Below are 72,089 nucleotides of genomic sequence, written 5' to 3' on the forward strand. Positions count from 1 at the left end.
TTTAAAGATTTTATTTATTTATTTGAGAAGGAGAGAATGAGAGAGAGAGAGCACGAGACGGAAGAGGGTCAGAGGGAGAAGCAGACTCCCCGCCGAGCAGGGAGCCTGACGCGGGACTCGATGCGGGACTCGATCCCAGGACTCCAGGATCATGACCTGAGCCGAAGGCAAATCGCTTAACCGACTGAGCCACCCAGGCACCCATCTAGTCACTTTTTTTAAAAAGACACATTTTCTTCATAGCACCATAGCCTTTTGATATTATTTTATCCATGTCTTTATTTTGCATTTATTATTTATCTTCTTAATTAGCATGTAAGTACCAAGAACTCCGGGATCTTGTTTGCCTTCTTCTCTGCTGTATCCCCAGCACCGAGAACAGTGTCTGAAACAAAGCGGACTTTGATTGATGTTTGTTAAATGAATACATGAATGAGGTGACAGAATCCTTTAAAGTAATAGCAAACTTCTTGGAAGCTAGTTGGCAGGGTCTTTTCTATTCATACCTTTCCAGCTGAAACTTCAAACATGGATATGTTTTTCTTACTTGTGGTGATTGTTTCCAGGCCCCTGCTTGTAAAGCAAAGGGAGGGTGGGGTTGTCCCGCTCAAAAATAAAAACTAATTTGACAGTATAGGCCAGGGACAGGTGGTGACAAACCACAAATAGTTGTCAACTTTGAGTGCACTCTCCTTTCAAAAGTGGCTTGTGAGCCACACTGACCGATGTTAAAGAACGCTAGCCCTGGAATGGATCATTGGGACCTCAGCAGGTGTGCCTGCCATTCTTTAATCACTTGGAAAATACTAATGGAAGATGGTGCCATTTGAGAGATTTTTTCCCCAAAAAGCTAACAGTTAAATTGGAAGGAATTCTACATTTTTATCACATATATGTATAGATTCATAAAATCTTATATTTGGATGTGAGCTCAGATCTCTAATCCAAAGCACTTATTATGCAAATAAGGAAGACGATGCTCTAAGCTATTAAGTGATTTACCCACAGTCACTTAGAAAACTAGTGTCACAACTGGGACAAGTACCTAGGTTTCTTCCAGTTCTTTCCTTTGGTACTAATGTCTTTCACTGTAGTCATCACCAATTGACTCAATGAAGTAGCTGGTACTTCACTAGCAATACCTTCTTCTCTAAGCCCCTGCCTTTCTGACCAGTGATGTTGGATTCAAGGGTGAACATCTGACCCACTCTGATCCAAGGAAATTCTGTTTCAAGGGTTTTGAAATTTGGACCCGAAAGATAGAGCCTAGATTCAGCCTTCTCTGATGGTGGAAATCTTAAAGCTGTAATGTTTGGGAACTATTGGCATCCAAGTCTCCTACTTGTGGGACACAAGACTGCAGTGAAACAGTGTGAATCCCATTTGCCCTAGGAGAGAACCGGATCCTAGAGAGAGATTCCCAGCAGCAACTGAGTTCTTGGTTCCAGGAGCCCAGCTGCCTTTCTCATAGTTGGGCTACTAGGAAATCCCCAAGATCCTTCCATTCCTTCTGCCTAAATCAGTTTTACTTGTTTCTGTCATTGACACCAAGAAGTACACCTATTGAACGGCTACAAATTTTATAGCAATATTCTAAGTTCTCAAGAAGAGGCAAATCAAGGAGAGGCCTCTGTTATGTGTCACATACTGGACATACATTATCTTTTTATTCTAACAATCCTGTGAAGTTGGTCTTATTTTCTCCATATTTCAAACTAAGGAACTGAGGTTCAGAAAGAATCTATGTTAGGTTAGAAGGCTGTTAAGTAACTGCACTAGAATTTGAGTTCAGATGATCAAATTCCAAAGCCTATGCTCCTTCCAATGAGTCAGATTGTCTTAAATTCCATGCAATCTGTTTTGCTACTCAAAGTGTGGTATAGAGACTACCAGTGTTGACATCACCTGGGAGCTTGTTGGAAATGTAGAATCTCAGTCCTTATCTCAGACCTACAGAAACATTATCTGCATTTTAACAAGATCTCAGGTGACTTGTGTGCATATTTAGAGTTTGAGAAGCTCTGATTGAGTGGAAATCAAGACTTTGGGGTCCAAGAGCTCTAAATTGAACAATCTTGAACTAGAATCCAGGGTTTCAGAATCATTTCCCTCATCAATAAAATGGATAAATGAACACCTACCTCATGGAGTTGTTGTAAGGATCATAAAGCCATCCGTACAGGGGTTGACATAGTAGGCTCTTATTTCCCATTAGTGTCCTTCCTTTTCAACGTTAAATAAATGTACCATTCTTGTCATTATTAGATATCACTGATAAGCACATACACAAAATGGTACAGATAAGAATATGTGGATGCACAATGATTTCTCCCAAACAGAATAGTGACTGCAAGGGTGAAGGGTCAGGAAAAAGTATGGTTTGACTTTTTCATAATGGGTGTGCAAAATTGAGATCACATTAGTGATGTCAGTGACAAGAAACAGATGGAAACTAACTGGGCAGAATAAGAAAGGCATTTTTATTTATTTATTTATTTATTAAAGATTTTATTTATCTATTTGAGAGAGAGAATGAGATAGAGAGAGAGAGCATGAGAGAGGGGAGGGTCAGAGGGAGAAGCAGACTCCCTGCTGAGCAGGGAGCCTGATGTGGGACTTGATCCCGGAACTCCAGGATCATAATCTGAGCCGCCCAGGCGCCCCAAGGAGGCATTTTTTAAAGGAAAAGTTAACTCTAGTATTTTTTAGAATTGACAGAGTAAGTTATATAGATTGTGAAAGGAGAAGGATATTAGGCGAGGGCAAAAATATGGAGTTCTTAGGAAAGTAGCCAATTATTTCTGCTGCTTGTAGATTTTAAGGCCTAAATTGGATAATCTTAAAACTCACATGATACAGAAAAGAAATATGATTGCCATGATATTTAAAGTATTCATTTTCTCTCTTGTGTATATATATATATATATTTTTTAAAGATTTTATTTATTTGACAGAGGGAGACAGAGAGAGAGAGAGAACACAAGCAGGGGGAGCGCAGAGGGAGAAGCAGGCTTCCCGCGGAGCAGGGAGCCCGATGCCGGGCTCGATCCGAGGACCCTGAGATCATGACCAGAGCGGAAGGCAGATGCTTAACGAGTGAGCCACCCAGGCGCCCCTCTCTCTTGTATATTGATAAATCTGCCCACAGGGGGCAGAATGTACAACTCTAGTGATAGCACAAGCAGATAATAAAGTTACTTAAATGCTCGAGTATAATACAAGGCTTTGGTAATTTTTCTATATGTCAGCAATAATTACTAAAAGAAAATAGATTTCATTCAGTAAAACAAAATGTGTATTTCACTTATTTCAGTAATTGTAATAATACATAAAATAATGTACCTATTGATAAAAAATATCACAAGATCTTAGTGAAGGACATACAAATCTTGAATCATGGTAGAATGGCTAGGAAGATAATGCTGTAAAATTTTAACTTCTCACCAAATTAATAATTAATTAATTAATTAATTGGTTGATGCAGTTTGGATTAAAAGCCCAATGGGGTTTGGTTTTTTGGGGAATTTGACAATGTGATTCTAACATTAATCAGGAAGTATAAACAGTAAAGAATAATAAGCAAGAAAACAACACCAAAAAAGAGTAGTGAGATATATATTTATGTATATATAAACTATATATAGTTTACAAAATTTTTAAAAGGGGACAGGCTTATATTGGTTATCTTTGCTTAACAAATCAACCAATTTTAGCTGCTTAAAACAGCATTCATTATATCACATGGTGTGATTTTTAATTTTATGTGTCAGCTTGGCTGGATCACGAGATGTCTACATATCTGTTTAAAACATTATTTGAGGGTGTCTCAAGGGTGTTTCTGTAAGAGATTAGCATTCGAGTCAGTAGACTGAGCAAAGTGAATTCCTCCCAATCCCTGAAATGTGGGTGGGCATTATCCAATCTATTGAGGACTGACTATAACAAAAAGATGGAGGAAGAAGAATTTGCTTTCTCTCTTCCTGACTGCTTGAGCTGAATATTAGTCTTGCCCTTGGTGCTCCTAGCTTTATAGAGATTTCTTCCTCCTGGAGGGAAATGTTAATCTGCAGGTTAAAGACTTTAAAAAATATTCCACCCCCCCTTCTTTCCCTGCCCCCATTTTGCTGTGTAATTTAATCTTAAAGAAATCAGGTTATTTGTCCTATGTCTGGATTTTGTTGAGTGCATCACCATAATGCAATTTAACATGTTTCTCTGCCCTCTGTTATGTCTTGCTAGTTTGGCATTGAATCTACAGGTTTGATCAGGAGCTGAAGGATAGGTGGTTTAAGATACATTTTTTTTAATTTTTATTTTTTTTCAAGATTTCTTATTTATTTATTCATGAGAGACAGAGAGAGAGAGAGAGGCAGAGGGAGAAGCAGGCTCCCAAGGAGCAGGGAGCCCAATGCGGGACTCGATCCCATGGACCCTGGGATCATGACCTGAGCTGAAGGGAGACGTTCAACCATCTGAACCACCCAGGCGCCCTTAAGATACGTTTTTAACTTCAGGCTTTAGAGCTCATTCTTCTCTTTTCCTCATGTTATGTTCACCAGGCTCCTGGCTTACTTTCTGAGATCTCCTGGCTCCTTCCTCTCTTCAATTCTGGATCATCTCTTTCCTATTTCTCTAATCTGCACTATTTGCATTCTATTCCCAGCACTTTCTCCTCAGTTTGGGAATGGAGTTAGGTTAGTTAACTCTGAGAGTTAATGGGCCTCAAAGTGCTCCATTCCCTTCAGAACTCAAAATGTACCCATTGCATGCATCTGCTCCTGGACTGGGCGGAGCTCCTTTCAGTTTCAGCTGCTGTCCTCAGCTCGGCCCACTGAGCTTTCCAGTGAGTCCCAGTCAGCTAGTTTCTCAGTCTGTCCGGTGTCCCTGCTGTTTCTCTCTGCTTTCTCTTGCTGAAACCACACAGTTCTGTAGCTCTTGGTGGTTTGCCGTATCATCACTTGTATTTAGGGTTGTGGGGTTACTTTGTGGTAGTCGTTGTCTACAGAGTTTTGGGTTTGCTACTTTGTCTAGTTTTTTAATCAGGGGAATTTAGGGAGGTTAAAAACTCATGTCAGGGCTATCACCATTTCCCCACTATTTCTTCACACTTTATTTTTAAGTAAAAAATGTTAAAATGCTATTAAAATGCCTGAGAGATTATTTTGTTTGATTTTTGTTGTGCTGCTTTGATTAGAAAGGAAGGATTGTGTTGAAAAGCAGGGGTTAGTGTGAGAGACAAATAATTTTAAAGGTTTTCCCTATGATTTAAAGAACGAAGGAGATCTGGAAGATATAATGTGTCACAGCCTGGGCATGAGAGTAAAGGATGTAGTCTCAAAGAATGAAGGAAATTTACATTCCAAAGGGGATCTGACCTGACAAATTGCATCAGTCCATGGAGAGGAATGAGTATTTCCCTTTTTTTCTGATTTTGGGAATAGCATGAAGCCTCCTGGTTTAGATTCCCCATAGGCTCAAGCCATGACACCAAAAGTATGTTGGAACGAACTCCTTGGTAAATAAACTCATGCAAAATGTAGATTTTCTCAGTAAGGGATCTAACATAATGAAAAATAACTATCCTTATTTCAATATGGGAGTTTCCTTCTGATAAGTTCAGAGAGTTTCCCACACGATAGTTTCACCAAGAAGACAACATTCCTATGAAGTATAATTGTGAGGCACTATAATCCTTATTATAAAGGGGAGGAATCAGAAATATCTCATTCATTCATTTATTCATTCATCCATTTATCTAATCAAGCATGGTGATACAAAATATACTAGTTATGTTAAGTCAGGTCATAAAACTCAAGAGTGCAAAATATTTAAAAAAAATAATTGAAATTAGTCTCAGTGTCAAGATCTAATTCTTCCTAAAGCCAGAATACTTAACTTGGCCAATTCCACATGTACTTCTGTTACCCACAAATCTCTCCTGTCCCCAAATCATTTCTGGTTAAAATGTAATCTCTTTATAATGATCTGACTCCCCCTTGTTCTTCTCAGGGTAGCCACTAAATTCTTTGGGGTGGGGTGCGGAGGCAGGTGGCAAGGGGAGATACCTGGTTCACAGATGCAAATGCCCTTGGCTTTACCTCAGAAACTGATGTCTACTTTTCCATTGCTTTATGCACTTAGCTCTGTCCTTCTTTGTTTTGACCTCTAAGCCATTCCACCCTTTATAGTCCTCTCTCAGCCCTTTTGAATGGTCTTTAATGCTATAGATACCAAAGAACAGGTGTTGGGGCATTCCTCTGGCTCTTCATACTCAAATACTTCATGCTAATGCTGCTTGCTCTCTGTTGGCTTATTAAAGAGAAGCCCCAGGACCTTGGTTGTTTTTCTGATCTCTACTCTAGCAATAGAACTCACATCTCCTCTGTCTTCAGATCTTAGAAAGTTGTCTGGGGGTTCTGTTTTTTCTAACTCCATAGTTTCTTTCAAGCTAATCTTGACTATGAGGGGGAGGTATAAATCCCTTCTTTAAGATATACACCAAAAGCTCTAGGATGAAAAAAAATGCTTCCCTGAGTTTGAGGCAGATTGCATTATTGTTTATAATTAACCACCACCCACCACTGCTCTGTAAGATTATAATCCATGTCCATTGACATGTGATTTGCCTATGGAAGCTGTAGACTTCTCCACTGACTTGGGGTTTGACTATATGAAAGGTTTTGGCCAATAGGATTTAAGTGGACATGTCATGACACACTGAAGAAGCAGCTGTAAGAGGTCTCATGTGTTTCTGCCAGCTCTCTGGTTCTTCCCATATATCATGAGAATTGCCAAGTCCCATACAGGGGCTGTTTCTTCAGCATGGGGCCTGGAACAAGAAGACCTGTGGAGCTGATCTACAGCACGTTACTAATATAAGCAAGAAATAAACCTTTGTGGCAATTATCCATTGGGATTTGGGAGTTGTTGCTTTTACAACAAAGCTGACTTATACATTGCGGTCTAATTTCTTTCTTTCTTTCAGCTCCTAAAGAGCTATTCCAAATCCAAACCTTTGACTTACAAGACTATTGTCACATCATGAGCTTCAAATATCTATTAAACAAACATCTGAGACTTACCTTCTTCTTTCTCCCTGAGGCAGGAGGAAATGCCCTAGCTGTCTGGGAAGAGTATAACACCAGAGACAAGAGGACATGGAAATGTATGTGTATGTACAGAGCTGGATGGTGAGGTACCTCAGTTAATATTTCAGATTTTTATTCTGAAATATAGCACAGAATGAAAGAATGAAATACACAATTTGAAAACTTCCAAGATATGTATCCTTTCTGTGCTTAAGGAATTTGTAGGGCAGATTAGCGATTTCTTTAAGTAACTATAATACAGAGCAATAAATATTAAGTGTATCATCAAGGTGTGCAGAGAAGTGCTATGGAGCTCATTGAAGAAGAGGCCTTGGAGGATAGGTAGGATTTAGAAATACAGGGATGGGGACAAAAAGCACTTTGCATTCAAGTTGCAGATAGAGCTAAGTTACAGAGGCAGGAAAGTGAGTGCCATGGATGGGGCCTATCCATGAGTAAATGAGTAAATATGAGTAACTCTGTTTTGTTCATTATTAGGAGACCAGTGGGAGGGGCAGTTCAGAAAGGCTAGTAGAGGTCCAGTTGCAGTCCTAGCTAAAGAGTGTAGACTGTGACATGGCTAAAGACCATGCAGAAAAAGGGTTGGAAAGTGGATTTCAGCAGCATTTATTATTACAAAAACAATGTGTCCTTTTAAGGTTTTGACACATAAAGTATGTATACATAAACAGAGAATCAATTCAGAAAAATTCTGTTTTCTACCTACACATGATAGATTACTCTCCCCAAATGGCTCGTGTACACTAGCTGTGTGTGCATGATTCCTAAACAGTCATTGCGTTTATGAAGTCATTTCTGGAAAACAGTCCAATCTGGTTTGTTGGTGGTGGTACTGGATGGTGTGTTTCCATCAAAGAAACAGCCTTAATTTCCTGCAGTAGTTGCCTACTACTAGGGCACATCTTGCTATACTTAGATCTCCTTGACATTTTAATTAATGGTTAAAAAATAAGCACATGGCCATGTGAATATACTTAATGGCACTGAACTGTACACTTAAAATGGTGAAAACAGTAAATTTATGTATATTTTGCCCTCCCCCCCCCAGCAAATCTTCCTATGGAATAGTTTACAAACTAATAGAAGTTTAGAGCTGGAAATTCCGCAGTTCATCTCTCAATGCCAACCCTACAGGTGTCGAGGTTGACTAGGAGATGTGACATTCTAGCATCAGCCAATCTCTTCCTGGTCTTTTCTGTCCTGCAGGTAAGGATCCAGGGGTCAGGAGAAAGTCTTCTCTATCTCTTGCCCACTGTAGTATAGAAGTCTGTGTGTGTGTGTGTGTGTGTACACGCGCGCGCATACACGCGCTCTTGTGTGATTGGAGACCACTTAACCGCAGTCACGCTCTTCTTTCTCCATCCTGGGGAGAGGTGCCGTTTAAAGGTTCTGTCGTAGCACTTTAAAGGATCCTGGACAATTTGGCAGGACCTTACGCGGCAACCAGCGGATTGAGGGCGCGGCTGGAGTGAAAAAGGTTTGGATCTCAATGACAGGAGATGAAAGTTGCAGAAGCTCTACCCAAGCGTCTGTTCTGGATCAACTTTCCAGGGTGTACGTGATGAACAGCTAGCTCTTAGGACCTGTCCACTGGATGGTGCACCCTCCTTCTGCCTTGTGCTTGTTTTCCATCCTGCCCCAGCGCCCCTGCGCTCGCGGTGCCCGCACCTGTCCCGCGCGCACTTGTCCTGTCAGGGATGCTGGAGGCACCGGCGCGGCCGCCGCCGCAACTGTTGCTGTCGCCGCCGCCGCCGTCGCCACCGCCCGGCCTGCCCTGCCTGGCACATGCGCAGTGGCGACGCCGGGCCGGCGCCTTCAGTCTCCTCCTCCGCCGCCTCCCGGTTCCGCAGTCACTTCCTGCAGCTGTTTCCCTGTGGGTCCGGCTGGGCTGACTTTTGACAGTCAGCCTTCAGCTGCGGCGGGGGCTTGGCGGGGACCAGACGGGAAAGTTGCGCCGAAGGAGGCGGAGTTGAGCCGGGCCGAGCCGGGCGCGCGGGGCAGACGGCGGCGGGCTCCCCAGGTGGACGCGGCGCCTGGACTCCCGGCGCGTCCGGAGGGTTCCGGTAAGTGCGGGAGATCGCGAGCCTGGGGCATTTAGGACGAGCCCGGGAGCGAAGGCGACTAGCGGTTCCTTTCGGGTGCGGGCTTTCCACCTGCCCTCCACGTGACAGGCTTGCGCTGCTTTTATCTATCTGTTTGTTTTTGAGCTTTTCACGTGTACCATTTGGATCATCTAGGCGTGCTGCTGCCTTGGCCCTCGCGCTCCCCCCGCCCGGTGGGAGACGGGGGATTCCATCTTTCGTGATGGCATCCTTACGGGATTGAGGTGCGTGTGTGTGCGCGCTCGTGTGTATGCAGGCACATATTAGGAATGTAAGGTATATGTGGGCGATGCTGAAGTGTCTGTAGCTTAGATTCAAATGTGTAAACGATTCCCTTGGATTAGGAACAGTCATAGCTGAGACTGGAAAACATTCGCCAATTCACCGAGGCCTCTTCTCCCCCACCTCCCTGCGTTCTTTTGGGTCTTCCTTACATGATATACCTTGCCTCAGCTGATTATTTTTCATATTTCTCTCTCTGATTCCTTCCCGATGCGTTCTCATGACCTCTGAATAATGCTCACTGTTTTCCCCTCGTTTCCAGAATTCCCAGTTACTGTACAGACTTCCCTAGTTTGCTGAGGTGCCAATAACCTGTTCCTTTACACTGTTCTCTTTCTTCTGTAGATTTCTCCAAATGAGAAAGTGATTGTCTTTAATACACTATGTGAAGAGTAGGCCCCAGTCCAATCATGAAAACTATGCTATGATCATCCGTTTTCTTTAACAGGGTACACCATGAAGCTTTGACTTTCTTTATTGTCTCCTCAAAAACCCCTTCCAAACGAGGACATTCACCAGCATAAATCCTTCATTTATGTCACTTCAAGCCTCAAACTGAATGGTTTTTAAGATCTGAGGAATATTTTATTTACATCAGCCATCGAGTTAGTTTCTTTTAATCTAATGCAGTAGTTGAACAAATCCTTGTAGTCGCCTATGCTTTGGGTCTCTATTCCACCATTCAGGCTTTCACTAAAGGCTTGGTTTTATTTCTTTTAGATTTAGCCAGTTTTTGTTTGCTAGCATAGTAAGACCTGATGTAGTTGTCATGTACAGAGCCTTTTGGGAGTTACATTATCATTTTGATTGTTGAATATTACAAGAAATAATTTTGGAATATCTAGCTATTCTTTAAAAATTATAAAGATAAAATGTGAGAATGGGTACGTCTGTACTGGGCAAGAATTTTTTCTGTAATGCAGGGGATTTTATCACTTCTGGAAGGGGGCCTCTCATACCTCTGGGCTTTGAGACTGGCCTTTATTTTGATGGAAACCTGTAGGCCACACTGGGGGAGATGCGTGCTGGAATTTCCTCAAGTGGGAGTGAGCTTTCATAAAACAAGTCCAGACATGTCTAGGCAATCGGTAGTATTTGATTTTGTTTATATTGTTGATTTCCTTTATACAGATGTTTCAACACCCTCCTCCATGTTGTCTTCTGAACTGGAAGCTTGTTTCTGGCAGTTTGGTATCAGTATGTCTCTGTACAGGTGGTATGTGTAGTCTTTTAATATAATGAATATTATAATTAGGTAGTTAACTTTTTGACTAAGTGGTTTTTGTCTCCTTAGTTTTCCTTTTTAAAACGTCCATGCCTGTCTTTGCTTGATTTAATTGAGAGGAATAATATGATTACAGAGAATCTGACTTTTTAAAGGTCCTCAGTCTGTGTTGCTTTTCTTTATGTTACTAGAGATATGGACAGCATACTTCTGCTTAAGAATAAAAAATCCTGTTCTTATGATGAATGAGAAGTATCGTTGAATATTATGACTAATTTTTGTACTTTGCCTTTAACTACTTTATTTTCCCATCACACTGATATCCTCTGCTGCCCCCAGACCCTGAATTTAGTATAAAAGTTGTTACCTGATTGCAGTTTCCATGTGTATACTTATTAAATGTGGTAAAAGAGAGTTTTTAACTTTTTAAAATTTTGGTTAATTTTAGTAAATGTATTACTGTCAGAAAATATATACATTTCTCTTGCAGATGGAAAATTTCAGCTGTTTAAGATAGCCATATTTTATTGACCAAGGAAACAGGTTTTAATAGTATTGAGAGAGTGGAAGGAATTGTGTATTTTGGAATAGGGATTTTAATTTGGGTTAATTAGAATCATGGGAACTCAGAATGTGTTCTGTGGTTCATTTTGAGATACTCAGGGCTAGAAAGCACCATCTGGGTGGGAGGCAGAAGAAGTGATGTATAAAATCAAAGAGGTATTGGAACATATTGGATCTTTTCTGAGTGAAATGGAATAATAGTTACTTAATAAAAAGGGAAAAGGAAATTGCTGAAAGACTGAGGAACTAGAATTAAATGGGGGCTTCTGACAGTGTGATCCATTACCTCAGAGGACATTTACTTGATACATTGTTTTATGCAGGTAATTTATGGCTAGATGGAGAGAAGATATTCTGATTTTATAGCAGACTCATGAATATAGTTTAAGGCCATATGAGGTGGGGTCCTGAACTCAAAGGCCTACAGGAAGCAGGTAAGTAACACAAATACAGACAGCAGGCTAAGTGGGAAGCAGGTGGCCTGGAGAAGACAGACCTGGCTACTGGGGACAGTGCCTCTCCGCCCTATCTAGGTAATTGTCCATGTAGGACCATGTGTCAAATGTTGCCAGATCATCCTTTTATCAGGAGGAGCCATGAATCTCTTGATTTTAAAATGTTGATGACTAATTCAATTTAAAAAGTGAAAGCAAAACACAACACTCTTATGTTTGAAACAGAGCACATCTGAGGCTGCATGTGGCCTACACATTGCCTGTGGTGTCTGCTGTGAGGAGTCACTGGCTTACCTATTTAAATATTACTGGTTGATGGGGCACCTGAGTGGCTCAGTCGTTAAGCATCTGCCTTCGGCTCAGATCATGATCCCAGAGTCCTGGGATCGAGTCCCGCATCGGGCTCCCTGCTCAGTCGGAAGCCTGCTTCTCTCTCTCCCATTCCCCCTACTTGCGTTCGCTCTCTCGCTGTGTCTCTCTCTTTCAAATAAGTAAATAAAATCTTAACAAAAAATAAATATTACTGGTTGATGGGAAGGAACTCTTTTATTTACTTTTGTTACATGGTAACTGAGTTATTCCTAGGTTTCCTTGCTATTTTAGCTAGCTCTAGAAGTGTTTTAAGGGTTCTGAGGCATGGAAGTCTTTATTTCACTCTTTTTGATTCACCTGGAGGGAAAGATGAGTTTGGATGGAAAGGAGACATTTGCTGAGGTTCGTACCAGTGGTGTTTTTGTCTATGCATAATTATCATCAATTGTAGTTAAGTGTAAGTGTGCCTGAGGGAAGAGGTCTGGACTAGGTGACCTTTGATGTCCATTTCAGCCGTGTGACTTGTAGATTTAATCAGCCATGGATGCAATGCTATTAATGTTCATAGGTCAGAGGGGCCACAGTTGGAACCGTGCCAGGCAAAATAAAGCAAAATCTATAAAGCTGTTCTCCGTGGAAGAGCATAGTGTCAGCGTGGATCAACAGATAGGGGAAGTCTGCTAGATGAGGCAAAGAGAAATCCAAAGGTGGTTTGGAGAAGTAGAAGAAGGGGTCAGGTGGTGTGTGATCATTTACATGAGGTCGCATTTTTAAGGGAGCATTTTTTTTTTTTTTTTTGCTGTTGATTCAGATTTGAAGACCTGAGTTCTCCTCACCCATTGGATTATGCCCAAGACTTTCCTACCCAATGATCCTCTTGCAACACGCCGGGCTTCCTCTGCCTAAGCGGCCCTCATCCTCTCCTCCTATGTCAGTGGCCGCCCGGTCTACAGGAACCTTGCAGCTTCCGCCACAAAAGCCTTTCGGGCAGGAGGCTTCCTTGCCTCTGGCAGGGGAAGAAGAGTTACCGAAGGGAGGGGAGCAAGACTCTGCCCTGGAGGAGCTATGTAAGCCCCTGTACTGTAAACTCTGCAATGTCACCTTGAACTCCGCACAGCAGGCCCAGGCTCATTATCAGGTAAGGGGAAAAAAGAAGGCCAGGCATTTAGTGAGAGAAATTTTAGGGCTTTGCCCATTTCAGTCTTCTCTCCAGATATGACCAGTTGTGCCTGGAATAATCAAGATGGCTTAGTGAACAACTGAGACATTAGTTTGTTTGATTAAAAGCATAATGTTCCTACATTAAAAGAATGCATCACTTTTCACAGAATGAGGTCTCAACCTAACTGTGGGTTTTGATAGCTTACTAGTCGTTTTAGGCTAATGTACATCATCTATGCTTGTGTACAAACCTGTGATCCTAAGGTGAATAGTTTTTGAAACATGACGTACCAAACTCAATTCAGTGTCAAATTGTTTAGGCGAATTAGCCTTATGAATATTCTCTTCCAGCTAATACAGTTTGCATCAGTTCAAGGTAATCTGTCTATGAATGTTAACGCTTTTTCTCTTGGACCTCTGACCCTTCTTATATAACCTATTGCTGCTAAGAAAAACACAGGTTATTTTTCTGTAGTTGGAATAAAATGACATTGGAATATTGAACCTTACCCTTCATAGGAAGCATACTCTGAACTGATAATCGTTTCTAAGATTTAAAGCTTTCACCTCCATGTAGGATATCTAGTGGGAAGGACAATTTTAAAGGGTGTTATTACCTAAGAACAAATAGAAAGCTAACCTCTGGCTAGAAAGAGAGAGTACCCTATTTCTTTTTATTCTAGATTGCTATCCTACACAATTATATAGTTTCCTTTTTTTGGAGAAAGGGGACCTGAGAAGCAGTTGAGGCCAAATGCCACTGAAGGAAAGGATGTCTTCTGGGTCAGCATTGATTTGACTCTTTATTCTCTGCATGAATAGCTGCAATCATAAGACATGGTAGAAAGATGACTTACACAGGTATTTCTTCTATCGTGACGCTCTGTCTCTAACGTAAAGTTGTTATTTACTCTAGGTGGAAATCTGTTTCTGTTTTGTTTGGATCCTAAAGACTGATGATTGTGTCACTTTGTGATTGTACCTCAGAAATATTTTGAGGGTATATTGTTTTCCCTGGGATTGAGGGGAAGATATAATATGTTGCTTCCCTGGAGTTCCCTTTATTTGGGTTTGTTTTGCCCTCAGGTGCAGAGCATTGAGTTAATTATAACTCAGATACTGGCACATGTCCTCAGTGGTGCATAAAGGTGTCTTCCAGTTTTATTTTTACATTTTACTCCCTCCTTCAGCCTAACTCTCATTCCCTCTGTGTATCAGTCTCCAAATCACAGTGGTTTGGTACAGGGTCTTCCTTTGACTATTTTGCTGTTTGAGGGGAGTTGGTTAGGATGATGCTTCTCAAACCCAAGACACAGTGCTACCTTTCCTCTTCACTTATTCCTATGAAATATTCAGTGTTATAGCCTAAGACTCACTTTGAAAAATCAAGCTTGAGTTCTAAAGTTTTGATTTTTAGCTGTATAAAGCCCCTCGTAAGACATTAACTTGAGAGGAAACCCACCTTTTTGCCCTTTAAAGAAGAGTTGTTTACTTTTATGAGGTAGAACTCTTGGGCAATGTGTAATTTTAATATGTGTGTTACCTGTATCTCCTGCCTTTTTTCCCTCCTAATATCACTTTGTGTCTCTATAGACAGTGATGGATGCTTCTGGTTATGCATAGAGAGGATTCAGTTTGAGCAGGGTCATTGGATTATAAGGCTTAAACTAGATAAGAAACAATCTGCATTTATTTGGGTTTTTTTCTTTGATTCTACGTTTTCGTGCGCACACATGCTTTGTGAACTTTTTAGTTGACAAGATTAGTAATTATACTTAATTTCAGCTCTGTCCATGATATGGTAAATATAGGAATTAGAAAATATGAGAATAGGGAAGTGAAATTTAGGTAAATGTCTCAGTAATCAGAATTTTTAAGTGGAAAAGTTGGAGAAGGACAGCTTGTCATGGTGGATAATTTAAGCAGGCAAAAACTAGGGTAAAGATGGAGTAAAGAAGAAGCTAGTGGGTATTAAGAAAGTAGAACCTAATGGAAAATTAAAAGTTTGGGTTTTTTTCTGAGAGCTGATTTCTTTCTAAGAGCTTAGAAGCAAAGATTTGAATGAAATCAATGTTATTCTTGAAGAGGAAGTTTTTTTTTTGTTTGTTTGTTTTTTTACAGAGAAACAAGCCAAAGCAGTTAGTATATGAAAGTATGGAGGGACGCCTGGGTGGCTCAGTCATTAAGCGTCTGCCTTCGGCTCAGGTCATGATCCCAGGGTCCTGGGATCGAGTCCCACATCGGGCTCCTTGCTCAGTGGGAAGCCTGCTTCTCCCTCTGCCACTCCCCCTGCTTGTGTTCCCTCTCTCGCTGTGTCTCTCTCTGTCAAATAAATAAATAAAAAAAAAAGTATGGAACAATTTCATTAGGATAGTATAGAAAAGTTAACTTTAGAGGTAAAATCTGGATTTCAAGAAAGATATGGTCAAGATGAGAGAGTGTGGATCAAAGAGCAGATCAGAATAATAAACAATCAGAGCATGAATATAACTTAGAGGTGGGTGAAACCACCATAGAAGGGAAACGGAAATGTCAGCCTGAAAGATGCGGCAAAGGCGCCATTCACAGTACATAAATAGGCAGTGATTAAAAAAGGCTACTGAAGACAAGGGTAGGACTAGCGAGTAAGGCTTACCAAGAGCCAGGAATAGGTAGATTGGCAATGATTGTAAGTGGACTAATATAGCAAAGTGGTAGATGAGATGATGGAAAGTTTTATTTCTGAAAACCTACTTTATAGTTTTTAATACAGAGTGATACCAACACCACAAATTCACTATTTCAGTTATGTGTGGGATAAAGGGGGTCAGTGGTAGCCTGTTTATAAGCTAGAAACACATTTGTGTGAAGTGATATATCACTGTTGATTACGTTTCTGCAAATGGTTGAATGAGTTGGTGCCATTGTTGAAATCGCAAAGTTTCAAATTGCCCACGGTATTGTAAACAACCTTCATTCTGGTGTGAGCAGTGTTATACTAGAGTGTAACTATCATATTCCAGAAATCCAGGACACACATTGGAAGCTGCTCGATAAATGCTTCCCTTTAAACTTACTACCTTCCTTCTCTGACGTCCTGCCATTCCTAAGTTGGGGCTGCCTTAGCAATGACCCATTTGGTCACCACAGATTTAGTTTTATTCCCAGGACTTGTAACCCTGAATTGTTGTTTTGTTTTTAATGAGACTACTTATTTTTACAGTCTCAAAATTATGGCTTTAGTTATATCTTAAAATAAAACCTTTGGAAGAAAAAAATCATGTCTTCATTTTATTAAAATCTGTCCACAGGCTTCAGGTTACTTAGGGCAAGCCTGGCATGGAGTAACACAACACTGTTTTAGCAGCATACACGCCCAGAGGAAGAACTACTTCGGATGGAAGGTCATTAACAGAAATAAAACAAGCAAAAAAGAAAAATGGATAAATTTTGCTAGGGCATCCACAGTGTAAAATAACGTCAACCCATGTATCTGCTAATTTGTGTGTCCTTTTGAAAAATAACTGCTCAGTTATTCAAAGTATATTTCTAAAGTGTGTCATAAACATAGATTTCTGTTTGTAATATTTAGCAGCCAAATAGCAATGTACCATATTAATTAGATTAATTTGAAAGGGAGACAGAATGTAGGTTAAAAAAAAAAAGTAGTTCTAGAGTTATGATGCTGATTGTAGTGATCTTAATTCATCATGCAGAGAATGCAATTGATGTTATCCCAAAATTTAGAATACTGATTTTAGCACTTACATTTTAACATTGGTCACTCAGGTTTGGATGGCATGGTCAGCAGCTCTAATCTCAGCTAATTTTATGTTTTCAAAATTCTCCTGCCTGGTTGTTTTCCAGATGAACTTGCAATGGACTGAGAATAGTCAAATGCACTTCATTAGGGAGCAGAGGTTCTCCATAACGCTGCTGGTAGCTGCATCTCGGCAGCTCTCTGCCTCCCCATCCCAGTGCCCCTACCTCGTTTCTTCTTAGTTCCAAAGAATACGTATCTCTTCTTCTGACAGGCTGATTCCTCACCCTAAGTCTGGATTTCATCACCTGTCATCACTTCTTTACCTCGATCAAATTAAAAACCTGCTCAAGTTTTTCTGTGTAAATAAAAATAACAACAGCCGCCTTCCCTTTGCTTTTAATCCCTCTCGTTGGCAACTTTTCTCCTCTCCTTAGAGTTCTGACGGGTATAATTGTCCTCTCCTGGTCTTCCTTTCCCATCCATTCCCCAGCCCACCACTGCATTCTGGTTTCATTCCAGTATTCTATGGAGAGGGTCCTCTCCATGGTCTCCTATGACCTTACAGGCCAAATTCAGTTCTTTCTCACTTGACCTTTTGTAGCATCTGCCACTGGTAGCAGCTTCCTCAAAACATTTAAAGAAATTTTAACTCAAAACAATGCCTATGGGGGCGCCTGGGTGGCTCAGGTCATGGTCCCAGGGTCCTGGGATCGAGCCCCGCATCGGGCTCCCTGCTCCGCGGGAAGCCTGCTTCTCCCTCTCCCACACCCCCTGCTTGTGTTCCCTCTCTCACTCTCTCTCAAATAAATAAATAAATAAAATATAAAAAAAAAACAACAAAAAAACAATGCCTATGGAACAAAGGGCGTATAATGAAAAGCACTAATCACCTGTGCTCCCTTCCTCTTCCATCCCCACCTTTTCTTCTCCATTCTCCCCCCTCCACCTCTCGTCTTGCCTTCGCACTGTTAAGGTTAAGGTTAAGGTTGATCACATTTTTGTTTACTCAATAGTCAAATTAAGTTTTCCATGCTCTATTTGTAGGTTGATTCTAATGGTTGGAAATTGACATTCAGCATTTGCATTGGTATAGGTGGGGAAATACTGTTCACTGAAGAGCTGTTTTCTTCTGTGTTTCCAATGTCATGATCCCATGCTACTCAAGAGGGATGTTCAAATGGATGACCTTTTTTTTTTCTTTTTTAAAGATTTTATTTATTTGACAGAGAGAGACACAGCGAGAGAGGGAACACAAGCAGGGGGAGTGGGAGAGGGAGAAACAGGCTTCCCGCCGAGCAAGGAGTCCGATGCGGGGCTCGATCCCAGGATCCTGGAATCATGACCTGAGCCGAAGGCAGACGCTTAACGACTGAGCCACCCAGGCGCAGAAAAGATTTTATTTATTTATTTGACAGAGAGAGTGAGAGAGCACAAGCAGGGGGAGCAGTAGAAGGAGAGGGAGAAACAGGCTCCCTGCCAAGCAGGAAGCCCGATGCGGGGCTCCATGCGGCGCTCGATCCCAGGACCCTGGGATCATGACCTGAGCTGAAGGCAGATGCTTAACTATCTGAGCCACCCAGTGCCCCAGGATGACCCTTTCTTGAATGCCACCAATTGCTCAAATCATGCCCTTTTTAGTTTGTTTCATATGTGGATTGTAACTTAGAAATAACCTTTTGTTTTTCCTTGAGTTTCTGACACTTTAAAAAACAGGGAAGAATCTTATGCTTTTATAAAAAACAACTACTAGTTTCTTAATCTTTCTTTTTATTGCTTAAAATCCATTTCATTTATCTTCATTAAACCCACTGATTTCCTGTTCTAATTTGGGCTAGTTGTTTTGTAACTGGATCATGACTTCATTGTGTAGCTTATTGTATATCCTAGAGTTTTTAATTGCTTTTCTTTTTCCTTCCTTTTCTCTCATAATGTATCTTTATCATAACCCCATTCCCCCCTCCAAACTCTCACACTTTCCATTGTGTGGAATCCCTGCTTTATCCTAGATCCCCCCCAACTTCCTGTTCCATTTGCAACCGATTGCCACCTGGGTTTGCTACACAGCTGTCAAATTTGGATTTCTCTTCATTGCCCTCTGGCTTGGGCTACAGTTTTCTAAATATGCATGCTTTTTATTTTTCAATCTTGTTTTGTTGGAATACATCTTCACATTACTTGAAGGAAGAAAATTTTATTTTATTTTATTTTATTTTTTAAAAGATTTTATTTATTTATTTGACCGGGAGAGATATAGCAAGAGAGGGAACACAAGCAGGAGGAGTGGGAGAGGGAGAAGCAGGTTTCCCGCTGAGCAGGGAGCCCGATGTGGGGCTCGATCCCAGGACCCTGGGATCATGACCTGAGCCCAAGGCAGACGCTTGAGGAGCCACCCAGGCGCCCCAAAGGAAGAAGAATTTTAAATATGAATGTATGTTACAACACATCTCTGTCTTTAAGCGAGAGTAATAAATAAATTTTTCTGAGCCCTCGTATGTCTAAAAATATGTGTATTATGTCTTCATATGTGACCATTCAATTTCTGCTTGAAAATTACTTTTCCTAAGAATATTAAAGGCTGTACTTAATTGTGTGTGCATGTGTGTGTTTGCTTTTTTTTTTTAATCTAGAATTGCTGAAGAGAAATCTTACTCTGATTCTTATTCTTTTGTGGGTGACCTACTTTAATTTTGGGCTTTTTTCCTCCTGGAAGCTCTTAGGCTCTCCCTTTGATCCTTGGTATCTGAAATTTTACAATGATAGCTGTGTTTAGTTGTGCATCTTTTTTTCATTTGTCTTGGTCAACACTGGTAATTCCTTTCAGTTTGAATATTCCTGTTTCTCTTGAGCTTTGGGGAGTTTTCTTTGATACTGTTTCCTTGATAATATTCTTTGTATTTTCTCTTTTTTCCTGGTAATTCTGTTAGCGCTAGCCTGGACTAGCTGGCTTGATTCTTTATATTGCTTAGCTCTTCTCTCTTTTATCACTCCCTTATTCCTGAGAGGTATTCTTTTTTTTTTCAAATTTTGTTATGTTATATTAATCACCATACATTGCATCATTAGTTTTTGATGTAGTGTTCCATGATTCATTGTTTGCGTGTAACATCCAGTGCTCCTTGCAGTACGTGCCCTCTTTAATACCCATCACCAGGCTAACCCATCCCCCACCCCCTCCCCTCTAGAACCCTCAGTTTGTTTCTCAGAGTCCATAGTCTCTCATGGTTCATCTCCCCCTCCGATTTCCCCCCCTTCATTTTTCCCTTCCTACTATCTTTTTTTTTTTTTTTTTAATTCATGAGAGTCTAGAGAGAGGCAGAGGCAGAGGAAGAGGGAGAAGCAGGCTCCCCACCTAGCAGGGAGCCCGATGCGGGACTCCATCCCAGGACCCCGGGATCATGACCTGAGCCGAAGGCAGACGCCCAACCATCTGAGCCACCCGGGCGCCCCCTATCTTCTTCTTCTTTTTTTCTTTTTTTAACATATAATGTATTATTTGTTCCTGAGAGGTATTCTTGAATTCTAACCCTATACTGATTTTTTTTTTAATTTTGACATTTACATCCTTAATTTTTAAGGGTTTTTTGGTTTCTTTTATTCCCTTTGCTAGCATCTGTTTCACAGGCTGTGAAATCATGCATGGACTTTGGGGTCAGACTGGTCTTCAGATTGTAGTCTTACTGCTTACTAGATTTGGGTCATTGGAAGAAATATTTCCTAACTTCTTTGTGTCTCATGAAGAGGAATTTGATGATGATACTAATGATACCTACTCACTAGTATGTATAAGACATTTAGAACAGTTCCTGGTATCTGAGGTGGTCTCTAATACTGTTGGGTTTTCCTAGGGTGCAGTGGAACATGGTGGCATGGGCTCTGGAATGAGATTGTCCCCAGCTCTGCCATTTACTTGTGGCTTTGGGCAAGTTTTATTTTATTTCATTAACTTTTCAGTTTGAATAACATTTAACTTACAAACCAGTTCCAAAAGCAGTACAAAAAATTCCTGCATGTACCTCATCCAGATTCCTGAAATGTTAATATTTATGTAGCTGCCCTAGGGTTATCAAAATCAGGAAATTAAGCCTGATAACAATAATATTATCTAATCTACAGACTACATTTCATCAATTATCTAATGGTGTCCTTTTTTCTGGTTCCAGGGTCTGATCCATGATGAAATTTTGCATGTGGTTGTTTTGTCTCCTTTAATTTGGACAGGTTTAGTTTTTCCCTCTTACTTTTCTTTTTTTATTTAATTTTTTATTGTTAATCACCATACGTTACATCATTAGTTTTTGATGTAGTGTTCCATGATTCATTGTTTGTGTATAACACCCAGTGCTCCATGCAGAACATGCCCTCTTTAATACCCATCACCAGGCTAACCCATCCCCCACTCCCTCCCCTCTAGAACCCTCAGTTTGTTTTTTTTACAGTCTTGCAATTTTTGAAGAGTTGTTTTGTAGAATATCCCAATTTGGGTTTGATTGATATTTTCTCATGATTGAATTCAGGTTATGTGTGTGTGTTTTGTTTTTTGTTTTTTGGCAAGAATACCACAGAAGTGATGTTGTGTCTTTCCCAGTGCATCATATTAGGAAGAATGTGAATATTTTGCATCACTGGTACTATTACTTTGGTCACTGGTTAAGATGGTGTCTGCCAGGATTCCTCTTTGTAAAGTTACTGTTTTTCTTCTTGTGTTTAGTAAGTGTCATGTGGGGAGATACTTTGAGACTATGTAAATATTTTATGTCTTATGGTGTTTCATTCAGTAATTTTAGCATTCATTGATCATTCTTCCCTACAGTGATTATTACTATGGTATCTGCCAAATGGTAATTTTGGATTCTTGTTTTATTCTGGGATATAATCTATTACTATCATTATTTATCCTCATGTTTATTTTTTTCCGGATTTGACCAGTGTGAGCCCCTTCAGGTTGGTGCTTGTGTCCTTTTGACCTGTCCCTGTAATTTTTGTCATACTTCCTTAATTCCTGAATACAAAAGATTCCAGGATTTTCTTGTATTTTCCTCAGGCCAGCCATTTCTTCAAGGACCCAGGTTTCTTTTATTGGAGAATGGTATTTAGAAACCAAAATCTGAGTACAGGGTGTGCTTTTTGCTACTGGGATGTTATTGTTTCTAGATCTTCTCAGTGATAGAACTAGTAATATTTATGTATACACACATTTATATTTATCTACATGCATGTATGTTGAAAACTGAGTTCAGACTGGTACTTCCAATTTTAATTCAACATGACAGTGTTCATCCTAACCTTCCATCTTTTCTTTCTTTGATAGGGAAACACCTAGGCTTTCATTAACTGCAACACACACACACACACACACACACACACACACACACACACACACACACACTTTCTCTTTCTCTCTCAGTATATATAGTTTGGAGTTTGATAAGTTATATCCCCATGAAAAGCAAACCTACTAACCAGGGGATAGCATTTGTGTATTGTTCTTTTTGTCTTTAGCATGATATATAGTCAAAATACTGTTTTACAAAGTTACTTAGTTTACAGAGTTGCTGCCTGCTAAGGTTCTTGCTTTGTCAAGTTACTATTTTTCTTTTTGTGTTTAGTAAGTATCATGGGGGAGATACTTCAAGACCAATAGTTTTTTTCCTCTCCTCCCCATTCAGTATGGTTATAGTATTCATTTTTCTATACAGTTAAGTTTGTTTGTTTCTATTTGTATTTCATTTTGGGTCCTTCCCAATCCTTGTTGACTTTGATTCTTTTTCTAAGTTTGCGAAATGTTAAAATAGTTATAAAAGTTAGAACTATACAAAAATGTATGTGTAGGAAAGTGTCACACCCTACCATTGCTTATAGTCCATTCTCATTCCCCTATTATTCATCCATTTTTATTTTTTATTTTTATTTTTTTTGAGAGAGAGAGTGAGTGTGTGAGAGTGGAGAGGAGCAGAGGGAGAAGGAGAGAGACTCTTAAGCAGGCTCCATACTCAGTGCAGAGCCTGATGAGGGGTTTGATCTCATGACCCCAAGATCATGACCTGAGCTGAAATCAAGTGTCAGACACTTAACCAACTGAGCCACCCAGGCATCCTTTTATACATTTTTAAGTGATTTTACTAACCTGTTGAGTTATTTAATGTGTTACTATCTGGGTTTGTCAGTTTTTAATGGTATCCCAGCTAAATTGCCTATTGCAGATTCAATGAACTTATTCTACCTTCTTCTTCCTTTTTCTGTCTCTTTTTTTGTTGCATTATTTCCAGTGTGACATAACATGTAATATTTGAACATTAATCTTTCACCCTCATCTCCACCTTTATTTTAGTCTTTGATCTACAATTATATCTACAAAAATACTCACCATCAGCCTTTTTGCTGAAGTTTTCCCAGTCATTTTTTGGTTGGATGAAGCTCCAAAAGATTCCTCAAGCAGGACTTCTGAGTACTGAATTCCTAGGGTTGTTTATTTTTAAAATGCTTTTCTATAGTCTTGACCCTTGATACAGGGATAGTTGGCAGTACATAAAATCCTTAGTTCACACTTTCGTTGAAGTTTAAAAAAAATACTTCTCAACTACTGCCTTGTTTTACATGTTATGGATGCCATTCTAATTCTTATACATTTGTAAGTTATTTGATCTTTTTGCCTGGAGAGCTTGAAGTGTCATACCTTTTAAAAGATATACTTCAGATCTGGTTGTTCTATATTAATTTTCCCAGATACCTGGTATGCTTTTTCAATATGTAGATTCAGGTCTTCACTTACTTTTGGACAATTTTCTTGGGTTATAGTTTCAAATATTAGTTCTGTTTGCTTGTTTTTTTTTTTTTCTTCAGGGACTCTGGTTTGACATAAAGTATTTCTTCTTTACCTGTTTCCCATTTTCATTGCTTCCTCTATGACCCTTTAAAATGTTTTATTTTCGTGATTGCTTTTCTGTCTTTCTTCAGTACTTCTTACTACATTTTCATTTGCATCTATTCTCCTTTGGCATGTATTTACTTCTCATTTTTGGTATAATTCTCTTTTTTCTTTCCTGAGTTTAATTACCCTTTTTTTTTAAAAAAATTTCTTACAACTTTGGCCATTTTTCTTTGTACATTTTGGATTCCTGATTGAAGGTGATTTTTCATATTCCCAAATTCTTGTTTGAATATATTTAATTCAATTTGAAATGTTATCTTAATGGTTTTCTTCTGTTTCATGTGTTTTTTGGGGGTAGGTTTCACTTGCTGAGATATGTTGATTTTTTTGGTAATAATTTTGTATAGCATTGATTAGTTTTCATCTGTTCATTATGTGGATTTTGGGTGGTTTATGAGAATTTTAATTCAATGGCAATCTCTTTTATAACTGTAGTAAAGTTCACTTGTTCAGTAATTTTTTGTTTTGTTTTTTGGTTTTGTGGTGGTCAGGGGAGGGTTTGTATGTCCTCCAGGTTTTGTTTTTGTTTTTTTGCTCTTTTCTGTTTTGTAGGATGCTAGCTTTTCCTGTTTTGCTTTTTACCCCCCTTCACCTCCCAGTTGCCAAAAGGGGCCTCTTCCTTCTTTTTTGTCTCTTTCTCCTCCAGAAGCCACTTGGCCACTTTAGGTCATATGTACAGTTAAGCCCCTGTCCAGCAGTCAGTGCTCTGCTCCACCAGATTATGGTTTAGTGTTTACAGATCGGGTGGGTTTATTTTTCCTGGTGGTGGCTTGAAAGCAATTCTAGGCCTGCTGCTTGCTTCCTTCTCTCTTTCCTGCAGTTTTGGTCAGACTGCTCTCGCATACTGTGAATGCTTGTAGCAGGAGCATAAGCGATTGCTCACTGGGATTTGATGTTTTTCCCTTTTTTACTTACAATTATCTTGAAGTCTGGGCATTCTGTGGCTTCTGGTTCTGTGGAAGGCATGGCTTCTCTGTATTTTATTTGTTTTTCTTACTATCCTGCATTGTTTGTAGAGGGCAGATGGGGACACACAAACCCAGGCACCTGCTGCCGAGCTCGCTGGAAACTCTTGGGCAAGTTTTTAACTTTTGAGTTTAGTTTACTCATATGTAAAGTGGGGATAATAATTATACCTACACGATAGAGACTTCGTGAAGATTGCATGAGATCGTATTTACAAAGTATTTATAACACTGCATGTCATATAAATGCTCAAAAATTGTTAGTTGCCATTATTATCATTATGTTATAGAAGTAATATCGGCTTGAAAACTGTGAATACTGCTTTGGAAATAAAATACTTGATACTATCTAAAGCTGACCCTTCCTCCAGTACTGTGTATCTGATCTTCTGCCTTTTCAGGGACATGCTTTAGTGCCTGCACCACCTGTTCTTTGGTTCTTACTGACTTCCTTCTGTTGTCATGCAAACGAGCCTAAGTAAAACCCATCTTTAAGACCAATCTTGCATTTACCCATTTCCCCCTTCTAACTCTCAACCCTATCTCTCTGCTCCCTGTCACAGAACTCTTCTAACAAATAAATAAATAAAATAAATAAATAATAGATAGATAGATAGTTGCCTATACTGGTTCTTTCTACTTTCACATGTCCCATTGTCTCCCCAAGCCACTCCGTGTGACTTTTTAATCCCTAATACTCTACTGAAATGGTTCTAAGTTATTCTTGACCTCTCATTTTAAATCTAAGCATTACTTCTCTGTCCCGATGTTACTAACCCCTCAGTAGCATTCGACCTGGTGAACAACTCTTTTTTTTTTTTTTTTTTTTTTTTGGTTAGTGTTGTTTTAAATTATTATGAAATACTTCAGACATAAAAAAGTGCAAAAAATAATATAACGAACATATATATTGCCATCTAGCTGAAAGAGTGAAAACTGTTCTTTCAACTGAAGCCCCCAAGCATCCCTTCCCAATTGTATCCTTTCCTGTACTCCTAGATGTAGCTACTATACTGAATTGATATTTATTGTTGCGCTACTTCTTTTGTACTTTTGCTACATATGTGTTTTCTTATGTAATATGTGGTGGTTTTCAGGTTTTTAAGTCCCATATTAAAAAAATTATTTTCACATATCTTCTTTTGCAATTTGTTCTTTTCATTCAGCATTTTGTTAGGAGAATCATTAATGTTGCCATGCATGGCCCTGGAATGTTTATTTTCACTACTGTATAGTGTTCCATTGTATGAATAGACTATAATTTATGAGTTATCCTATAGAGGGACACTTCAGTTATTTTTTATTTTTCTAAAGATTTATTTATTTTAGAGACAGAGAGAGTTTGAGGGGGAGGGGCAGAGGGAGAGGGAGAAAGAGAGAGAGAGTAGACTCCCTACTGAGCATGGAGCCTGATCCCATGACCCTGAGATCATGACCTGAGTGGAAATCAAGAGTTGGACTCTTAACAGACTGAGCTGCCCAGGTGCCCTGACACTTCAATTATTTTTACTTTTCAGTGTAACTACTAGTCCTCCTAGGAGCATTCTTATAGATACCTTCTTGTATGTGAGTTTCTGTTTGGTGATAGCTAGAAGTATAGTTCCTGGGTCATAATGTATCTAACTAGATTCTTCTTTTGAAACACCTTATTCTAGGCTTCCATCATACCCCCCACTTGTCTGGTTTTCATTTATTTGGTAGGCCAGACGTTCTCAATCTCATTTTCTGGATCCTCATTCTCTGTATTATATTGTCCTGGGGCTTTGTCCTTAGCTGTCTTCTCTCTGCCCAGCTCTAGCTTGATCTACCCTCATTTATCCCCTATGCTCATGCCAGGTTGATTTTTATCAAATGCAATCCAATCATATAACTACTTTGCTTAAAGTCCTTCAGAGGCTCCCTTCTGTTTCACCATTAAGCTCCCTAAGTATCTCAACTCCTGCTTTTCTCCAAAGGATCCAGAAGATCATCTCTCCTTGTGGCTTCTCAACATAGCAGGCTGGGCTTTTGATCATAGTATTTTCTCTGTTCACAATTTTCTTTCCCCTTACTCCTTACCTGCCTGGTAAACTTTTGCTCATTTTAAAAGATGACTTGATTTTCTCCTTTTCAGGGAAGGCTTCTCTGACACATTTAGGCAGAAGTAAGAAATTCCTTCTCTCTGTTTTCCTGGCGGTTTATTCATTATCTCCATTATAATACTTGGTTCATTTACTCAACAAATCTTACTGATGGCCTACTGTATGCTAGAAACTGTTCTAGATATCGGGGATAGAAGAGTAAACAAGACAGGTCCTTATTTTCAAGGAGTCTACGTTCCAGAGAGTACAAAAGAGAAACAAATGAGTAAAGAAACAGTATCATTTTAGATTGTTCTAAGTTGCAGTAGGATAAACCAGACTGTGTAATAGAGAGCGTGTTAATGCAGAGTAGGGGAGAATGGCGGGATACTTCAGATTCAGAGAGATGCTATTTGAGTTAAGATCTGAAAGGTAAGAAGGAGCCAGCCAGGCAGAGATCCGAGAGAAGAAGCTTCTAGGCAAAAGGAACAGCAAGTACAAAGGACCTGGAGCTAGAATGAGTTTTATGTCTCACGGTGTATATTCTGATCTCTAAAGTCTGAGATCAGAGTAATAGCATGGTTGGGTTCCAGTAAGGTCTTCTTCCAAACTGTAGACAGCCAGCTTCTCCTTGGATCCTCACATGGCAGAATGAGGGAGAGGGAGCTCTTGGGCTTCTTTTTAGAAGGGCACTGATTACCCTCATGGCCTAATCCCCTCCCAAAGGCCCCATGTCCAGATACCATCACACTGGGATTAGATGTCCACATATGAATTTTGGTGGGACACAGTCATTCAGTCCATAACAGAGGTGGGGGTAGATAATTTGGGAGCTACTAATTTGTCAATTATATTTTAATGCTATGAGACAGGGGAAAATAATGTAGATGGAGAAGAGAGCGAAAGGTGGAGCTTTGGATGTTGCAGTATGAGAGAATGAGAAGTGGTGGGGTAAGAGAGCATCCTAGGAGACAATAGAAGGGAGTATCCGTGGTGTTGTGCTGCTTAGAGTTAGAACACAGTGAAGCCACAGATGTGACCCCTGGATCTGACTCCCTGGAGGTCACTGCGACCATGGCAAGAGCCCCTGTAGGGCATTCCAGTGATCAGAAGGTAGAAGTCATCTCCTTACTTTAATTAACTGCTTACATATCTGTCTTCTCCTCTTGAGCATGTGCTAGTCCTTTTTATTTCTAGGGCTTAGCATATACTAGATGGTGGAAGAAAGTTTGCATACAGGTTTGAAGTTTACAGTACAGTCAGAAGAGTAACATATCGTTTCACCCTCATTTAGAATGCTTTTGGACCACTGCCCCTTCCTGCAAGTTTCTGTCCGTTCAAGGAATATAATAATGTGAATAACTACTTAAACAAAACGTGCTGAGAGAGGCAAGTGCATTTTAATAGAGGTTCACAGTGCCTCCTGAAGCCATCCTGAAGTAGCACCAAAGGGTCTTGCTTTGGATTCAGAGGGCCTGCCTGAGTCTCTGGCTCCATTACCTAGCCCAGCTGAAGGAAGGTGCTAGGGCAAGTCCTCCACACTCTGTGGATTGCAGCTCCTCAGCTGTCATATGTGGATAATATTAACAACTTCCTCTTACAGGAATTTTTTTGTGAGCAGCAAATGAGCTAATGCACACGAGCCCATTGCAAGTAAAAAGATACTCTGTAAGTGCTATTTTTGTAAAAATAATTGGATTTTCCATTTCATTACTGACTTATAAAATAGATTAGATCACAGTGTAATAAAATTCGTATTTAAGCAGTGGCATATGAATGGCAACAAGTTGGGGGAGGAAGTAGATCGCTGGAAAGTGTGATACTTTTCCAGAAATATATAGGAAATTAACTTCTTTTGGCTTTGTTCTCTTATCTTTCCCAGATAAATCATTCTGTTAGAACCAAAGCGTAGACTCTTTTACTTTAAGATCTAGTGGGCTCTTTGCCCCAGTGTTGCGTATATCTGCAAGAACAAAATGTAGTTAATATTGCTTGGGCTTTTTTCCCATTTTTTCTATTTTTTTTTAATGAATACATGGACTTGAATTGACACTTTTTTAAAAAAGATTTTATTTATTTGTCAGAGAGAGAGAGAGATACAAGCATGGGGGAAGGGCAGTCAGAGGGAGAGGGAGAAGCAGGCTCCCCGCTGAGCAGAGAGCCCAAGGCGGGGCTGGGTCCCAGGACCCTGGGATCATGACCTGAGCCGAAGGCAGACGCTTAAAGACTGAGCCACCCAGGGGCGCAGCACATTTTTTTCATGTTGATACTCATTTCATTTTACTTCTAGGGTAAAAATCATGGTAAGAAACTCCGAAATTACTATGCAGCTAACAGCTGTCCTCCTCCTGCCAGAATGAGCAGTGTGGTAGAACCTGCGCCTACTCCAGCTGTTCCCGTCCCCCCGCAGGTGAGACCCATGTATCAGGGTGGGAGTGGTCCTCTGCACACATGCTCATGGATGAAGTTCGTCATCCAACGGGCCCAGCAAGGTACAGTTGGGCAGATACTCCTGCAGGGTTCTACTTGGCACTTTTAACTCCTCAACCCGTAGTGCCAGGTTTAAAGCATGCCAACATCCGTGACCTTGAGATTTCTCATCGGCTTTGGTTGTGATGCATGAAAAGAAGGAAGAAATACTGTTACGTGTGCCTTTTTCTTGGCATGTCTCAGAATTCTGGGTTAAAAGACCCTGAATGTCTAGGCTATGCCCTGAATGAAAAGAGTGGTTTTTCAACATTTATTTCTTTGTTGTAGTTAATCCCATTTACTTTATATTTGCCTTCCAGCAAGGTCAGTTTTTTGAGATTGCCCCTTTCTTACCTCTATGGAGAGAGACTGTATAAACTTTTTCTGGACTTTAGTATAATGACACACACTTGAGATCCAAGTTCCTTTCACTGGTAGATAAAGTACGTTTTTAGGCAAGATAATGCTGTACTTTAATAGCCTCTGAAATATGAATTGTATTCCTTAATCTGTCTTTGTCCACAGAACAATATGTGGTCATAAATAATAATAACTCTAATTGAGTACTTACCCTGCTGAGCACTCTGCTAAGCACTTTTCATACATGGCTTCATTCAGGGCTGGGACTAAGGTGAGGTGAAGGATGCACTTGACTGAGGCACAAAATTTAAGAGGGAGCCAAAACACTCAGTAGTGAAGATAAATATTTTAATGTAATATTTTAAAAATCAAATTAATATGAAAAAATCAGTGGTAAACAAAATGTCAAAAACTTAGAGCTGGGGTATTACCGATTTTCCTTTTGCCTCAGACTGCAGTATGGCTTGGGATGGCACTGTGACTGATCCTGTCTTTATTTAAAATCTTGATATTTTGTTTACAATGACTTCTTGTATTAGGTTTGATTTGTATAAACGGTCCATTAACATATTATTTATCTTGATTGCTGAGATTTTTGATGCACTCTTAAATTTCATGCCCATGGTAAATGCTTGCCTTGCTTCCTTCTAGTCCTGGGCACTAAACTTCATTTCATGCTTCCAAGAGCTTAGAGGTATTGGCCTTATTACTTGGAATGTAATTCATGGGCCAGCAGCATTTGTCTCACTGGGAAGTTTATTAGAAGCTCAGAGAAGCTAAGAAACTTGTCCATGGTGTTATGCATTTTGTGAAATAGTGGAAGAAGAATTTCTTTGACCTTGAACCTCTCCTCCTAACCACCAGGGTGTAAGTTTACTTTTCCAAACATCAGTTTTCCAGTCTTTAAAATGTGGATGGCAATACCAGCTGTTCCTCCATCCTCACGAATTTGTGGGGTAAATGAGAGAGGATAAAAACAGAATCAGAGAACAGGAAAATACCCAGACAGATCTTCAGGCTGAGTCGTTTTCAGGGCCCTGATTCCTGCTCTGGACAGGACAGCCGCTTCCAGCTTGGGACTGTTTTCCCCAACCCCCTCCCTGAGCAAATAGCCTTTCCTAGCATAGCCCTTTGTGGTTTTTGGAGACTGCTTTTCTGTCCCCCAGGAAGTCTTCCCATCCTGGTGAAACAATGCTGTTTCCTTCAGTTGGTCCTGCTAGGATATGCTTTCAGACTCTTTATTATGTATTTTATTCTCCTCTAGCCAAAGTCTAGTTTGTCTTTTTTTGTTAACCCATCAGTATTTATTGAGTATATACTATCTTCCAGGCACTGTGTTAGGTTTCTCTGAACTTGTTTCTCAGCCTGAATACAGTTGCCTGAATCTGCTGGTTATTTTTCCCCAGTTATATTATATCCATAGCTGTTTTGTAGACTTTTTGGGGGACAGAGGCTCAATTGTAAATATATGTCTACATATCCCTTCTGCATTAGGTAGCAAGCCCTATAAACAGCAGGCGTTCATTAAATTCTCGTTGATGGATTTTAGAAGGACTTTGCCTTTCTGGTAATGTGATTTTAGGCTTTCCCTATACTGCCCTGAATCTTCTATGCTTCTTCTTAAAATATTTCTCCATGGAGATAGCAACAAGCTGTTAACCGGTTTGGTACAAAGGTGATTGTAATACAAAACGATGATTGTCTCCCAGCCCTTTTTTCTTTTTCTCTTTGTTGTTGTTGTCTTTCCGGAATGAATTACATCCTCTCCTTATAAAGCTGAGTGCTTGTGGTCATACTGTCACCTTTGGTTATCTTTCAACTCTTAGAAGGAATTTTGAGGGGAAGGAGGGCATAAGCTCCACATTTTTTTAACTTTGTCTCTTGTGTCTTTGATGTCAGATGGGCTCCTTTAAGCCGGGAGGCAGAGTGATCCTGGCCACAGAGAACGATTACTGTAAGCTCTGTGATGCCTCCTTTAGTTCTCCGGCTGTGGCTCAGGCTCACTATCAAGGGAAGAATCACGCCAAGAGGCTGCGGCTGGCGGAAGCTCAGAGTAACTCATTCTCGTAGGTATTGCCATTTTCTCTCAGGCCAAAGTGCTGTGTAAGACTGATTGTCTTTAGAGAAAAAGAGTCGAAAGGGATCCTTGTTTAGAAGTCTCACACTTTTAAAATCTCTTTTCTCCAGGGAATCCTCAGAGGCTGGTCAGCGGCGGACCCGGAAAGAAGGGAATGAGTATAAGATGATGCCTAATAGGAGGAATATGTATACAGTACAGAATAATTCAGGTATCCTGTGGATTTCCATGTACCTTGGCTACATTCTGCAAGTGGTCTTCTTTATTTTTATTTCCTTTAATGGTAATAGATAGCCCTGAGAATTTGGGGTTAGCTAGTTGTTTTGTTCCATTTGTCTAGTGGCTTTTTAAGCCGGTGTTTATTTCAGGTCTTATTTATTATTTATTTATTTATTTTTGGTTTAGTATATTATTTGTTTTGATTTTAAATAATAGTTTGTGTTTTAAGGTCTTTGATCATAGTCCCTTTATACTGCTTCTGATGTTTGCTAGCCGAGAAATGTAAAATTCATTATAAAGATGGGCTATTTGGTTTAAAGTTGCACCATGTTAAATCTCCATTTGTTGGGGAAGATAAAAAAAAAAGACTGAGCAGTGGCTTTAAACTGGGGTAGTGAATCAGAATTACTGGGGGAGTTTTTACAAAATACACATGCTTGAACCATGACTTAGAGATTTTTAGTCAGTAAATTCGGAGTGGGACCCAGGCATATGTGTGTTTTGAAAATGCTTGCTCAGTGATTCTGACATACACCTTCAGTTCAGAACTGCTGTGGTATAGGAATGTTTTCTGCATTTTCTGATTATCTCCAGTAGGGAGAGTTGAACCGAATAGCCCTTCATCCTCCCCCTGCCACAGCCTCCAATGCACACATATACCAGCAGGGGTAACTCATGTGAACAGTAAGTCAAATGAAAAACAAAAAAGTTAATTGGAAAGGCAAGAGAAACATGGAAAAAGGGACTTATAGAAAGCATAATGTAATATGATTGATAAAAGTTGAAACATATATCAGTGATTATAGTGAGTATAAATTTATTGAGGTCCCAGTTAAAAGACAAAGATTATAAGATTGGATTAAAAATTCAGCTGAGGGATGCCTGGGTGGCTCAGTTGGTTAAGCATCTACCTTTGGCTCAGGTCATGATCCAGGGTTCTGGGATCGAGTCCCACATCAGGCTCCTTGCTCAGCGGGGAGCCTGCTTCTCCTTCTCCCTCTGCTGCTCCCCCTGCTTGTGCTCTCTCTCTCTCTGACAAATTAATAAATAAAATCTTTAAAAAAAAGGTTCCACTGAGATGTAATGAACACTGGTTGTTACATAAGACTGATGAATCACTGAACTCTACCTCTAAAACTAATAATACTCTATATGTTAATTAACTGAATTTAAATTAAAAAAATTTAAAAAACAAAACAAAAAAATAAAATAAAAAAATCAGCTAAAATGAAGGAAGCTGAGATAGCTGTGTTAATATTAGATAAAATAAACTTTAGGACAGAGGGCAGTTTAGACTGCATTTTCTGGCTGGAGTACAATTAAATGAGAGGTCAATAACAAAAAATATATTTAAAAAAAAACCTACAAAATTTCCATTTGTTTGGAAATTTTACAACACTTCTAAATAACTCCTGGATCAGAGAAGAAATCATACTGGAAATTAAAAATTCTTTTTTAAAAAGATTTTATTTATTAGAGAGAGAGCACTTGTGCATGAGCAGGGGGAAGGGTCAGAGGAAGAGGGAGAAGCGGATTCCTAGCTAAGCAGGGAGCCCGAGGCTATGAAGGACTTGATCCTAGGACCTTGGGATCATGACCTGAGCTGAAGGCAGATGGTTAACCGACTGAGCCACCCAGGCACCCGGAAATTTAAAAATTCTTAAAGTCAAACAGTAATAAAAATATATTAAGCTTTGTAGGATACAATGAAAATATTTTGAGAAAAGTCTTAAATATTTATTATAGTAGAAAAGAAAGCAGAGAATTAATAAGCAATGGTCCAACTTAAGAATTCAGTTATATAACTGGGTATTTACCCAAAGAAAACAAAAACACTGTTTTGAAAAGATATATGCACTCCTGTGTTCATTGCAGTGTTATTTACATTAGCCAAGATACGGAAGCAACCCAAGTATCCCTTGATAGATGAATGGATAAAGATGTGGTGTGTACACACACACACACACACACACACACACACACACACAGTCATAATAATGGATGAGATCTTGCTATTTGCAACAACGTGGATGGACCTAGAGGGTATTATGCTAAGTAAATACAGAGAACAAATGGTTGCCAGGGGAGGGGAGGGTAGCTTTGGCAAAACAGTGAAGGGGAGTGGGAGATACAGGCTTCCAGTTATTGAGTGAATAAGTCAGGGGATAAAGATACAGCATAGGGAATATAGTCAGTGGTACTGTGATAGTGTTGTATGGTGACAGATGGGCTACACTGTGTGAACATAGCATAATGTATAGAGTTGTCACGAATCACTGTGTTGTTCACCTGAAACTAATGTAACAGTGTGTGTCAGCTATAAAAACAAACAAAACTCCCCAAAAAACAAAAAAAATTTCAATAAAAACAAAACCCCCCAAACCTAAAATACATTAGTTATAATTTGGTTTACCTACAGATATGTCACATTGAGTATTTTCAATGCTGAAGGAGAATTTATTCAGTTAATTATAGATTAGCTTTTTTTTTTTTAATGCAACAGGCCAGTAAATTCAGTTTAACATAGTTAAAAAGAAGTCAGTTATGTAAAAAGAAAAAAAATTACCGATAATTCCACCATTTTTGTATATGTCATTCCCATCTCTCTGTGTATTACTTCTTTGTTTTTTTTTTTTAAAGATTTTATTTATTTATTTGAGAGAGAGAATGAGATAGAGAGAGAGAGCATGAGACGGGGGAGGGTCAGAGGGAGAAGCAGACTCCCCGCTGAGCAGAGAGCCCGATGTGGGACTTGATCCCGGGACTCCAGGATCATGACCTGAGCCGAAGGCAGTCGCTTAACCAACTGAGCCACCCAGGCGCCCTGTATATTACTTCTTTGAAGTAGAAATGTGATTATATTTTGTGATATTCTTGTTTCACTTAATAGCATAATCACATTTTCATGTAATCAAAGAAAATCAAAGAGTTTTCATTACTTACATTGACTGCATGGTTTTCCGTTGCATTCATTACCATAATTTTTCAAATCATGTATTTGATCTCTCCCTTTCCCACATCCTCCCATAAAAACTTGTATGCACACTGATGAAATAATGTCCTTGTTGATAAATCTCCGTGCAAAAATTCTTGGTGTTTTCTTAGGATAATTCTTAGAAGTAGAATTTTTTGATTAAAGAGTTAGCATAATTATAAAACTTTTCATATAATGTTTGGAAGTTAAACAATTTTTAAAATTTTATTTACTTTTTAGAGACATTGTCATTTGGAGCTGGGGTTTGGCTCTACAGTAACCTTTCTGACAGTAGTTGGAGGAATCATTTTCACTTCTTAGCTGGAACCTGTATAAAATTGTAATTTAAAAAAAATCTATTAATTTTGCATTCATTTATAGGATTTTTTTTTTAAAGATTTTATTTATTTATTTGAGAGAGAGAGAATGAGAGATAGAGAGCACGAGAGGGAAGAGGGTCAGAGGGAGAAGCAGACTCCCTGCTGAGCAGGGAGCCTGATGTGGGACTCGATCCCGGGACTCCAGGATCATGACCTGAGCCGAAGGCAGTCGCTTAACCAACTGAGCCAACCAGGCGCCCTAATTTTGCATTCATTTAAAGCTGAGAGTCCGTGAATTTTATAATCTGAGCTCAGCATGGCAAATTACAGTGATAATCAGACTGTTGTCATTTGTTTAGTGAATGTTTTGAAGTGGATACATCATTTTTATCTCTTGCTTTAGCAGGTCCTTACTTCAATCCCCGCTCTCGGCAGAGAATCCCGCGTGATCTGGCCATGTGTGTTACCCCCAGCGGCCAGTTTTACTGCTCCATGTGTAATGTTGGGGCTGGTGAAGAGATGGAGTTCCGGCAGCATTTAGAGAGCAAGCAACATAAAAGCAAGGTGTCTGAACAGCGGTACAGAAACGAGATGGAGAATCTAGGATATGTATAGTGGTCGTTGTATTCAGATAGAGCAGCTTTTCCTGCCTATTGTTTGCCTTCTGTCAATATGCCCTGCTTTTGTGGTCCTTTTGATCTGAGTCCATTCCTCTGCTTAATGTTAATACGTGTAACCTGCAGTGGTACCATGAGATGTCAAGACTGGGGAAGGAAAAGAATGTGCTTCTTAGGTCATGATGCGTTTTCAGGTCAGTTGTGTTGAGTTACTTAGAGCATGTGACCTACCTACCCCGCGAGAAATAACTTTTTATCTTGACCAAGTTCTCGTCAACTAGTAGCCTGATCACTTAGAGCTTTAACTATTTAAAAACTTCACCTTTTTTTGCAGTTTTAGTTTTATGTACTGTTAAGTAAAGAATTTTATTGACTTCTTACTTCAGATAACGGTAAAAACAGGTAAGCAGAGATTTTGGTTTCCCAAGTTTTCTTTGGAACCACCTCAACGCAATGCCTTGCCAGTAGGATATATGATTATAAGCAGCATTAGGGTCTTTCCCAGTACGTGTTTTCCACTTGCCTTCCCATTATTGATTGAAATGCAGATTTTCTTGGATTCATACACTTCCAGTGTGCTTGTAGACTTCCAAATGGTGAAATTTCATTTTCACTTGTGGATTTCACACATTTAAATGTGGGCTTCTTCCTTCCTCCCCCCTTCTCCCACCCTGCCCCAGTTGAATTAGCTTGTTTAATAGGCTCATTTTCATGCCCCAGCTATGTTGTGAGCTTTCCAAGCCCCTTGTTCCAATGTCCAATGCGTTTAAGATAGATATGCTATTTTTTTAAAAAATATTTTTCAGGTGGTTTTGGGAAATGTAAAGATGTGTTTGATTTTTCATTTTAGAGTTATTCATTGATAATAACATACTTATATGATGGTCTCGATTGTAAGTTCAGATCTCTTGATACTTGTTTTGGGAGACTTTTTCGATGAACTGATCCTTGGGGTTTATTTACATTCTTTCCTGTCTTGCCAGTTGGTTGGTTGCCCTGAAAAATACTACCCCCTTACTGTTTCATAGATAGAGAGGAGTTAAAAAAAAAAAAAAGTTAACCAGATTTTAGTATCATCATTTCCAGTAGTAAAATACATGAATTTTGATTTCCTTCTTTATAATTCAGCTTCCTTAAATGTCATAGAAATACATTATGGATTTTGGTATCTGATAATTATAACAGTATTTTTGTTGTTGTTGTTGTTTTTAAAATAAGCTCTAGCGTATGGCTAGATAAACGAATGGAGTACCCTATGAACTTTCATTAGTTGTATTTTATCTACTTACTATATTTACATGGATAAGACTGGTGCTCATCCATACTTTTTTTTGAAAGGCCACATTCACCAGGAAGTTTATAATGAGCAGTATCTTTGCACTATGGTCAATTCACATTTGATTGCTTTTATTACTAAATAAAAATGAAACTCCTATTTTTTCTTTGAGAATTCTATAGGCAAAGAGATGGGGAGAAGGAAATTATAATCATCATTCCTTTCCTTTAATCTTTATGAACACTTTTTGAGCAATCTAGATCCATATTTAAAATTCAGTTTTGGGATAACCACTGGTACAATATCAAGTTGCTCTTCTGTTGAAGTGGTGGTTTTTTGAAAAATAGAACCTACATTTTTTTTTTCCCCTCCCAGAAACAGGAGAATGAAATAACATTATTGAGATTCTATCTAGAACTGTGACTCTGAGTATAATAATCCTTTTATACAATTGATTAGGGCAATTTAGAACTTATTTTATTGGTCAGTAGGTTACTCATTTTGCTGCTAAGTATAATTTGTGGGTAGAATTTAATATTACAGTGCTGGCCACTTGGTTCTATAATTATTTAAAAATCTTATTTTCCCCCTTTCTCTGTAGTCTGTGTGTGTGTGTGTATACATATATGTGTGTATATGTATGTGTACACATATATGTGTATACATATATGATACACACATATATGTATACATCTATATGTACTTATATACATATATACATACACACATACATATATATTTATGTGACACCATAGAGAAGATTTCATTGGATCCTTATTTCAGGTAATAATAAAAGATCGTGGATAAGAATTTACAGTTTGTAAAAGTGGCATTTTTCCACTTTCAGTTTTTCCTTTGCAAACAAATTTGAAGGATTTCCCTCACTCTCCCTACTTAACAATTTTGTTACGTATATACAAAAAGCAGTGGACTTAAAGGCCTTGATGTTTTTCCTGGCCTTGCATATTCAGGTTTCCAGTCTCCCAGTGCCCTTAATGGATGTTATGAATGCATAAATGCATTTTCTTTAAAGAAAAAAGTTAGATTTATAGTGTTATTTCTTACTTGCTCTATTTCTTTGCACTAAAGAAGAGCTATGTGTTTGTTTTATATGACACTTTAGATACCACATTGCCTACAATAACTCGGTTTGCTCCTTAATTTCCGAACTGTAGGAAGTTGATAACTTCCATGATCATTTATAGAGGTTACATACACATCCAAAAAAAAAAAAATCGCAAATCTCTATGACAGTGGGTTATTTTGAGCTTGTTACCTTGCAATATTCTCCTATGCTCCATAGGTGATACAAAGGTGACAGAGGTTGTCAGAAAGGAAATACCTAAATAAATACATGTCTGCATGGTACAGTTTCTCATCTTCATGCATTCCTATTAGACAGTGTTTTTTCCCTGTTGAAGAAGGCTGTTGTTACTACCACAGTTAGTGATACGTGATCTCCATTGGTTTCCTTTTGTGAAGTCCAGTCCTGCTTTGTAATGTGCTCTAGAATCCGCACCCTGTGCTGCCCAGGAGTCATGTTAGTATCTTTTTATATGCTGTATACAAGGACGGACAGAGGCCTAAACAATGTAAGACCTTTAGTCAAGTCAATAGATTTTAGTAATCATCCGCAAGAAGCACTCATAGCATCCAAGTCTCTTTTCTCTGTGAATATCTCTGTGTAAGTTGTCATTTGAAGTCCATGTTAGAAGATAACAATTAGAAACTCTTCTTAAGATATTGAGGGCAAGAAGATGTAAAGGAAAAATTCCATGTTCCGATTAAAAGATTGGACTGCCTATGGCTTTGAAGTGTTTTTTTCAACAAGTTAAGCTACAAAATGGAGGGTGCCATGTAAATCCTTTTGGCTCCACACTGAACAGAGAATACTTTGTTGGTCTTGTCTTTGTATCTCATGTACTACAACTTGTAAATATGTGCATGTTTTTATTACATTTGTCTGCTTGTCTCCTATTGCACTGAATTCTGCAAGATGCATAATATTTTATACCATTCATTTAGAAAAAGTTCCTTCTCCAACTTTTCCTCATTATTTCCCCTCCTAATGAGTCTTAGAAAACCATTTAGGATTTTTTGAAACTCTAAGGTTGAGTGAAGAACCATGGCTGTCTGAGACCATTCTTATGTTCCTCTGACTTACACAGCTGAAGGGAAGCATGAGATCTTTCTTCCACCCTATCTTACAGAACTGATATCTTGCTTATAGTTACTGTCTGCACCTTCAATGAGGGGAATGGGAGAAATGTGTTTGAGCAAACATATATTTGCTTAAATCTTACTCTGTAGATAGATTCTAAGGATTAGCAGTGGGATTTATGATTCCTTCACTCCTGAGTTGGCTGGGACTGTGAGCACTGACAGTTTGAGGACTGTCCAGTGACCTGTGTAAAATGAGTCTTGCTTGTGTCAGGGGAGACATAACTGTTGGGCATGGTATCCTCTACAGAGAGGCCTAGGGATGGTGTGAAACCTGTTTTGTTTCCCTGCTATGGGAATGTAGGCTGAAAGTGCTCTCTAAAGAACTTGGTGAGGCATATATAAGACAATAGAACTTTAGAAATAGAAATATTTTGTCAATATAGGCAAAAGTTTAGTGCAGGCTTTTGAACAAATGCTTAAAAATATTCCACCTTACCAACTATTTTTTTTTTTTTTTAACCAGCCGAATTATTGTTCAGGAGTTTCATACATAATAGTGTTTTGTTGTTGCTTTTGCTTTTGGGGGGTTTTTCTTGGCTGTAGACCTCTCTCATCAGAAGCTGTTACTAGCAGTCTAGCTGAATGGACAAATAGCTGTGTAAATAGCTTCTCATACGACGTTTCTGCTGATAGCTGTTTGACTTTTTCTTCCCATTATGAATGGGAGGATCATTTGTAAATTCCCTTTCTGGGTAGCTACCAAAAAAAAAAAAAAGAATACTGGCTTATGGTCCCATGTGACCCTGTCCCCATTAAGCCCAGAATATGAGTGCCTTTAGCAAGTTTTAGCATTTCACAGAGAGAAGAGATGATAGAATTATTGCCATTAATCAGAATTCATAAAACAGAAGCTTGGAATAGCAAAGGTCTGTGTAAATTCTGCATTTTTTTTTTTTTTTTTTTGCCTAATGCGATTTCAATTTGAAACTGAGTAAAACTGTTAACATTATTGATCAGGAACCGTACACCCTGAAAATAAATCCAGTTGTCCCAGGCTGACAATAGTCATAGATTATTTTTCACCTTGATCTGTGTTGCATTTATATTTAGTGAATAGTAGTATGGTGGATTGGGAAGGGCTTGACACTGATATTTGGAAAAACTTTATTCCAGTGGTCTTTTCAAAACTTGTCTATTCTGTAGGGAGGAGAGAATTATTTACTTGCAAATGAGGTGTGTGAAAGAGAGACTGTCTTTTCCACAATACTTACTAATTGTGTTAGTTCATCTCTATGTTAAAGAAAGGATCTTCAGAAATTGGGTTTGAGGCCTTAAGCAAAAATTCCCACTTCAGTTAATTTACAACTCTAAATTGCCTGAGTCTTTAAAACACACTGCTAAATTAATTTTATTGTAGAAATAGTAACATTTCCCTCAACATTTTATTATGAAAAATTTTAAACATACATTGGAGTCAAATTTTTTTTACAAATATCCACCAGTAAATTCTAACATCAACACTTTACTAGGCTTGTATTACCACATATCTGTCCATCCCTCTATCCATCCGTCCATGGATGGACGTTTTTAAAAATATATATTTTGGTGTGAATTTCAGACAATACATTTCCCTTAAATACTTCAGCATAGGTGTCATTAACTAGAGTTTATTATCTGTTTAAATATGACTATCTTTTAAAAAGCAGTGTATGAAGTTGATAACTGGAACCAAATAATATACATTATTTTCTCTTGTGGACTTTAGCCTTCTGGTTTCTGTTTTTATGTGTGCTTAGCGTAAAGGAAGACCACTCCTCTCCAACCTCAAGTTTTCTGGTGTTGGTCATTTTAAATGCTTAGTTGTCACACCTTTTAAAGTTCCATTAAGAATTTTTTCTTTATCCCTCTTCTATGATATATTTTTGCTGAACTATGCAGCTTCTTTAAAATAACTGTAAGTTATGGATTGGGGTTTATTAAATCAGCTTATACCTCATTTCATTCTATGGATGCTTTTCTCCATGAAACCATGTCTCTGTCATTACTTTCACTTGCTCTACCAGCACGTAGAGAGGCGGAGAGAGTCAAACCCATAGATGATTAGCTGTTTTAAACAACTCAAGAAGATTTCGTAGTTTCGAAAGTTGAAACTTCTCTAAAGCCTTTGAATTCCCTGAGAATTGTCATTGCTCATGCTGCCTCTAGCCATAATTAGCAGGATCAAAAATGATTGTACTGTACAATGAGTTGTTGAAATTGTGAGCCTTAGTAACCATCTTTAGCTTTACTCTAGGACTGTTTAGAAAAAAAATTTTTTTTTGACACTTGCCTTTATTTTTATGCCAATTTTTTTTTTTGGACAAAATCTGAAGAATTTAAGTGAGTTGCTCCAGGTCATGAAGATTCAATGGATAAGTCAGAATAGGAACTTCACTGTTCCTGATTCGTATTCTTGCGCTTGTGTGATAAGCATCATGGCTTCCAAGATAACTGAACATTCCTTTGGGGACCTTAAAATGAAAGTATGTATTTTTTACTGATTATTTAGTTTTTAGGCATTTCATGATTCTTTGAACTTAAAGATTTTTTTTCGTGGTCATGTCCTCATTAAGCCAATGTAATTGCTAAAAACCTCACTTCACTGTTGAATACCAACTAATAATGCAGGTTTTATCAGGTTTCTTTTTGCATTTAATAACCTTCATGATTACTCATAACTTTCTATGTAAGTGCTTAAGTGACCCTGTCACTAGTGAAAATAAATGTTCTATATCACTGATTCAATGTATATTCTCTACATGATATATTTTTTTAAGGAAAAGTAACCCCATGTGTCAGGATGAGTGATATCCTAGGGCAAAGCACATATAAAGTTTATTTCTACTCTGCAAATCTGGCATTTACGGGAACAAAACTCTTTTAGAGTGGCTGGTCATTGTTTTGCCTTCTTTTGGTACTTGAGCACCTTTCTGTGGTTTTGTAAATCAGTGTGTCATTTTGTAAGAATTTCATGTTGATTCTGTGTTAATTGGTGTTCACCTTGTGGTATCCTCAGCTGACCGTAATAATTTAGTTTGGGTACGGTGTGTCTGCTTTGAAATGCCTTACTAGAGCATGTCAGATTCTGCTCTAAAGCATTCCATGTATCTGCTAGGGCAATAAGTTGCCTCTCTTGGATGTATGCTGTAGATCCAGAAGCAAAACTGATTTTGCTTTCACTGTTAAGGTTGCATTTTAGTGTAGTTATTGTTTTAAATTAGAGAATAAAATCATAAAAAAAAAAACAAGGGAGACTTTAGAACCCTTCATTTAATGGCATGGCAAACTTTTAAAACTGCTTTTGCTATTTCACTAGAAAAATATCTAGTAAAGGATATGGCTAAAAACCGCCAGCCAGAACTGTGTGAAATTGGGGTTGTTTCCTAAAATTTTTTCTAAATGTCATACAGGGGTTTAACATCTGTGTATGTTGTTGGGGCTAAGTGCCAGTCACCAATTTGGAAATCTGTTTGCATTCTGGGGCTATAAAATGGCAAAAGTGTCATGGGATTAAAACCAATCAACTGTGAATTGTGAAATTGAAAGTGCTTTTTTGGTTTTATTTTCTTCCGCATATTGAATATAGAAATCCAAAAGTTATTTAAAATTTACACTGCTTATGTTGATGGCTCATTTTGGCTGTGTATCCTCACTTATGTACTGATTTCTGATAAAAGCTTGACATTATTATAACAGGTATTTTGTGTTCAATTTAATAAAACAGTTTCTGAGTCTTGTCTGCACATTGTTTTGTTCTGAGTTGGAGATCACAGGAAAAAGATACACTGTCTGCACTGATGGGTTATTTTCAGTGCCGATGGTCAGTGGCTGTAGGTTCACCGTTCATCAGTCTGCACAGGATCTGCCATGGACTTCCTGAACTTGTGCAGAGTATTGTCAGCTCTTGGGCTTACAGTAGACTTGACCTAACTGGTCCCACTTTTTCTTCCCTACATCACTGGAGTTAGCCTGAGACTGGAGGAAGTTCTCAATTTTATTGATATGTTTTAAAATTTATCTTCCCTTCAAATTCTGAGAAATTTTGGGCTTAGCAGGACCATAATCACTGCTTCTGAAAATAAACACATATGAAAAGGCATCTACCCATTAATCTTTTGGGTGTTTCACATATAAAAATAATCTTATAATTAGCTTATATATACAATATATTATTGGCTATGGTCATTTAAGAACTCTGGTTTACTCAGTGCAATGTGCTTTTGAATTTAAATGCTCATTTTAAAAAGTAGATTATAGGCCTGGGAAGGTGCTGTTATGGTTTGTTTAATCAGGATGCAAGACACATACACTTACTGTCGTGGGAAAAATTCTTGTGTCTGCACAAAAAAATGTTTCTGAATGAAGTGAATAGATCACATTGAATCTGTCTGTGTGTTGTAAAAATACTCAAGGCAGCACATTTTATTAAATCATCTCTAAGAGATTTTTAGCTTAAAAGAAAGCTATGATAATGGGCATCAAAAAATAGAGCCTTAAACCACTAGCTTTTCAGCTTTTCTTCAGGCATTTCTGAGGATTATTTGCTGAAAATCTATTCAAGATCAATCGCTGGTGTTACCCTTTAAAATTGTATGTAAAAGACTAGCAATGAAATTTCCCAGTCTGTTATAAATTAATATAAGAATGTAAAGAGATCAGAAATAGATCTTTTTGTGATGAGTTTTAAGATATTTATCATCTAAGTTGAGACTTAACCCACCAAGTTTTATACCTTCTTGTGGGATATTCATGAACTGTTGAAATTTGGGAACTTAGAAAAAGATGAAGACAGGCAACAGTTGTGCACTTTAAAAATTATCTAATAGGGATGTGATTATGAATCTTGCCCCCCCCAATCACCTAAAAATACACTCCATGGTGTATTATGTGTACATATGTGTCAGAGAAAGAGAGATGGAGAGAGAAGGACAGAGAGAGAAATGTGTATTAGGAGGAAGTGTGTGGAAGTATGTTGTATGTATGTTGTAATGAACTATGTCCGAAGGAACAGAGGTATGTTTGCCACTGGAAGAAATAGGCTTCATCATAGGAGTCTGTATTACCCGCTTGGCACTTTGGATGTCTTTAAGTATGTAATTAGAGCTTCAAATATGCTTTGGCTGGCAGCCATCCTTCCAGACAGAAACAAGATGTCTTTCATACTAGCTTTAATTTTTAGTCTTTACTAATGCCAGAGGCTCTTCTCTCTCCCTGTTTTTTAGAAATAGCTTATGGGCTTATAGACTTTGACCAAAGGTATCTAGTGCCACCATGTGGACTCTTTAAATCTTACAGTTAGCAGTTCAAATGTGGTTGGTATACCACCTCGGCAGCAGGCTCTTTGGCTAAAAACCACCTAGTGTAGGAGAGGAGTTTTTAATCCATAAAGCAAGGGCAGACATCATGTTTTTAGGATAACAAGGAGTGTATTCTTTCACACCATTGGCTACTAAAGTATGCAGAATGGGAAAAGCAGTGAACTGGGAATCAGAATACATACATACATACGTCTGTGTGTGTGTGTGTGTATCATTTTTTGTGATTTTTAAAAATGTCTATTTTGCTTTAAAAGAATCCATTATCCATGCACTTTTGGGTATGTGAACAGCAAACATGGAAACTAAGTAGGAATAATTGTCAACGAAAGCCTCAAATTGGAAGCAAAGGACTAGTAAAATCTCTTATCAAAGGAGATGGTTAAAAATTAAAAAATTATGTATAGGGGCAAATGTTGCCATATGTGTGGAAATGATGCTGACAATATAAAAACTAAACTACAAAATGAAAAATACAAAAAGTTTTCCCAAACATAATTCATTTTGGGGAAAACAATGTTTTCTGCTTCAATAAGTTGGCAATATAGAAGTCGACATATTTTTAAGTCTTTCGTTAAATATTTCGAACATTTAGAAAAAGTGTGCACTAGGATAACTTTGGGCCTATTCTGTCACCCGTGTGCTCCTGGACATGCCACTTAACTCTTCAGTTATTCTGAATTGGGGTATTAAGTGTGAATTCCAGTTATTTCTTTTCATCCCTCTCAGAGAATGATGACTTAGAGAATTGATCTTTAAAAATTGGTTGCATTTTTTTGAATAGTTAGATCCAGAGCTCACCTCTGAACTCATGCTCCCATGTCTTCCTCCCCAGAAATGATGGCAGTTACCAGTTTCTTAGGTATTTTCAAGAGATATTCTATGCAATATGGAAGGTGGCATTACATACACACTTTAATTTCTGGTGACCAGTGTGCCTGGGCAATCATTCCATACCAGCACATGTGCACCTTATTCTTTTTGACTGTATGGTATTCCCTCATATGATTCCCAAAATATCTTTTACTGGTCCTTCTTTGATTGGTCCTCCTTGATTTTTTTTTAAACTGAAAGCTTTAAAAAATTGTGGTGAAATGAACATAATATAAACTTTATCATTTTAACCATTTTCAAGTCTGCAGTTCAGTGGCATTAAGTACATTCATACTATTGGGCATTGTCACCACCAACCATTTCCAGAACTTTTCTCAACTTCTCATACTGAAACCCCATAACCCATTAAGCAATAGCACCCATTTCTGCCTCTCTCCAGCCCCATGGCAACCATCATTCTACCCTTTCTATGAGTTTAACTACTCTAGGTACCTCATACAAGTGGGATCGTATAGTATTTGTTGTCTTGTGACTGGTTTATTTTATTTAGCATAATATCTCCAAGGTTCATAGGGTAGCATATGTCAAAAATTTCTTCCTTTTAAGGCTGAGTAATATTCAAGTGTATGTACATACCACATTTTGTTTATTCATTCATCTGTTGATGGACATTTGGGCCGCTTCATCTTTTGATTATTGTGGATAATGTTGCTCTGAACACAGGTATACATAAATTAAAAACTTTTAAAAATTTAGCAATTATTTCAAAGACGCAAAATATAGAAGATAATGAAATAGACACACAGGTGCTCATCACCAAACTCTCCAGCACCATCAAATCCTAGCATTTTGCTGTATCTGTTATTTTTAGGGGAAATAAAACGTGGTTTCAGCTGAAGCCCACTGTGTACCTCTCTCCAGTTCTAATCTTTCTCCCTCCCCAGATAAACCACAGTCTTGAATCTGGTATTTATTATTTTCGTGTATATTATTAATGTTAATACCATATGTACCCATAAACAATGCATAGTGTTGTTTATGCTTTCAAAACTAATGTAAATGGCATCACAATGTGCAAATGCCTTTGTGTTTTTTTCCTCAACATTCTGAGATTTATCTATGATGGTACATGTAGCCATAATTTATCCATTTTAAATGCTGTATTTAAAAGTGTTCCATTGTCTGCACATACCACAATTAATTCATCCTCCTGTTGATGGACATTTAGGTGGCTTTAAATATTTCCTTATTACAAGCAATACTGCAGTGAATGCAAGTTTTTTACATATCTCCGTAGGCATCTGTGTGAAAGGCTCTAGAAACCAGATCCTTGCTACATCACCTTGGAGCTCATTAGAGATACACCATCCCAGGCCCCGCTCCACACCTACTGAATTAGACCTTATCTTTAGTAAGATCTTCCTTTATGTAAGGTGCTCATAGGCATATTGAAGTTTGAGCAGTTGGTCTCAAACTTAGTGGCACATTGGAATCATCTGGGAAGTTAAAAAAAAAAAAGCAAAAACAGCCTTATGCCTGGGTCATACCCCAGAGGTTCGGACTTAATTGCTCTAGGGTGTGCCCAGGTCTCCAGGGATTTTTTTTTTTTTAAAGATTTTTATTTATTTATTTGAGAGAGAGAATGAGAGAGAGAGAGAGAGAGAGAGAGCATGAGAGGGGGGAGGGTCAGAGGGAGAAGCAGACTCCCTGCCGAGCGGGGAGCCCGATGCGGGACTCGATCCCCCCAGGACCCCAGGATCATGACCTGAGCCGAAGGCAGTCGCTTAACCAACTGAGCCACCCAGGCGCCCTCCAGGGATTTTTAAAAGCTCCTTAGATGATACTAATATGTAGCCAAGATTTAGAATGACTGCTTGGACATTGCAGTAGAACTGTGACTGCATTGTATGTGTCGCTTGGCTTTTGCTGGGATGCCACTCCAGAGAGGAGAGTTTTGCCCATAATGGGCTATGTCAGGCAGGTAGAGACTATAATGGAACTTCTAATCCAGGAAATTATCAAAACATTCAAGCAAATGCTTCATCCTATTTTAAGTACAATTCGTTTTTAGTCAACAGAGTCTACTTAAACACTTGGAAGGCACTAACTATGTATCAGATAATCTCCTAGAAAGCACTTTCTTAATATTATTTCTCTTAATATTTGTTGGAAAAATTTCTTTTCCACTTTAGAAAACCTTGAAATTTTGCGTGGGATAGTGCAGTTTATCAGAAAGTCAGAAGAACCTGTTAAGAAGGAGGAAGAATGCACTCCAGGATGGTGAACCCCTCTGCTCTGTGCCCAGAGAGGCACCCGTGACTCAACCTCCAGCCTGGGACACCTGCAGAGCGAAGCTGCCCTCCACTCATGCCACAGGGCATGGTCAGGGAGCACACAGAGCTCCTGCTTCCACAAGGAAGATAACTCAGCACTTTGTCGTTTAGTGGCGTGAGCTTTTCTCTCCAACAGTGTATCATTGTAGTCAAAACTGGGAAAACTGGGGAGGCTTGGGGCTAATTATTCATCTATCCCATTGCTCTGCATTTTTGTGAATAGTTGTACAACAGAGTTCTTGAGTCCCAACTGGATTTCAGAGTATATCTATGTGACCTGAAGGAACTTTCTCAGAGACAGGAAATTCTTTTTTTCCATTACTCAGATTCATGTTCAAGCACATAAGGAGACATACATACATTCTCACTGTCTAATATTCAACACTTTTGTAAAGGGGAAATACTCCTTAAACTCCCCATTTTCCCAATCCCACTTTTTCCTTCCTGGAGGTAACCGGTATTATTAGCACAATGCTTATCCTTCCAAGCCTTTTTGTTTGTTGTTGTTTTATGCTTTATGGAGAATTTCTATGCCCTCTACTTGTAATTTATTATAGTGCATCTTATTTAACCTTATACAATAATGCTGGCCAAGATGGGCAGAAATCCAAATTTTTATGTTAAGTCTCTTGACCTTGGTCTCTTGGTAATTCTCTTTCCTCTAAAACACGTTGGGGCCAAACAAAACATATCTGCAAGACAAACTCCGTGCTGCTTTATGGCCTCTGCTTTAAGAAGGCTTTGATTTAATTCTATAATAGAAGTAAAATTTTTGGTGCTGGCTAACCTGTGAAAGTTTTAAAGCCAAATGATGTTATGATGAGATTTTATTTGGAAATGTGCCCCTTCTTCACATGCTTGGCTATTGTTCTTTGGCCCATCAGCCCATAAATTCCCAAGTGGTGACCACCTGCAATAGGGCAGTTAAGAGGGAGCGTACAGATCTGTCCTGAAATCCGGCACAGGCTCCAGTTTTCCTGATAGTGAATTTGCAAAGTCCTTGAGCCCAGAGACCAAATCCTGTTTTGCTTGCCAGCTACCAAGTAATAAAATGGTGATCACATGCAAAGAAATATGAAGCCACTCATTCCCGTTCTTTGGTCCACTAAGAGGGACTTGGCAGGAGGGTATGTTGGTGGAATGCTCATCTGCAGAACACAATGACTATTTCCTACAGCCCCTGCTGGAAACACTAACCCATTGGCTGGGTACTATCCTGTCAGCAATCGAAGAGAATTCCTACAGAACTAAATTGATCACTCCTGCAGAGGTGGAAGAAGGGAGCAGAGGAAGAACAGTCTCACGCTCAGCAAATGAAAATCCCCCAGGCTGCTGGTGAAGTGAGCCTCTGGCACTAGAGAATAAGGGAGTTTGGAAGCAAAAATAGAGGCACATCTCTCATCCCCAGGAAAGGCTGTGGCCTTACAGTTTTGTCCACCTAAACCAAGACATGTGTTTTAAAATATAATTCTGCCACAACAATGAACTCTTCAACATTGGTTGTCTTAATTCTCTGGAGTATGTTTAAAAAATTTTTTTTTAAATGTTTTTAAATTTTTTAAAGGATTTTATTTATTTGAGACAGAGAGAGAGAATGAGCAGGCGCAGAGGCACAGCGAGAAGCAGACTGCCCAGTGAGCAGGGAGCCCAACGCAGAACCCTGGGATCATGACCTGAGCCGAAGGCAGATGCTTAACCAACTGAGCCACCCAGGTGCCCCTGTCTAGAGTAGGTTTTTAAGCTGTATCCTGGGTGAATGAATTCACAGCTAGAATAGCACATGGTTAAATAAGAGGCTGCTTTACAACTTCCCTTCTGCTTCAAGCTGGGAGGCAGGAAGGAGGTCACTAATCTTTGTGGTACAGGTGCCTGTAAGTGTGAAAGTTTTAATGCCCTATGGGCAAATTTTGAGTGAAAAGGATCAAGAGCTAGTTGATCAGTGTGCCCCACTTTTATGTCTCAGGTGGGGAATGCCGAGGTGTGTTCTATATTAGTAATTCTACATAGCTCTTCAAGAGTCCCCAGTGGACAAGAGCCTGTTTTCCAAAACAACATTGGCTTCTTCTCCTTGTTTCACTCTTCCTGATTCCTCACTCTCATTCCTTGGGAACACCTCCTAAAATAAACGCTCCACACTTGGGCCCCCGTTGCAGGCTCTGCTTTTAGGTGGGAACTGAGGCTAAGACCTCCTCCATTCCCAAATTTCCTAACCCAGCTTACTTGACTCATTCAGTTCACCTTCCTGGCTCTGGAGGCGCTTGCGGTTGCGACCCTGCTTTAGCGACACCTCGAGGAACTCATCCCCTGTGTTCAACACCATGACCACCCTGAGCAAATAACTCCTCAAGCACTGCATGCAGTAGCAAGGCTTGTGGCTGGCGTGGTTTCCTCTGTGGGAGGCCCGCTCTTGCTGCCCCCCGCCACCAATTTCCTGCTACCCTCATTTTCATGAAGCAGATTCCTACTTGGTCTTCAAGGCCAGCTTCAGTTTAACTTCCTCTGTGGACCCTTCTCTAACTCATCCACTACAAGCATGTTTAAAGGCTAAGGAAAGGGAGCTAAAGGAGAGGGAGAGATCTGCAAACGGGAAGAAGACACTCATGGGGCAGCTCTTGTTGGAGAAGAGAATGGCATCAGGGGCGCAGCCTACCTCCAAAGAAGGATCCTTCATTCTCTGAGACTGGAATAGCGATGGCAAACACTGACATATACCTACTCTGTGCCAACCTCTGTTTCAAGTGTTTTCAAAATATTTAGTAAATGTTAGCCTCTCTTCCAAGGACTTTCTGAGCTATGTATATGTATAATTATGGTCCCCATTTTTCAGGTTAGGAAATAGAGGCACAGAGAGGTTGAATAACTGCCCAAGATCACACAGCTGATGGGTAGTCAGGATGCCAGGTAGTTTGGTTTCAGAGTTCATGCTCTTGACCACTATGTCTTATCACTTCTTAAGGGAAGCTAACGTAGAAAATAAATACATGGGGAAAAGAAAGCCGAGGTGGTTTATGTCTGTTGGCCTACATTTTCTCAGTGAAACAGGAGACAAGGCCAGCTCATGTGATGGTAGGAGGCAGTGACCCTGTTTGAATTTGACTAGGCAGAAAAAAAAAAAAAGCAGGAAGAGTAAATTGGCCTTTGTCATATTTTGCAAAAGTTCCTGAACCACCAGTAATACTTTGCCTGCCTCTTAGCGCATTGCCAAGTATTTGGCAACAAAACTACTTTTACCAAATGGCATCATTCCTCTTTTGTTAGTGTTCCCTGTGGCACTTCCAGAAAGCACAGTACTTGAGGCTCTGGTATGTTTTGGAGATGATAGTTACAGGAATGCACCTCACACTGTTCAGAAGCCTCAGTCCAGGAGGAGCATGCTTCTGGAGAAACGACCTTTGCTTTTCCCAGCATTGCTGTGAACACCTAGGAAGGATGTGGTGGTATTTTGTAGTCAGGCATAGGCTGGGTGGTTTCCAGAACAGATAGGCATCAGATCTCCATGAGAATGGAAAAGACGTCCCATACCTAGCAAATTCTCAACCCTGGGAGGGTGGTTTAACCACAGCAGTATATCTCCCTGTGGAATGTGGTGGAAACCTGGAAAGTTTTACTTCTATTTGTTCTATTACCGGCTTTAAACAACCCCCTTTGAGGTTTTCATATCCTCTGCCATTAAGGAAACTTAATATCCTTGGTGTCTGTGGGAATCTTTCCACCATCAGATCACCATCCTGTGGGGACACGCAACTGATTTACCACAACACAGGCAGGAATATAGTTGTGTGGAGCCATGGTAGGATAGTGTGCCTGATTTGGGGATGTAATACTCAAACTTATGACATTTTACCAATTTAACCTGGAGCTTAAGCCGAAGTAAGCAAACCAATGTGTGGATGCATATGTGGGTAAAGTAATGGAAAAGAAAATGTGGGAAAGGGAAATGACATTTTCCCATTTCCCCATTATGGCTATTTTTTTTCCACATTTTTGTGAAACACTTGTCTGTCATGGTGTTGTATCATCCTTGCCTTATTGAGAAGCCTAAAAGCCCTTCAGTGAAAGGCACTTACCTTTCACTCATGTGATGGTAACAAAAGGGAGGATAAGAATGAGGAATAAAAGGCAACGTTCTGTGTCATTGTCAACTTCTTTCATCAATGTTTTATGGTTTTCAGAGTACAGGTCTTTCACGTCTTTTGTTAGATGTATTCCTAGGTACTTCTTTGGTGCAGTTGTAAATAGGATTGTTTTCTTAATTTCTCTTTCTGCTGCTTCATTAGTAGTGTGTAGAAATGCAACTGATATCTGTAGGTTGATTTTGTATCCTGTGACCTTACTGAATTCATTTATCAGTTCTAGCAGATTTTTTTTTGATGGAGTCTTTAGGGTTTTCTATATAGAGTATCATGTCATTTGCAAATAGAAATTTTACTTCTTCCTTACCAATTTGGATGCCTTTTATTTATGTTGCCTGACTGCTGTGGCTAGGACTGGCAGTACTATGTTGAATAAAAGTGGTGAGAGTGGACAGCCTTGTCCTGTTTCTGATCTTAGGGGCTTTTCCCCACTGAGGATGATGTTAGCTATGGATTTTTCATATAAGGCCTTTATCATGTTGAGGTATGTTCTCTCTAAATCTACTTTGTTGAGAGTTTTTATCACGAATGGATGTTGTACTTTGTCAAATGATTTTTCTGCATCTATTGAAATGATCATATGGTTTTTATCCTTTCTCTTATTGATGTGAGGTATCACATTGACTGATTTGAGAATACTGAACCATCCTTGCATCCAAGGAATAAATCCCACTTGATCATGGGAATGATTTTTTTAATGTATTGTCAGATTTGGTTTGCTAGTATTTTGTTGAGGATTTTTCACATCTATGTTCATCAACAGACACGTGAAAAGTTGCTCAACATCACTCATCATCAGGGAAATGCAAATCAAAACTACAATGAGATATCACCTCACATCTGTCAGAATGGCTAAAATCAAAAACATAAGAAACAAGTGTTGGTGAGGATGTGGAGAAAAGGAGCCCTTATGCACTGTTGATGGGAATGCAAACTGGGGAAACCACTGTGGGAAACAGTATGGAGGTTCCTCAAAAAGTTAAAAATAGAATTACCTTATGATCCAGCAATCACACTGCTGGGTATTTACCCAAAGAATACAAAAACACTAATTCAAAGGGATACATGAACCCCTATGTTTATCCCCTATGTTTGTTGCAGCATTATTTACAATAGCCAAATTATGGAAGCAGCCCAACTGTCCATTAATAGATAAATGGATAAAGAAGATGTGGCATGTAATTACAATGGAATATAATTCAGCCATGAAATCTCACCATTTGTAACAACATGGATAGAACTAGAGAGTCATAATGCTAATTGAAAAGAGTCAGAGAAAGACAAATACCATATGATCTCACTCGTATGTGGAATTTAAGAAACAAAACAAATGGGCAAAGGGAAAGAGAAAGAGGGGCCAGGGAGAGTGGAAGAGGGAGAGAGGGAGAGAAGGGGAGACGCGGAGGGGGAAGAGAGAGAAACCAAGAAACAGACTCTTAATTCTAGAGAACAAATTGATTGTTACCAAGGGGAAGGGGGGTGAGGAATTGGGTGAAATATGTGAAGGGGATTAAGGAGTGCACTTGTCGTGATGAGCACCAGGTGATGCATTCAATCACTATATCATGCACCTGAAACTAATATAACACTGTTAACTATACTGGAATGAAAGTGAAAAAGTTAATTAAAAAAAGGCAACATTCTGAAAACAACCAGAGGGCTCTTTGCCCTTGGAGGCTTCTTGGGATGGAGACTGTAGTTCTCAAGCTTCAGGGCGCAGTAGAACCCCGAGTGCTTGTTCTTTAGCCCCACCCTCCATGATATGGATTAAGTAGACCAGGGCTTGAGTCCAGGATTCTGCATTTTGAGCACGTAGTTAAGGTGAACCTGAAGGAGGGAGGCCCACACTGGTTTAGAGGGAATATTTATGTTTTGTTTTAAAGGATAAGAAAATAGGGGCATCTGGGTGGCTCAGTCAGTTAAGCGTCTGCTTTCAGCTCAGGTCATGATCCCAGGGTCCTGGAATTGAGCCCCGCATTGGACTCCTTGCTCATCGGGGAGTCTGCTTCTCCCTCTCCCTCTGCTGCTTCCCCTGCTTGTGCTCTCTCTCTTGCTCTCTCTGTGTCAAATAAATAAATAAAATCTTTAAAAAAAAGATAAGAAAATAAATAAAAAGAAGCATTGCTTTAATGCTTCAATTAACCCATTGCTGGGATTATTAAAATGAGTAGACTGGCACTATATTGATACTTTGGGTGAGTTGTAAAAGTTTGTGTTTTTGAAGATATGGTTTTCTTCGTCTCAGTTGTCAGTGTTTGTTATGTGTGTTGAGTCATTCATAGTATTCCCTTATTATCCTTTTGCTGACTGCAGAGTCTGTAGTGATATCCCCATTTTTATTCTTGATATTGGTAACTTGTGTCTTCTCTTTTTTTATTTTTGTCAATCTTGTTAGAGGTTTGTCAATTTTTTAAAGTTTTTATTTTAATTCCAGTTAGTTAATATACAGTGTAATATTAGTTTCAGGTGTACAATATAGTGATTCAGCACTTCCATACATCACCCGGCGCTCATCACAGCAAGTGCACTCCTTAATCCCCATCATCTATTTCACCCATCCACCACCCACCTCCCCTCTGGTAACCACCAGTTTGTTCTCTATAGTTAAGAGTTTGTTTCTTGGTTTCACTCTCTCTTTCTTTCCCTTTGCTCATTTGTTTCATTTCTTAAATTCCCCATATGAGCATATGAGTGAAATCATATGGTATTTGTCTTTCTCTAACTCTTTTTGCTTAGCATTATACTCTCTAGCTCCATCTATGTCATTGAAAATGGCAAGATTTCATTCCTTTTTATGGATGAATAATATTCATTGTGTATATATACATATACCACATCTTTATCCATTCATCTATTGATGGACACTTGGGCTGCTTCCATAATTTGGCTATTGTAAATAATGCTACAATAAATATTCCTTTGAATTAGTGTTTTTGTATTCTTTGGTCAGTTTAATATATATATATTTAATATATATATATTTCACTCGAGACTTCCTCTTTGACTCATGGATTATTTAAGAGTGAAGAATGTGTTAAGTTCCAAGGGTTTGGAGATTTTCTTATTTTTTATTGTTGATTTCTAGTTTGGTAACACTTTGGTCAAAGAATAACTCTGTCTGATTTCACTTTTTTTTTTGAAGGATTTATTTATTTTGATAGAGAGCAAGAGCACACATAAGCGGGAGGGGCAGGGGGAGAATCTGAAGCAGGCCCAGCACAGAGTTTGACATGGGGCTCAATCTCACAACCTAGAGATCACGACCTGAATTGAAACCAAGAGTCGGCACTTAACCGACTGTGCCACTCAGGTGCCCCTGATTTCACTTTTTAAAAATTTGCTGAATTTGGCGGGGAGGAGCAAGATGGTAGAGAAGTAGGAGACCTAAATTTCATCTGGTCCCAGGAATTCACACCTACAAACTCAACAGGAGATCGAAGAAAAGAATAGCAGCAACTCTCTGAATGAAAAGCAACCACTTTCTGGAAGGTAGGACGTTTGGAGAAGTGAATCCGAGGCGATATTCGGGAAGATAGAAGGCGGGGGGAGGGGGGCCCTGTCAGCCGGTTACTGGTAAGTGATAGAGCAGCAGAGCACAAAATCGGAACATTTAGAGGTCTGCTCCACTGAGGGACGTCACTCCAGTGGCTAAGCAGGGGGTGGAACCCTCGCGGGACAGTGTGGTCTCAGGACCCTTGGGGTCACAGAAAGACCGGGGGTGCCTGAGTGTGGCAGAGCTCCCAGGTATCGGAGTGGGGAAGCTGGCTGCAGAGATGGAGCTGAGGAGTGGGCTCTCAGCTGCCATAAACTGTGATCCGTGGCGCAGTCGGGCCACGGTTCCTCCAGCAGGGACCCAACAAGCGGCAGATCTGGGGAGACTCCCCTTCCTCCCCTGGGAGGAGTGGCACGGGAGTGCACCGCAGGGATCTGCTGGGTTTGGAGACTCCACATGGGGTCGTGTGCCAGAGATAGAAACGCTCTGTCACAGGCCAGGTGAGCATGGAGTCCGGCCGGAGACCGGGGAGATGGGAGTGACTGACTGCTTTTCTCTGGGGGAACACCGAGGAGTGGGGCCCTGAGTTCTTGGCTCCTCTGGGGCGGAGATTGGGAGGCCGCCATTTTCACTCTTGTCCTCCAAAGCTGTGCAGAAAGCTTGCAGGGAACAAAAGTTCCCGAGAGCAAACCGGAGCAGGTTACTCAGCCCGGACCGGCAAGGGCGGGGCAATTCTGCCTCCCGTAAAGACATTTGGGAACCATGGCAACAGGCCCCTTCCCCAGAAGATCGGCAAAAACAGCCAGCCACGACCAAGTTTACTGATCAATGAGAACGACAGAACTCCAGCGCTAGGGGAATACTGCACATAGAATTCATGGCTTTTTCCCCATGATTCTTTAGTCTTTCAAAGTTAATTTTTTTTAACTTTCTTTTTCTTTTTTTTGAATTTTTCCCTTTTTCAACCAACATCTTATCAATCCCTTTTTTAAAAAATCTTTTTTATTTTTCATTTTTAGAGTCATATTCTATCCCTTCATAGTAGTTAACCTTATTTTTGGCATATATATATATATATATATATATATATATATATATATATATATATGTTGTTCTCGCTCTCTTTAAAATTTTGGGATACAGTTTCTTCTAACAGACCAAAATATACCCTAAATCTCTAGTGTATGGCTTTGTTTTAGTCTCCCGCCTGACCACATTTTCTCCCCCTTTTTTTTAATCCTCTTCTTTCTTTCTTTTTTTTTTTTAAGATTTTATTTATTTATTTGACAGAGACACAGCAAGAGCAGGAACACAAGCAGGGGGAGTGGGAGAGGGAGAAGCAGGCTTCCCGCAGAGCAGGGAGCCCGATGTGGGGCTCAATCCCAGGACCCTGGGATCATGACCTGAGCCGAAGGCAGACGCTTAATGACTGAGCCACCTAGGTGCCCCTCTCCTTTCTTTTTTCAACCAACTTCTTGTCAATTCCTTTTATAAAATCTTTTATAATTTTCATCTTTACAGTCATATTCCATCCCTTCATTGTATTTACCCTTACTTTTGTACCTATATAAGTTTTTCTTTCTTTAAAATTTTGGGAGGCACTTTCTTCTAACAGACCAAAATATACCCAAAATCTAGTGTGTGGCACCGATCTATGCACCAGCTTGATCAGATTTGATCCTATTCTGTTTTTTGTTTGTTTGTTTTTATCTTTTTTTTTTCTTTCTTTCCCTTTCTTTTCCCCAGATTTCAGGTCTCTTCTGATTTGTTTAGTGTATATTTTTCTGGGGACGTTGTTACCCAGTTAGCATTTTGTTCTCTAATTCATCTATTCTCCTCTGGACAAAATGACAAGATGGAAAAAATCACCTCCAAAAAAAGAACAAGAGGCAGTACTGACTGCCAGGGACCTAATCAATACAGACATTAGTAAGATATCGGAACTAGAGTTCAGAATGATGATTTTAAAGATACTAGCTGGGTTTGAAAAAAGCATGGAAGATATTAGAGAAACCCTTTCTGGAGAAATAAGAGAACTAAAATCTAACCAAGTCGAAATCAAAAAAGGCTATTAATGAGGTGCAATCAAAAATGGAGGCTCTAACTGCTAGGATAAATGAGGCAGAAGAGAGAATTAGTGATATAGAAGGCTAAATGATGGAAAATAAAGAAGCTGAGAAAAAGAGAGATAAACAACTACTGGATCATGAGGGCAGAATTCGGGAGATAAGTGATACCATAAGATGAAACAATATTAGAATAATTGGGATCCCAGAAGAAGAAGAAAGAGAGAGAGGGGCAGAAGGTATATTGGAGCAAATTATAGCAGAGAACGTCCCTAATTTGGGGAAGGAAACAGGCATCGAAATCCAGGAGGCACAGAGACCCCCCTCAAAATCAATAAAAGTAGGTCAACACCCCAACATCTAATTGTAAAACTTATGAGTCTCAGAGACAAAGAGAAAATCCTGAAAGCAGCTCAGGAGAAGAGATCTGTAACCTACAATGGTAGGAACATTAGATTGGCAACAGACCTATCCACAGAGACCTGGCAGGCGGAAAGGACTGGCATGATATAGTCAGACACTAAACGAGAAAAATACGCAGCCAAGAATACTATATCCAGCTAGGCTGTCATTGAAAATAGAAGGAGAGATAAAAAGCTTCCAGGACAAACAAAAACTAAAGGAATTTGCAAACACGAAACCAGCCCTCCAAGAAATATTGAAAGGGGTCCTCTAAGCAAAGAGAGAGCCTAAAAGTAACATAGACCAGAAAGGAATATAGACAATATACAGTAAGAGTCACCTTACAGGCAATACAATGGCACTAAATTCATATCTTTCAATAGTTACCCTGAATGTAAATGGGCTAAATGCCCCAATCAAAAGACACAGGGTATCAGATTGGATAAAAAAACAAAACCCATCAATATGCTGTCTGCAAGAGACTCATTTTAGACCCAAAGACACCCCCAGATTGAAAGTGAGGGGGTGGAAAACCATTTACCATGCTAATGGACACCAAAAGAAAGCTGGGGTGGCAATCCTTATATCAGACAAATTAGATTTTAAGCCAAAGACTATAATAAGAGATGAGGAAGGACACTATATCTTACTTAAAGGGTCTATCTAACAAGAAGATCTAACAACTGTAAATATCTATGCCCCTAACATGGGAGCAGCCAATTATTTAGGCCAATTAATAACAAAAGCAAAGAAACACATTGACAACAATACAATAATAGTGGGGGACTATAACACCCCCCTCACTGAAATGGACAGATCATCTAAGCAAAAAATCAACAAGGAAATAAAGACTTTAAGGGACACACTGGACCAAATGGACTTCACAGATATATTCAGAATATTCCATCCCAAAGCAACAGAATACACATTCTTCTCTAGTGCCCATGGAACATTCTCCAGAATAGATCACATCCTAGGTCACAAATCCGGTCTCAACTGGTACCAAAAGATTGGGATCATTCCCTGCATATTTTTGGACGACAATGTTTTGAAACTAGAACTCAATCACAAGAGGAAAGTCAGAAAGAACTCAAATACATGGAGGCTAAAGAGCATCCTACTAAAGAATGAATGGGTCAACAAGGAAATTAAAGATGAATTAAAAAAAGTCATGGAAACCAATGAAAATGAAAACACAACTGTTCAAAATCTTTGGGATGCAGCAAAGGCAGTCTTAAGAGGAAAGTATATAGCAATACAAGCCTTTCTCAAGAAACAAGAAAGGTCTCAAATACACAACCTAACCCTACACCTAAAGGAGCTGGAGAAAGAACAGCAAATAAAGCCTAAACCCAGCAGGAGAAGAGAAATAATAAAGATGAGAGCAGAAATCAATGAACTAGAAACCAAAAGAACAGTAGAACAGATCAACGAAACTAGGAGCTGGTTCTTTGAAAGAATTAACAAGATTGATAAACCCCTGGCCAGACTTATCAAAAAGAAAAGAGAAAGGACCCAAATAAATAAAATCATAAATGAAAGAGGAGAGATCACAACCCACACCAAAGAAATACAAACAATTATAAGAACATGTTATGAGCAACTATATGCCAGCAAATTAGATAATCTGAAAGAATGGGTGCATTTCTAGAGATGTATCCACTACCAAAACTGAACCAGGAAGTAATAGAAAACCTGAACAGACCTATAACCACTAAGGAAATTGAAGCAGTTATCAAAAATCCCCTAACAAACAAAAGCCCAGGGCCAGATGGCTTCCCAGGGGAATTCTACCAAACATTTAAAGAAGAATTAATACCTATTCTTCTGAAACTGTTTCAAAAAATAGAAATGGAAGGAAAACTTCCAAACTCGTTTTATGAGGCCACCATTACCTTGATCCCCAAACCAGACAAAGACCCCATCAAAAAAGAATTACAGACCAATATCCTTGATGAACATGAATGCAAAAATTCTCACCACAATACTAGCCAATAGGATCCAACAGTACAGTAAAAGGATTATTCACCACGACCAAGTGGGATTTATCCCTGGGCTGCAAGGTTGGTTCAACATCCGCAAATCAATCAATGTGATACAATACATTAATAAAAGAAAGAACAAGAACCATATGATCCACTCAATAGATGCAGAAAAAGCATTTGACAAAGTACAGCATCTTCTCTTGATTAAAACTCTTCACAGTGTAGTGATAGAGGGTACATACCTCAATATTATAAAAGCCATCTATGAAAAACCCACAGCAAATATCATTCTCAATGGAGAAAAACAGAGCTTTCCCCCTAAAGTCAGGAATATGGCAGGGATGTCCACTATCACCACTGCTATTCAACATAGTATTAGAAGTCCTAGCTTCAGCAATCAGACAACAACAACAAAAAATAAAAGGCATCCAAATTGGCAAAGAAGTCAAACTCTCACTCTTTGCAGATGATACGATATTTTATGTGGAAAACCCAAAAGACTCCACCCCAAAACTGCTAGAACTCATACAGGAATTCAGTAAAGTGGCAGCATATAAAATCAGTGCACAGAAATCAGTGGCATTCCTATACACCACCACCAAGACAGAAGAAAGAGAAATTAAGGAGTCGATCCCATTTACAATTGCACCCCAAACCATAAGATACCTAGGAATAAATTTAACCAAAGAGGCAAAGAATCTGTACTCAGAAAACTATAAAATACTCATGAAAGAAATTGAGGAAGACACAAAGAAATGGAAAAACGTTCCATGCTCATGGATTGGAAGAACAAATATCGTGAAGATGTTAATGCTACCTAGAGCAATCTACACATTCAAAGCAATCCCTACCAAAGTACCATCCACTTTTTTCAAAGAAATGGAACAAATAATCCTAAAATTTGTATGGAACCAGAAAGGACCCCAAATAGCCAGAGGAATGTTGAAAAAGAAAAGCAAAGCTGGTGGCATTACAATTCCGGACTTCAAGCTCTATTTCAAAGCTGTCATCTTCAAGACAGTATGGTACTGGCACAAAAACAGACACATAGATCAATGAAACAGAATAGAGAGCCCAGAAATGGACCCTCAACTCTATGGTCAACTCATCTTCGACAAAGCAGTAAAGAATGTCCAGTGGAAAAAAGACAGTCTCTTCAACAAATGGTGTTGGGAAAATTGGACAGCCACATGCAGAAGAATGAAACTGGACCATTTCCTTACACCACACACAAAAATAGCCTCAAAATGGATGAAAGACCTCAGTGTGAGACAGGAGTCCATCAAAATCCTAGAGGAGAACACAGGCAGCAACCTCTTCAACCTTAGCCATAGCAACTTCTTCCTAGAAACGTCACCAAAGGCAAGGGAAGCAAGGGCAAAAATGAACTATTGGGACTTCATCAAGATAAAAAGCTTTTGCACAGCAAAGGAAACAATCAACAAAACCAAAAGACCACTGACAGAAGAGAAGAAGATATTTGCAAATGACATATCAGATAGAGAGCTAGTATCCAAAATCTATAAAGAACTTCTTAAACTCAACACCCAAAGAACAAATGATCCAATCAAGAAATGGGCAGAAGACATGAAGAGACATTTTTCCAAAGAAGAAATCCAAATGGCCAACAGACACATGAAAAATTGCTCAACATCACTCGACATCATGGAAATTCAAATCAAAACCTCAATAAGATACCACCTCACACCAGTCAGAATGGCTAAAATTAACAAGTCAGGAAACGACAGATGTTGGCGGGGATGTGGAGAAAGGGGAACCCTCCTACACTGTTGGTGGGAATGCAAGCTGGTGCAGCCACTCTGGAAAACAGTATGGAGGTTCCTCAAAAAGTTGAAAATAGAGCTACTCTACGACCCAGCAATTGCACTCCTGGGTATTTGCCCCAAAGATACAAACGTAGGGATCCGGAGGGGTATGTGCACCCTGATGTTTATAGCAGCAATGTCCACAATAGCCAAACTGTGGAAAGAGCCAAGATGTCCATCGACATATGAATGGCTAAAGAAGATGTGGTATATCTCTACAGTGGAATATTATGCAGCCATCAAAAGGAATGAAATCTTGTCATTTGCAATGACGTGGATGGAACTGGAGGGTATTATGCTGAGCGAAATAAGTCAATCAGAGAAAGACATGTATCATATAATCTCACTGATATGAGGAATTCTTAATCTCAGGAAACAAACTGAGGGTTGCTGGAGTGGTGGGGGTGGGAGGGATGGGGTGGCTGGGTGATAGACATTGGGGAGGGTATGTGCTATGGTGAGTGCTGTGAATTGTGTAAGACTGTTGAATCACAGACCTGTACCTCTGAAACAAATAGTACATTATATGATAAAAAAAAAGCAGGAAGGGAAAAATGAAGGGGGGGAAATCGGAGGGGGAGACGAACCATGAGAGACTATGGACTCTGAGAAACAAACTGAAGGTTCTGGAAGGGAGGGGACTGGGGGGATGGGTTAGCCTGGTGATGGGTATTAAGGAGGGCACATATGCATGGAGCACTGTGTGTTATATGAAAACAGTGAATCATGGAACACTCCATCAAAAACTAATGATGTAATGTATGGTGATTAACATAACATAAAAAAAATAAAAATTTGCTGAGTTTTTGTTTTATGGCCTGGAATATGGTCTATCTTGGTATATGTTCTGTGGTAACATGAAAAGAATGTGTATTATGTTATTGAGTGGAATATTTTATAAATGTTGATTTAGATCATGTTGATCGATGTGTTTTTGAGTTCCAAATCCTTGCTGATTTTCTCTCTCGTTGTTCTGGTAATTGTGGAAAGAGGAATGTTGAGATCTCCATCTGTGATTGTGGATTTGTCTATTTCTCTTTTTACTTGGATCAGTTTTTGCAGCTTTATTGTTTGGTGTATCTATATTTAGGATAGCTATATCTCTTCTTGGTGGATTGATCCCTTTATCATTATGTAATGCCTCTCTTTGTCTCTAGTATGTTTCCTTGTTCCAAAGTCTTCTTTATCTGATGTTCATATAGCTACTACTGCTTTTTTTTTGATGAGCATTTTCATGGTAAAATTTTTTCCATCCTTTTACTTTCAACATGCTTATATTGCTATATTTAAAGTGAGTTTCTTGTTGACAACATATAGTTAAGTCATGATTTTTAATCCACTCTGTCAATCTTTGTCTTTTAATTGTTGTATTTAGACCAGCTCCATTAAATGTAATTATTGGTATGGTAGGGCTTAAATCTTCCATTTTATTTTGTTTTCTGTTATTTTCTCTGCTTTTTGTTTCTCTGTTTTCCTTTTCCTACCTTCCTGTGTGTTGCTTGAACGTTGTTTAGATTTAAATTTGATTTATCTATAGTGTTTTGGTATTATCTCCTTTATATAACATTTTGGTGGTTGCTTTAGGTATTACATTATATACACCTTAGTTACCACAGTTTACTGGTGTTGTCTTTTTACTAGTTCAAGTGAAGTATAGAAACCTTACCCAGTGTTATGTTCTTTTACCCTCCACCATTTATAATTGTCTTGATGGTTTAGAACCACAACAAATAGTGTTATAATTTTTGCTTCAACCCTCAAACATAATTTAGAAAATGGAAGAGCAGAAGGAGTCTATCATATTTACCCATTTTTTTAAAAGATTTTATTTATTTATTTGACAGAGAGAGACAGAGCCAGAGAGGGAACACAAGCAGGGGCAGAGGGAGAGGGAGAAGCAGGCTTCCCGTGGAGCAGGCAGCCCGATGCAGGGCTCCATCCCAGGATCAGGACCTGAGCCAAAGGCAGACACTCAACGACTGAGCCACCCAGGTGCCCCACCCATATTTTTGGTTATGTTTTTTCTTTTCTCCTGATGTTCCAACATTCTGATTTTTATCATTTCCTTTTTGTTTCAAGAACTTCCTTTAGCTGTTTATTTAAGGTAGGTTTGCTGGTGACACATTCTCTTAGTTTTCTTCCACCTGGGAATGACCTGATTATCTTTTCCTTCCTACAGGTTATTTTTGCTGGGTATAGGATTTTGGGTTGAGAGTTCTTTCAGCATTTGCAAAATGTTATGTCATTTCCTCTGGTCTCTAAGGTTTCTGATGAAAAATACACTATCATCCAAATTGTCCACTGCAATAGATAACATGCATTTTTTTCTCTTACTACTTTCAAAAGTTTTTTTTTTTCTTCAGAAATTTGACATGATGTGTCTTGGTGTGGATTTCTTTGGATTTTCCTCTTTAGGATTTTAATGCTTCTTGAATCAGTAGGTTTGTCTTTTGCCAAATTTGGGAAGTTTTCAGCCATTGCCACCTTTAGGCCTTTTTCAGCCCCATCTTCTTTCTCCTCTTTTTACAATTCTGATGATACAAATGTTTGAGTTCTTTTTATAGTCCCACATATCCCTGAGGCTATGTTCATTTCTAAAAAAATCTGTTTATTTTTGGTTGTTCAGATTTGATAATTTCTACTGCTATATTTTCTATTTCACTGATTCTTTCCTTTGTCATTTTCATTCTCCAGGGCAGTGGTGAAGATCCTACCTCATCTGTAGGCCACCTCTGACACCACACCAGTGGGGAGGGTGGGGAAAGTCCAGGCTCCCATGGGATTTCTCCTGACACTGTTGGAGGGGAGCCTCATTACTGGCTGAGGGGATGAAATTCAAGGCTCTTATTTGACCTTTTTGGACAGAATTCTGGCAGGGATATTGCACCCTAGTGAGGCTAGAAGTCTGGGCTTTCTACTTAGCCTTTGTTGGTATAGGTAGGGAGGGGACCACAGTGTTTTTCTGTGGTGTAGGATGGAGTAGAGCAGTTATTGTCTAAAAGTTTTCTATCTTGCTTGGCTCCCCCTTTCCTAGTCTTTTGGCAAGACATCAGGCTTTTAAAAAATCTGCATTTGTTGGTGTTTACTTGGCACCTGGCTTCCTTAGCTGCAAGTCTGAGATATATGAGGTAAACAGAAAATCCAGAGAACTCATGACCATATTATTCCTTGGGTCTTGGGATCCCTTGCCATTCTGCTTTCTTTTCTCCACCTTTCTGATTATTTTTATGTTTGTTTTTCATAAAATGTTCAGAGCTTTTTGTTGTACTGAGCAGGAAGAATAGGGAAAAATACACCTACTCCATCATCCTAGGAGCAGAAGTTCAGAGCTTTGTAAATATATCTCCACAAAAAAAAAAAAAAAAAAGGTGAGCTATGAACTATAGTTTCTATTTATACTTAACATTTTATTATAAGGATCCTCTTTAGGCTATAATGCCTGAAAAATGTCACTTTTATTTGTTGTATAATATAACATTGCTTTGATGGATCTCAATTTATTAAACTAATCTCTTATTTTTAAAAATATTTAGGCTATTTTCAATTTTTCACTCATTTAGATAACACTAAGTAAACATGCTTTTTTCATAATAAGTGCCTGATTTTCTAATTATTTTCTTAGTATATATTTCTGGAAGGGGAGTTGCTAGAAGAGAGGGTATGAAACATTAAAAGGTCCCTGATACACATTTGTTTCCAGAACACTTGTACTGATTTGACTTCTAAGAGCAGCATTCTCCTAAGAGAGAATGCCTGACTTACTATACTCTGAAGTTAAATACTATCAGTTAAAAACTTTGCTGATTTAAAGGGAAAAAAGAGGATTTTAAATAGGATTCCTTTGATTAATAGTGAGGTTGAACATCACTACAATGCTAATTCAATAACTTTACCAAAAACATGGAAGTATAAAGAATAAATCACCATATTTAGGAAATTTAAAGCTTGATAATATTATCATGATATGATCTTATGGTATCATAATGTATCATGATAATGTATCATGATATAGTATTACATGAATCTATATATATGATAAAATTACATAAAACTACACACATAGAAACACATACAAATGAGTGCATATAAAACAAATGAAATCATACACTTGTTATGAGTACTGGGTAATGTATGGAAGTGTTGAATCACTATATTGTACCTGAAACTCATAGTACACTGTATGTTAACTAATTGGAATTTGAATAAAAACTAAAAAAAACCAGGTTTATTTATTTATTTATTTAAAGATTATATTTAATTTTTTGAGAGAGAGAGAGAACATACGGGGGAGGGGGTGGGGGCAGGGCAGAGGGAGAGGGAGAAGCAGGCTCCCCATCGAGCAGGGAGCCCAACCTGGGGCACCATCCCATGACCTAAGGATCATGACCTGAGCTGAAGATAGATGCTTAACCGAATGAGCCACCCAGGCAACCCCTAAAAATTCAGGTATTTTTAAAAGGAAAAAAAAAAACCCAGGTGAAATCTGTGTAAGATCTATGGCTTGTACCAATGTTAATTTCCTAATTTTGATATTATACTATAGTTGTATAAATTGTAACCTTTGGAGGAAACTGGTTGATGCGTACATGGGACCTCTCTGAACTATTTTATGAATGTTGATAATCGGTATCTTCTGTCTTATTTCCATAAACATTATTCTTTTGGAGTGTCTGAACCAGCCTTGCTCTTGAACAAGTTTCTTCCAAAGTTCCTCTGCTTAGATCAGAGACAAGAAAAGTCTCTATTCTAGTCAACACACCTGAATCTGATATGGACACTTGTCCTTGCTCATGGGGAGGCCTCACTCCCGTTGGGCATATCAGATATCTGGCCCAGACAGTGCTTCATACCTTGTTCCTGACTCATACTTGAACCTGGAGTTTCTACTTTCCATTTCACTATTCTGCTGGGTAGGACACTGTATGTCTTGCCATTTGACCCCAACCCACAATAGTCTGTTCTGTCCTTTGTTTTTCCCAGAAGAGGATCTTGTAATTTTCAACAAAACTTGTGACATTGGGGGGTTATGAAGAATTTTGACAGGGTGGTCTCTGATCAAAAGTAAGAACAGGCATATAAAATGGTTAACTTTTAAAATAGTAAATAGTTTTCTGAAACTAAAATAATAGCAAAGAAAAATTTCTACTAGAAATAGATCAGCATATAAAAATATTCCTAGGCTGTCAGAATTTTTCCCTGTCAGGCAGGACCAGAGTCAGGACTTGGAAAGTTTGCTTTTGAATTATGTCTGCATCTATCATAATATACATCTGAATACAACTTTCATCATTCTGATTTGGGTCATACATAAAGCATACTCAGATATCAAAATTAATGTGCCTTGCAGTTATATTCTCTAAGGACAGAACTGACAAAATATTTTATACAAAAGAGGTGAGGCTTTGGAAATAGACATGTGTGTTGAGATCAGAGAAGGTAGAGGTCTCGTTGGACCCTGAATTAGTAGGAGCGAGTTTGGAGTACCATGTCCAGTTTGTGGTATCTTTCTTTGATGCGGCAAGGATATACCAGCGCACTTTCTCAAGTATGGCCTTACGCTACCTGCATCAGGAAGGGAGACCTACATATTCTGGTTGAGGGTCCTTCCCAGATATCCCAACTGCATCAGAACATGGTGGGGGATTGGGAGACTGGCAGTCTTCATCTCTAACAAGCATTTCAGGTATTCTTAAGCACACTGAAATTTGATGTCAAAACATAGCCTCTAGGGTTTTTGAGAGATCTAGAAACCATACCATCTGAGTTTCAAAAAGAACTGTAACTGGTTTGGAGAAAAGCAGGCTTGTAGAGGGACTGATAACTATTTTTATTTTTGTCATGTCCTGTCACGGACACTTATTCTCATTATTGCAGAAGTCCTAGCTTCCGTAGATGTGAGTTATATGGAGGCAGATTTCAGGCCAATGTAAAAAGAAAAGAAATATTTTAAATTAGCATTTAAAAATGTAAGACTGCCTTGCTAGTAACCTTCTGGACACTGGAAATTTTCAGTCAAAGGGTACGGAGCCATGTTGAGTAGAATCAGTGTCTACATCTCTGAAACATTTTCCAAGAATCTGTGATTCCATGTCACTTCGTTGGTTCTTCTGCCCTCAGGATATATGTCCCCCAAATCTACAGCATTTACATCTTCCCTTGTTAAGCCTTGGAAAAGCTGTGTGTTAACTACTTTCTGTTTTGAGGTACTTTTTTAGAGGAGACTTATCCCTCTTGATATGTTGTGCCTCTTTCTAGACCCCATAGGTCTATCTAAAGAAAAGTTTTTAGGCACCACTGTGTTATTGATGCCTTCCATTATCTTTCTGCTTCTTAAATGGCAGCCCTGCTTGGTAAGAAAATGTCACTGACAATGAAGCCTCCTGTTTCTTATCCATTTTGTAATTACAACCCCTTTTACCCCTCAACTTTACTTTTGAAAAAATATCTGGAGTTATTTCTGTCCACTCTTTCACTTTTCTGAGATGATTTTGGATTTTTTGCTTTGAGTAAATGTCTGAACTCAGGGGCCTGGGATTACTCTTGGACCTTGAGTGGCTACTGTGAATTTAGGGAATCTCTTATCCATTCCATCTACGTCCATGAAGCTTACTATCAGCACGTTCAGGGTCAGAACTGTGTATATGCTCTCATACACCTTGTGTGTGTGTGCGTGATGTGGTGCGTGCTGAGAACTGATTGACAGCAACAGGCTCCATGATCCTCATCTTGCTAGGTGTCCTAGAAGATGGGGAGAAGGGTATGAGGAGAGAGGGATGTTACACTTCCCATGTTAACACTATTATTATTTTTATTATTTATTTATAAAACCTCGGCAATTGTTAGTTTATTACTATCATCCAGGACGCAGATGTTCAGTATTTCTCTTACTCATCATCATCATCTTCTTCATCTTCCTCCTCCTCCTCCTCCTCTTCATCTTCCTCCTCTTCCTTCTTTTTCTTATGCTTTTCAGCCTTGACAACTCCCTTTTTTGCCGCATCAGGCTTCCCTTTCGCTTGATATGCAGCAATATCCTTTTCATATTTTTCCTTCAGCTTAGCAGCCTTCTTTTCATAAGGCTGCTTGTCATCTGCAGCAGTGTTATTCCACATCTCTCCCAGTTTCTTTGCAACATCACCAGTGGATCGGCCGGGATGTTCTCCTTTGATTTCTGGGTGATACTCAGAACAAAACAAGAAGAAGGCCGAAGGAGGCCTCTTGAGTGCATTGGGATCCTTGAACTTCTTTTTTGTTTCCCTTTTAGGGGGGATATAAGTTTTCATTTCTCTTTCATAACAGGCCTTGTCCGCCTTTGCCATGTCTTCAAATTTTCCTTTCTCTTTAGCAGATACGGTCTTTCATCTTTCTGAGCATTTCTCAGAAAACTCTGAGAAGTTGACTGAAGCATGTGGGTGCTTCTTCTTGTGCTCCTCTCGGCAAGTTTGCACAAAGAATGCATATGATAACATTTTGCCTCTCGGCTTCTTAGGATCACCTTTGCCCCTGTTTAATTATTTTCCTCAGTGAGGCAGAGTCGCCCAGGGCCCGTCTGGCTCTCACTTGCCCCAGTGCTGTCTCTGTGGAGCTCGATGTACTGCAATGGCTGTAATAATACTATTACTATTTATCACAAGGGCAAATTATAGGAGAAGGCCGAGTCCCTATGTAGCCAGCATTTCAAAAAGGAATTGGTACTTCCAAGTAAAGAGAACGTGCATGCTTCCTGATAGAGGACTCTTTTCCCTGGCTTTGTGTAGAAATGCCTAAATATCCCTTCTGTTGTCAACAGTTCTGACACCACATGTGTGGGTTTTCGACACCAAGCAATTCTCCAGTTCTCTGTCAACGCCAACTGGATGTCCTATACTTTAATTCAACTCTGGTACTAACTACTCAGAGTTAAGAGAACTCATAGTCCCATAAGCCTGCCCCCAACTTAACATGCCAATTGCAAGTAGTGGGTCCCCAGGTAACCCACACTTTGATCTGACTTGACTACAAACCAGGGGTTCCCATGACCCCCTCCCCAGGTTTAGTAATTTGTTGTAAGGGCTCACAGGACTCAGGAAAACACTTTACTTACCATGACCAGTTTATTATAAAGGATATAAATATACAGCTTGATGAAGAGGTACATAAGGTGAGATCCAGACAAGTCCTGAGTGCAGGAGCTTCTGTCCCAGTGGAGTTTGGGGTGTGCCACTTTCCTGGCACATGAATACATTCACCAACCTGGAAGGTCTTGGAATCCTACTATCTTAGGTTTTTTTATGAAGGTTTTCCATTATGTAGGCACAAATGATTAAATCATTGGCCATTGATGATTACTGAATTTCTAGCCCTTCTCCCCTCCTTAAAGGTCAGGAATGGGTACTGAAAATTCCAACCTTCTAATCACATGATTGGCTCCTCTGGCAACTAACTCATCCAAAGCTATCCAGCAGCCAGCACTTTAGCACAAACTCAGGTAGGGTTGGAAGGGGCTTATTTTGAATAACAAGACACCTCTCACCCCTATCACTCAGGAAATTACTAGGATTTTTGGAGTTCTGTGCGAGGAACTGGGCATGAAAATAAAATATAAATTTGTTATTATATTTCGGTTCCATTTATTCTTGTTTTGTTTAAATTTTCCCTTTCTTAAAAGTAGGCAACTAATCACAATGACCACTTACTATGGGAGGAGGTGATTAACTAATGAGGGTTAAACTTATTTGAAGTTCTTGGAGAAGACTGCTTTGGAAGAGAAAGCCTTATTAGTGTTAAAAGTGTTAATTACCTTTTTTGTAATGGTTACTTTTTCTAAATAATTATAAACAAATTCTGAGATTTTCACCCCCCCATCCCCCCATTAAAAAAATTAAATATCATATCTATGTCTCCTGTATAGAGCTGCCAATTCTGGAGTCTTTGTTGAAGCTGGGGGTCACTTGCTGTTAGTCAGCTGGTCTTTACCTCTAACATTGTAGAGCCCTTCACAGTCCAGCAAGCGTGTTCATGGACGTTGTCCCCCTGGACCCTGTGGTGACCTAGTGAAGGACGCTGAGGCTCGGGTGGCTGGGGCTTTGAGGTTTGCCATGATGTGATTCTGCTGTTCAGTGAGCTGAACACCCTGGTCCAGACTTACTTTGTGCTTTTGCAGTCTTCCCCCTCCACATCTGCCTGTGGAGGGGACACTGGGCTATGCATCATTGCCTTGCTCACCCCCAACTCTTCCTATCAATGGTAGGTGAGTCTATGCCACAGAGAGGTCTTCTCAACTGAACAACAGCATCTGAAGATTTTGTATGATTATTTTCCAAAAGGGTCTCAACGATGGGTTTTGAGTCTTCTTTCTTCTTCCTATGCCCTGTTTTCTTTATTTCCTGGAGGGTGAAGAATAAAGAGGGTGAAATGAAAAGCAATATTGTAACCAGAGAATGTGAGGCATATGGTAGATGGTCAATACGGAGGTGATGAATAGATGAATGCATAACAGTACTTGCCATCCATACTGGAAGGCAGTGTGTGTAAAGGTGGTGGTGTGAGCTTTGTACCCACACTAACTGGGTCTGAATCTCAGAGGTTCCACATAGTAGCTGGGAGACCTGGCAAGTGACTTGAATCTCTCTGCCTCAGTTTTCTTATCTGTAAAATAGGGATAAAGCTATCTTTATAAAGTTGTGAGGATTAAATGAGTCAATAAATAATAAGTGTGAAGAATAGTATCAAAGTGCATTTCCATATGTATCTCATTGTATCCTAACAGCCACCTGATGATCTAACCAAAACAGGTATTTCTGACTCTTACAGTGGAGGGATCTCAAGTTCTCGGGGATGGTAAATACTAGAGAGGTGTCTAAAATTCCGCTCCGATTCCAAAGTTTAATCTTCTAGATCAGAGTTGTTTGTTCAGTTTTGAAGATGATGAAAAGACAAAAAAAGCAATTAGCTTTGACTTCAGTCAAATGTACAGGTCTTACATGAGGACAAAATCGCTTTCTGTAGTCAAGTGAGATGAAAAGAGTTTGTATGGGGGTGCCTGGGTGGCTCAGTCTGGTAAGCTTCGACTCTTGCTTTTGGCTCAGGTCATGATCTCAGGGTTGTGAGATCGAGCCCCGGCATCGGGCTCCGCACTCAGCACAGAGTCTGCTTGGGATTCTCTCTCTCTCCCTCTCCCTTTCCCCTGCCCATCTCTAAAATAAATACAGCTTTAAAAAAAGAGGTTGTATGAAGTAACAAAGATGAGAACTGGTAGTCTGCAGAAATAGTGAGCCCTTATCAAAACACCTCAGTGACTCCAG

At 39.2% G+C, this 72,089-nt stretch overlaps 1 protein-coding gene and 1 pseudogene across 2 annotated transcripts; one reads left to right on the forward strand and one right to left on the reverse strand.

The window, feature by feature from the left end:
• Nucleotides 1-8,979: 8,979 nt before the first annotated feature.
• Nucleotides 8,980-43,162, forward strand: ZMAT3 (zinc finger matrin-type 3). 2 transcript variants are annotated; one of them, XM_028101025.2, is made up of 6 exons: nt 8,980-9,172; nt 12,861-13,187; nt 29,196-29,315; nt 31,634-31,800; nt 31,922-32,022; nt 35,728-43,162. In XM_028101025.2, exons 2-6 carry the CDS (start codon nt 12,918-12,920, stop codon nt 35,937-35,939), a joined length of 870 nt encoding a protein of 289 aa, XP_027956826.1. In that variant the 5' UTR covers nt 8,980-9,172; nt 12,861-12,917; the 3' UTR covers nt 35,940-43,162. The 2 variants fall into 2 exon arrangements, with proteins under 2 accessions (XP_027956826.1, XP_027956827.1); XM_028101026.2 differs by having other exon boundaries at nt 35,731-43,162.
• Nucleotides 43,163-68,690: 25,528 nt separating this feature from the next.
• On the reverse strand, nt 68,691-69,302 carry LOC114207102 (high mobility group protein B1 pseudogene; annotated as a pseudogene).
• Nucleotides 69,303-72,089: the final 2,787 nt, after the last annotated feature.

This window comes from Eumetopias jubatus, unplaced genomic scaffold (genome assembly GCF_037043125.1).
Source record: "Eumetopias jubatus isolate StellerSeaLion01/CBP00866 unplaced genomic scaffold, mEumJub1_p1.0 scaffold_1, whole genome shotgun sequence".
Classification (NCBI taxonomy): Eukaryota; Metazoa; Chordata; class Mammalia; order Carnivora; family Otariidae; genus Eumetopias; species Eumetopias jubatus.

Coding starts and splice junctions, on each gene's coding strand:
- ZMAT3 (XM_028101025.2), top strand. CDS start 12,918: ATGATCCTCTTGCAACACGCCGGGCTTCCTCTGCCTAAGCGGCCCTCA. Junction 13,188..29,195: donor AGGCCCAGGCTCATTATCAG/GTAAGGGGAAAA, acceptor TTTTACTTCTAG/GGTAAAAATCATGGTAAGAA. Junction 32,023..35,727: donor TACAGTACAGAATAATTCAG/GTATCCTGTGGA, acceptor CTCTTGCTTTAG/CAGGTCCTTACTTCAATCCC.